The 72,089-nt window shown below is 33.4% G+C and overlaps 4 protein-coding genes, 1 long non-coding RNA gene, 1 other non-coding gene and 1 pseudogene across 6 annotated transcripts; 5 read left to right on the top strand and 2 right to left on the bottom strand.

The window, feature by feature from the left end:
- The first annotated feature begins 7,049 nt into the window (after window positions 1–7,049).
- Window positions 7,050–8,953, top strand: LOC118037541 (uncharacterized). The gene is made up of 3 exons (XM_035043535.2): window positions 7,050–7,267; window positions 7,367–7,693; window positions 8,761–8,953. Exons 1-3 carry the CDS (start codon window positions 7,201–7,203, stop codon window positions 8,904–8,906), a joined length of 540 nt encoding a protein of 179 aa, XP_034899426.1. The 5' UTR covers window positions 7,050–7,200; the 3' UTR covers window positions 8,907–8,953.
- A 13,691-nt stretch (window positions 8,954–22,644) lies between these two features.
- On the top strand, window positions 22,645–22,783 carry LOC118037593 (small nucleolar RNA Z247). Its single transcript, XR_004685633.1, has one exon. It is a non-coding gene; the product is annotated as a small nucleolar RNA Z247 (small nucleolar RNA).
- A 10,907-nt stretch (window positions 22,784–33,690) lies between these two features.
- Window positions 33,691–38,233, top strand: LOC118037481 (obg-like ATPase 1). The gene is made up of 7 exons (XM_035043476.2): window positions 33,691–34,951; window positions 35,032–35,199; window positions 35,737–35,860; window positions 36,162–36,253; window positions 36,386–36,484; window positions 36,658–36,836; window positions 36,951–38,233. The coding sequence occupies exons 2-6, from the start codon at window positions 35,083–35,085 to the stop codon at window positions 36,685–36,687; spliced, it is 462 nt and encodes a 153-aa protein (XP_034899367.2). The 5' UTR covers window positions 33,691–34,951; window positions 35,032–35,082; the 3' UTR covers window positions 36,688–36,836; window positions 36,951–38,233.
- Window positions 38,234–38,557: 324 nt separating this feature from the next.
- LOC118037539 (F-box/FBD/LRR-repeat protein At5g56420) lies at window positions 38,558–47,903 on the top strand. Its single transcript, XM_035043528.2, has 6 exons — window positions 38,558–38,827; window positions 39,018–39,125; window positions 39,219–39,414; window positions 46,202–47,095; window positions 47,174–47,317; window positions 47,401–47,903. The coding sequence occupies exons 3-6, from the start codon at window positions 39,343–39,345 to the stop codon at window positions 47,671–47,673; spliced, it is 1,383 nt and encodes a 460-aa protein (XP_034899419.1). The 5' UTR covers window positions 38,558–38,827; window positions 39,018–39,125; window positions 39,219–39,342; the 3' UTR covers window positions 47,674–47,903.
- Window positions 45,267–45,843, bottom strand: LOC118037540 (uncharacterized). Its single transcript, XR_004685626.2, has 3 exons — window positions 45,745–45,843; window positions 45,561–45,643; window positions 45,267–45,452 (listed from the first exon to the last, which is right to left on the bottom strand). It is a non-coding gene; the product is annotated as an uncharacterized lncRNA (long non-coding RNA).
- Window positions 47,904–50,672: 2,769 nt separating the features above from the next.
- Window positions 50,673–57,450, top strand: LOC140954697 (uncharacterized; annotated as a pseudogene).
- Window positions 57,451–62,178: 4,728 nt separating this feature from the next.
- Window positions 62,179–65,455, bottom strand: LOC118037538 (laccase-7). Its single transcript, XM_035043527.2, has 5 exons — window positions 65,286–65,455; window positions 64,526–64,677; window positions 63,883–64,127; window positions 63,639–63,767; window positions 62,179–63,442 (listed from the first exon to the last, which is right to left on the bottom strand). The coding sequence occupies exons 1-5, from the start codon at window positions 65,373–65,375 to the stop codon at window positions 62,349–62,351; spliced, it is 1,710 nt and encodes a 569-aa protein (XP_034899418.1). The 5' UTR covers window positions 65,376–65,455; the 3' UTR covers window positions 62,179–62,348.
- Window positions 65,456–72,089: the final 6,634 nt, after the last annotated feature.

The raw sequence follows: 72,089 nt of genomic DNA, 5'->3' as shown, positions 1-72,089 counted from the left end.
AGGGGGAGAGGAGGGTTGATTACTAGGTCATAAATTAAATATTATCAATGGAAATTATTTTTCTTAATAACTCCGTTGGTCATTTACTCAGTAAAAATACCATGTCACCGTATGATTTTTCTTTTTTTGAAACGCACTGTAATACCCTTTGTAGCATATGCCAAGGGAATTTTTTTCATCAACATATTTACGAATGTATTTTATTGTCAGGTTAATTCTATCGGCAATATGTCTATAAAAGTTACACATCATCGTACTGTTTGATTTTTTTTTTTTCATTCCTTATTAATTTTCACATTGCAATTCTTTGGTATATACTAAAAGAATTTTTTTGTTGATATTTATTGATGGATACAGGAATGAAAAATTTTATCAATGAAAATTATAGAAAATTTAATCTATCTTTTCATTTGTATTTATTAATCTTCTAATATTGACTCCATTGGAAGTTGACATGGTAACAATGACCCCGCCCCCTCCTGCGGCAATCTACACGGTACATCGACATTGTATTTTTGTCCACTTCTTTGTTTGTGTTTTTCTTTTACTATGAAGACTGTAATCTCTACTTGAGTGATTTACACGGGATTTATACAAATGAATTTTTTTGTTGCCTACTTATTTTCTCTGCTTTGAGCTTTTTGTTACGAGTTATGACCTTTAAAGCTTAGTCTGAACATACCTTACTTATGAACAGAGATTTAATGGAATGATTTTGTTTTTGATAATTATTTGCAGATAATTATAAGTTGCAATTATTCTGTAGATGTATTTAGGCCAGTTTTTTTCCTGCAAAATACCATTTTTCCCATCAAGTATAGCATTTGAATTTTGATGTAGACATCATTGTGGGGTCATTGTAGCTAGCAAGAAGCAAACAATGGGTAGGTTGTTTCTTGTTTCGACTTTGATTTTTCAGGGAAAATAATCATTGATTTTGTTATACTCCAACGTCTGCAAATCAATCTTTTTATTTCTCTTTAATGAGTTGTTTTTTACCTTAATTAGCTCCAGAAAATGTTGAATTTTCTTCCCCTCGATTCGAAGACTTTTCGCCGTGATGACTACGATATATACCGATAAAGACCTAGAATTGAAAGCATAGTCAAATACTGGATTTGTGTTGTTGGCATGTAAGCAAGTTCAAGATTGTCTGGTAGTTGATAATCTGAGTAATCTATTGTGTTCATAGCTTTTATGGACAAAGAAGATATACGGTGCCAAAACTAGGGCAATTTCTTACTATGTTTTTAAAAAAGATGATCAGCTAGCGTTGGAATTTGTAACTGCTGCTGCAAATATTTGTTTTAAAAAGCATGTTTTTTTTTTTTATTTAAAGGTAACTAAAGTGATTTTTTAGCTAAAATTTAAGCTGCAAAATAAGAAGCATGAACTGGATGCTCTAAGAGCATCCATAACCTTGCAGAGATGTAGCTGTAAATGGTTTCTTGTTATCCCTAGGTCTCAGGAGCTTCACTTTCTAGAGTTTGAAATAAAAAAACAAAGCAGGTCCTTTTATTTTACTTTTTTTTATATATAATAGTTGTAAGTTCTAGAACCTTAAAAATTAATAACACAGAGATTATAATTTAATTCTCTTTCGAACTTTACAGTTAGAAGATTAATTTCCAGTCTGAACTTTGGAGATGAAAGAAACAAAGACTAATGGTTTTTTGGGTCATACACGCTGCGTGAGAGAGACTCCATGGCTACAAGGATGGCTAACTGGAAACTTCTTGCTTTACTTCGATGCATCTTCGGAGAAGACTGCTGACTTTTCTTTCAAGCTGACCGTGGATATTGGGTAATTGACATGTGTCATAAATGCTGTTCTTGGACAGAAGCAACGCACCAAAATTGCATCACTGCAGGCTGGACACGGAAAGATGGTTCTCCCCTGAATTGCCCTGTTTAATTTTTTTTTTTTTTTTTAAATATTTTTTATTTACTTCAAATTAATATATTTTTTTATATTTTATATCATTTTAATATGCTGATATAAAAAATAATTTTTTAAAAATAAAATAATATTATTTAATATATTTTAAATAAAAAATACTTTAAAAAATAACAACTATAATCTCGTCGGTTGGCCATTTTCCCTGTAATTTTTCACTTTTTTCACTTTAAATACCCTCGGTTCAGGGCTGAGTATTGTGATCTAGGTTAGGCAAAATTTGTAATTACTGTTGCTCAGTCTTGCTAGGGAATGCCCTCTAGCATGGAAATTGTTTGATTATAACTAACATTATTTCCGAATTTATAATTGCTTTCCGATTGGCGAATGATGATCCAATTTGGAATTAACATTATAATTACAATTAATTATAATTAAGAAGTGATGGATTAGGGGGTGTATATGTATGAGTAAAATGATTTTCAAATTTACAATTGCTTTTCGATTTCAAAATTATTTTTGATTAAAAAGCTCATGATAAAAACAAAAATAAAAACAAAATAATAGCTCAATATATTTATGCTTTGTCACAGAATATCAAGCCAAGATGACATATGTTTAACTTGCTTCAAAGCTCAATATTTTTGGGGTTAACTATGCATTAAATTCAAGTACATGTGAGTTTAGAGAGATATCAGACCCAATATCCTTAAGTTAAGCTGCTTGATGAGTCTAAATGCATATGAGTTTGTAGAGATGCTAACCAACACTCTTGAGCTTGGAAATCATTCTGACTCTAGATACATTGGAGTTCATAATCTTTTTAGGCTCCATATTAGATCACGAGTATTTGTTTATTTATTCTTATGTCTTTTAAATATAAATATTACAAGTTAAGAATGATCATCTCTCTACATCCATAAATTTATAAAAGTCTCCTAAGGACCTATCATATCTCCATCAACATTAATATTATGTAAGAGATATGTATCCCTCATTAATATTATGTAATGAATATTTATTCCATATTAATGATATTAGGAAGAGATAACATTCCAACCACTCCATTTAAGTAACATGATAAAGTTTAGAGACTATATATTCCCTCTGAACCATCCAAGTAAAGGGTTCATATTTTTCCTATTCTGTACGCATTCATACACTTATTTTTAGAGCATTTATTATACACAACTAAGAACGAACAATCTTGTTTCTATAATTTAAAGCTTATTCTCTTATTTATTACAATCCATTGTTAAAAGTCACTAACTTTATCATTTAAGGGTCCCTAAATCCCACCAATAGAGATTGTTTTGTAGGTGTCAAGTCTTATATTACCAATCATCAATTTCATGTATTCTAGATAAAGGAATATTAACATGAACGTATAGTCATTCTCTATCCAAACATTAAAAAAACCTCATTCATAAGCATAATGGATTTTGAAACATCATTAATTGTTGTTGTTTATGTGAAACTGATCAAAAAGCCATCAAATGTTATTGTTGTACTGATTTTTAACATCTTTAATTGGTATTAATGACATACAATCAAGAAACCCCTGAGATAAGACGTGTGATGAACCTTCATGTGGTTGCTGGCACGCTTGCTTCATCAAAATTTCAACAACTCATCAATCAAGTGCAAGCCTTTACCCAAGCCATGTTGGCATAACATTAACAACATCAAACTTTATCACCCTAGCAAGTGCTAGCACATGAGGTAGCTCCCTCAATACCAACTTCTTAACCACAAGTAGTTGCCTCTACTATGAGACAATTGTCTTATCTAGAGAAGACTGGACAAAATGACTTGGAAAGTATTCTACCTAGATGATCTACCAATCTCTCTAGAGAATGTTCTCGTGGACATGAAGCACTGCCAATAAGCGGTCACTTCAAAAATGTTCTTCTGCCATCGCAAGATTGAAGTAAGCTATCAATCTTGTTGTTCCATGCCAGAATCATTTAGCTCCCAATAGCCTATTCTATAAAGTTTGGAAGAAGTATGGCTAACATATACTTCCAAGATGTAGTCTATAATCCTCATGAGATAAATGGATCCCATTTATCTCGGTAAGTCTTGCACACTCTCATTCTTAAGTAGTATATTTCCATCATGATGATTTTGAACAACTATGATAACCTCGTGGATCTCTGAAAATATGATATCCATACAACATAACACGACATATATCATTGTTTACTATATTAAAGGACTAGGTCTTATCTCTCTCTCTCACAACACACATACATGCACGATTTCATTTTCCATGTTCATTTATTCCATGATTTATATCATTTGTAATTATTTCTTATTCTACCAAAATTACGGTAGAATTCCTCTTAAATTTTAATATTTCTGTTCTTCAATAGCCTATTTCTTGCAATTAAAACCCAACACATGATAGCCTCAAGCATGCCCAAGTTAGTTTAATCATTTTTAAATCTTAATAATTATATCTCAGTACAACATCACATCATTGTATCATCACTATAAATATTATATCCTTCTTCAACATGTTATATTGCTCTTTAAAATTTTAACATTTCATAAACATAAAATATTATGCAAAGATAACTTCAAAAAAACTAACGTAAATGATATAAAAGATTAAAGACAAGTAGACTTAGGTAATTTGTTTATGAATTAATCATTGTCATTTGTTTCGGATTGTTTTTTTATGAAATTATTATAGTCTCATAACTTGAGTCATGAGTTTCGTAAATTAACCCAAGTAGATTTATGTCATTTTATTGTGTTAATTTTTTAGATTGGATTTTTTCTAATTTCATCATTCAACAATAGAATTTATTATGGATTGAGCTTCATAATTTAATTTAATTTATTTTCTTTATTTGGGTTTATCATGGCTTCATAACCCTAGATCACGAATTTGAAATGTTAACCTAAATTAACTTGAATCGATCCAATATGTTTTTATCTTAATATATTTTTTTTTAAAAGATGTCGTCTTGAATTCACTACCAAATTTAACAACATTACGATGAAAAAATTTATGTCGGTATTTTTACACTCACATTTTCTACCGATATGTTTTTTAACAATGGAATCACATACAAAAATCATCCGTTGGAAAAACTCTTTATCGATAATTTATTATTTGTCCGTGAGTCTATCAATAATAAATTAACCGATGGGGTCATTAACGGATAAATCATGCCAAAAAAATTACCCTTCGGTATATCCATCAATAAATTTAACATATCATCGACATGAAAACTGTATGTAATTCCATCGGTATTTTAATCTTTCATCAGTATATTCATTGGTAAATCACCATATGTAATTCCATTGGTATTTTAATTTTTTCGTTGGTATATCCATCGGTAAATTGTTATATGTAATTTCATTGGTGAATAAACATTAGTAGTGACATTTGCAGTAATTATTTTCTAACTCTCTTGAATATATCAACGGACTGGGTTTGTCGGTAATACCCTTTGTACTTTATTAACAATATTTAAAAAAAATATATTAAACAGAAGTAGAAAAATACTTCAAATAAATTAAAATAATATAAAAATAAAATATTTATTACAAATTTAAATATTTGTACGTTCAAATATAATAAATCTAAAATAAGACGGCGTTGGAGGAAGAGAAGGAAGTTGATCAGTGCTAGGACTGTAGGGCCAATTAGAGAGTGCACATGAACGACCCATCTGTGGTCTCATCTCCATTGCTATTCGACGGAGCTCTTCATAATTAATAGTGAGTCGTTCTTATTTTTCATTAAGATGGGTCGTCCGGTTATGTACTCGGTGGTCTAACATCACCATAAATTATGGAGTTTGGGTGCTTGGAACCAATTACGAGTATTTAATTGGCAAAACACTACGAGTTGTCTACAAGTTCTCGATCATAGTGTTAGAAAGTCCGTACACCGATTTCTATCGAGTCCACCAGACGATCCCTAACTACCTCCAACTACAAATCTAAAATTGATTCTAGATGGGATCGAAGGATTTTCTCCTTATCTTTTCTTCAACCAACTGTTATATGTATCATGGAAGGAAAAAATATATTCATTAAATTCATGAAAATAATAACTAAGAAAAAAAATGATTAAAACCAATGTACCACAAAGTACTGAGTTCGGTTATTGACGAACTGTTGCACTCTTTTTTAATAGTCCTCACTCCTCACATGTGTTTGAATAAAAAGCTTAGTCAGGCTTGGCTCGCGTTGAAGAATCATAGCCTGCAATATAAAAATTATTACCAATTACATATATTTATAAAAAAACAATAACAAAAAACAAATATAATAAAAAAAAAATATACCATTCACTTTACAGGCGAAATAAACAAGAACAACAGCATGTCATGTACGTTACATCTTTATCGATTAACAAATTATCAAAAGATTACGTTAATAAATAACTGCAGTTAATTTTCCTTATTTTTTTTTTTGTTCAACCCTCAAAGAAATAAAAGATAAAAGTGAGGCATTGTGCAAAAAAGTCATGTTTTAAGAATATTTTGAAACGAAAAATATTTAAAATATAATTTATTTTTATACTAAAATATCAAAATAATTTAAAAGAAGATTTTTTTTTAAAAAAAAATAACAAAACGTCAAATCAATAATAAATATTGATGTGTGATCACAAAGGGAGCTCGTCAAAGATAGTGACATGTGATTTGACGTTATTGGAGAACAAATAGTGTTTTTTTCTTAACATTAGTATATGTAACCCATCATTAGTTAGTTAATTATAAAAGAAATAAATGAATTAATTCATGGTCAAGACAAATTGAGAAATTTGACATGGTAAACTACAAGAAGATTTCTGCATGGTTAGAAGCCCATTAATTAATTAATTAGGCATACACCCAAACACGTTGTTGCTAAGTCTCCACAGACGAATTTGGACGCATTATCAGCAAGAATTGAGAGTTACATTGACTAATAAATTAAGGAAAGACAGCAAGAAATTGCAAAATAAATAAATAAAAAATAAAGTAAAAGCGAGCTAACCAGGTAATGCTTGTCATGGGCTCGACGTAGAGAATCAAGCATTGGTAACCTGCCACTTTGACGCGTTCCAAAAAATATAGGTTTACGCGTCATTTGAAGAGACAAATGCAAATATTTCAAGCAAGCAAAGCATCTCCTCGCCGGTTTGCATTCTCTATATAAGCCACAACATACCATTAGCAAAACACTAAATATCCTCACAAAACCATCTTGGTTTTAAGAGATCATCATCATCATCATCCCAAGAAAGAATCCCATCTTTTAAGCTTCATTAGCACGATAACATTCTGGTCTTATCAATGGCGGCTTCCTTCAAATTCTCCTTTGTTCTCCTTCTCTCTTCTCTCCTCCTCCATGCAGCTTCAGGTAATTATATAATAGATCATGCAGCACGTCTATATTCTTCTTAGGGAGTTGTTTTAATGAGTTTTCTTAAAAAGGGGTGGTTTTGTTTTGAATTGACAGCTGAGATTGTATGCGAGGAATTGCCAAATGACATCTGTGCCTTTACCATCTCATCATCTGGCAAGAGGTGCTTGTTGGAGACATATGCAACGAAGAATGATACCGTTGAGTACCAGTGCCGGACATCGGAGGTGGTGGTTGAGAAAATGGCGGATTACATAGAGACTGATGCTTGTGTCAAGGCTTGTGGGGTTGACAGGAACTCCGTCGGTATTTCTTCTGATGCACTCCTTGAGCCTCAATTCACCGCCAAGCTTTGCTCTCCTGCTTGTTACCAGAATTGCCCCAACATTATTGACCTTTACTTCAATTTGGCTGCTGGGGAAGGTAAGACTTTACAATCTATGCATGTGTTTAACTCGGCAATTTGTTTTTACAAGGAATAGTTTTGGTTCATGATTAAATAAAGGGAATAGTGCTAAATTCTAGTTGGGGGTAATTTTGATTATGTAAAAATTGGGTGTATGTTCTGTTTCTTCCCTTTTTTTATTGGTTTTTTTCTCTCATTTTGGTAAGATTTTTAATTGAATTGGTGAGAAAATTGAAAAAAAAAAAAAAAAAAACAAAGAGAGAAGATGATAGGTCGGTTTGATAGGCGAATAAGCATAGAGATAGTAGAAAAATCAATATTTAACATGTTGTGATGTGTAAGTTTTTTGTTTTGTGTTTTGAAAAAAAATTATTTATTTATTTATTTTAATTAATTTTTTATAGATTTCAGATTGTTTGATGTGATGATATTAAAAATAAAAAAAATAAAAAATTTATTTTAATATTTACAGTATAATTTTTTTTAATTTTGAATGATGAATATTCAAAATAAATTTTTAAAGATAAAAATATATTATTTTAATAAATATCTAAAAACATACTTTAAAAACTTACGACGCCAATACCAATCATACTATAAAAGAGACCAGACGAGTAACATGGGTTTTTTTTTTTAATGTAAAAGTCCACCTTGTTTCTTCGTAAAATCCGTCTCGTTTGAATGCTTCCAATATCTCGTTTTCTTGCCTTGCAATTTCGTGACGCACCTGTTGGAATGTTTCCAATATCCTTCATTCTTACAAGACCAGAGCCAAAGGACAAACAAATGATGGCTACGACTTTTCATCTTTTACAATAACTCTAGAGCAGAATATTATATTGTCTCCCTTCGCCTCTCTAACACTCGAAATTCTATGTAATTTCCCTTCCCTTCTCAACTAAGGGATTTAATTTGGTGGCTTGCTTGCTTCACCTTGAGTCAAAGAATTGTCTTTCCCAGTGATCAAAGAATCATACGTCCTTGTGTAAAGGCAACCATGGCTAAAAATGGTGCACTGACTTTAACTTTATTCCAACAAATGGCTATTTTGTCTCTCAATAATGTCGTCTCTTGACTCACGCAGGTGCTTTTTTACCTGACCTCTGTGATGCTGCACGCTACAACCCTCACCGGTCCATGATTCAGCTTATGAGCTCCGGTGCAACCCCTGAACCTGCTGCTTCCGAGTCATCATCCATAGCCTCTGCCCCTGCTCCCGCTCCCATGTAATCGAGACAACACACACACACACATATGGTGCTTCAACATGATTTTCTTATGAAAAAATAGCTATAACATTGAATTATAAGTTAAATAGAATGCCCAAGAGAGTTCGGCTACACCTATCTGTCCCCGGGCTACACTTTGTTGTCCTCAGGTTTTTTTGTTGAGGATTGTTTTACGAGACTATTACCATTGTTGAGTATCGTGCATACAGAATTTGTGTTCCTTTCTTTATTGATGGAAATAATTACAATTGATTAATTTTTATGTGTTTTTTTAAGACATTAATTAAAGGTAAAAAAAATTAAATTGTGTCTGTTTTGGTGCTTAATTATATCTCAAGAAAGATAGAACTCTTTATAGAAGAGTCATAAGGCGCATATATTATATATATATATTATATATATATATATTATAATATATATATATATATATTGTGAAAAGATTAGAGATTGAACATAAAAATTAAGAAGTAATCGAGACAATTGAGAGTGCATTTATCTTTTTCAAAACAGAAAAGACAAGACATTCATTCTTTACCCTTACTTGTCTTCGCCTCTTCATTCAAATAAAAAACCAAACATACCTAAGGAACTTCATAAAAATTCACCTATCAACTAGTTTTATCACTTGTGTACCTAAATTCCAAGTCAATTTTAAACATAATAAAATAATGTATTAATATTCTAAATGAATTTAAGAATATCATGATTTGTTTTTAATTTAGAAAACATGAACAAGTTGCTTATGCAAAAAATATATATGATTTTCAAGTCAATTTCTAACGTGAAAAATAATAATAATATTATGGATTATGTTTCAAATATCTTACACTACAACCTTATTAATTTATAAATATTTTATTAATCTTATCTTAACAGATTAATGTTATTTGCTATAAACAAAATATTATTTGTTTTTATACCACCTTCAATCAAATAAGCTAATTCATATAAAATATAAGAGGAAAAAATTTGCTTACAAACCAAATTAATTCCTCAGATATCATACAACTCAAAAAAATAATATAAAAAAAATCAATATTTAGATAAAAATAAATTAATGAAAAGGGTAAATGTTTTTTTAAAAAACAAAAAATATTGATATAGATGTAATGGCTAGGCCCACACATATAGGCCCTAATGAAAAAAAAATCCCAATTGCACCTTGGCCTCGAATCCTTTATTGTTTTTGTTAATTTTTCTTGCTAATCATCGTCCACTCCCTTTTTTTTTTAATTTGAACGACGGGTTGCTTGTAGTAGGCAAGCTATCTATCACCTACAACGCTGATATCTACAATCCGGTTATTATTGTGGTTGCTGAAAAAGTTAAAAACGTCCATTTTCACTTCAAAACACCTCTAAAAATTATAAAACCTTCGTAAATCAAATAGCGACCCATATATCCTAGAATCACTCAAAAAATAAAATTCAACTAAATAAAAAAAAATCTAAACGGACCTAATCTATTTTTTTAAGTATGTTCGTTGTAAAAAAAACCAGTATCATCAAACTTTTCTAAAAGGGGGGGGATTTGTCGAATTGAACCTTTAATATCAAGATTGATTACTTTTGTTGTTGTAATGTGGTTATCTGACAACTCTTTTTTCTTTTCTATGTTTGAAAATTTTCTTTTTATTTTTCAAATTAAAAAATAAACAAAATAAAATCTTGTATCAAAATAAAAACTCTAAGAACTTTTGAGTATTCAACAAACATATTTTTTCATGTTTTTTATCGTTTCCTCTCACTTTTAATTTTGTATTTATACTATAATTTAAAACATTGTTTCATGGAATTAGACCACAAAGGGGTTCAATAAAAAGAAAAAATAATTTAAAGTTACAATTAAAAAATTAAAACTATACGGAATTAACGGGCAGGACTTAAAAAAAAAGATAAACATGATTATTAAAAATAAGGAGGGGCTTGCTATCAATATCAGTTTAAATTTCTTTGTTCTGCTATGCAAAAACTAAAACCATTATCAAAATGGATAAGTTATCCTTCGAGAGTGGCTTAGCTTATTTAACTATTGTTGTTGTGACAAATCGGCTACAGTGTTGAAGTGGTTAATGTTATCATTGGAATATTTTTTAATGTTTTCTAATTATCACTGCCGGTCTTAACAAAAGTGGCATTCTAACTTTTGTTCATCTGTTCCAAATCTCTTAGGATGGTTTGGAAATGTATCACAACTCATGCTTTTTTTAAAAAAAATATATTTTTGTTAAATATTAATTATTTTTTATGATTTTAGATGTTTTGATATATTGATTTCAAAAAATAATTTTTAAAAAATAAAAAAAATATTATTTTAATACATTTCTAAGTGAAGAACACTTTGAACCGCAACCACAATTACAATTCCGATCATTTTGATGCAGCAAGGAGAGAAAGGTATGCCTCCTTTGACTCTCCTCTTTTAACTCGAGACAACATGTTTGGCAGAATGTGGTTACAGTTGCTTTTCAAAATGCTTTTTCACTCGGAAATGCATCAAAATAATGTTTTTTATTTTTTAAAATTATTTTGACATTAATACATCAAAATGATTTGAAAACATAAAAAAATATTAATTTAAAGTAAAGAAAAAAATAAAAAAAATATCAAATTTTTTCAAAAAGCGTTTTAAAACACAAAAACAAACATGATTGTTCGGAACAAGTAGCTCCAACTCCATTTGTTTCAATGAGAGAAATGACCGAACATGTTCCAATCAAATACAAGAAAATTGTCATTGTCACACCTTAACAGATCTATTACATTTAGGGTATGTTTGTTTTTGTTATTGAATTTATTTTTTGTAATGCGAGATTCATCGTTAAAAACAAAAAATTTAGTAGTAAAAATATAAATTTACTGTGTTTTTTTTTCTTGTGTTTCTTTTATTTGTGAAGAGTAATAACAAACTTGTTTTATTTAATTTCATTACCCCTAGCTTTTATTTAACAAAATTGTCATTTGTTCCATTTGCTTCACTTAGGCTTTATTTAATTTTGTTACCCTAAGTTCTTGGTTGCCAGCCCTTTGTTTTCATTTTTAAATTTCTCTCATTTAATGTCCAGGATGGTCCTGCTTATGTTATTCAAAGTTTCATAACTTGATTTATTTTCTTTATTTTATTAACAATTTTTCAAAAGAAAATAGAGAAAAACAACATTAAAAATAAAAATATATATTTTTGATATATTTTCATTATTTTTGGTATATTTCATCGTTTTTTCAAAAGAGTTTAAAATTTAAAATTTCGTTTTCAACGTGTTTAGCTATTAACATGGCCATTTCAAATCATTGTTTATTTCTCTCATCATGTCGACATTAACATTGTCTTTTAAAAAAATCATCAAAATAATAATAAAAAAGATTAATATATAGGGACCAAAGTGATATATATATATATATATATATATATTATATATATTATATATATATATATATATATAATATAATGCAAAGGAAAAAAGAGTACCAAAGTGGTTTTTTTAATTACTTGGGGACCAAGCAATTGAGAGGAAAAATAAAATTTTATTTTGCCTTTAAATAAGTGGTCATCTCCAGTTTCGTTCCTAACACCAGCCATAGACGATATCATCTCTTTCTTCACACCGTTCATTGATTCCTTCACCACCTCAGGCTCTATAAACACTAGCAACTCCAATCCAGCTTCAACAAGACTAACAACAGCAAACTCGACAACTTTAACCTCTTTCACAAATAACCCACGACGACCACCGCAACACTAAACAAACTTCACAACAAACTTGCAGTAGTCTACAACAACAAAGAACAATAGATAAAGAAATCAACATTAAAGGAGAAGGAAACAAATCTAAAGGAGAGAGAAAGTTGAATCTTGAGGTCTCTAGATTTCCTTCCTCGAGTAGTAATGGGCGTCACATCCGCTATAGGAGTGAAAAGGAGACCAGGGTGTTTCAGATCTAGCAACGGCAACACGTGAATCCACGCGCCAATAATGGTGGAGACTCTAACTTCCAAATTGTTCCAGCGATCCTCCAACTTGATTCTAGTAGCTCATGGACACGCTAAGCATCTCGATAGGTCGATTCATAACCTTAAAATATTTTTTGGATAAATTGCTATAATGTTTTGAAATGTAGGACAAAATACTTGTTATTGTGTATAATTTTTGGATTGTTTGGACACTATTAATTTGGTTTGATGTATATTTCTTATTTTGAAATGATTTATTATTTGTGTTGGCACGTAAGTTTATATTTTAGGTTATGATTGCTTTTTGGATATTAAATGTTGATGCTTGAATTATGTTTGGGCTTGTGTTGATTTGTTTGAAATAGTATGCGATTTGAATGAAGATTAAGAAATTAATAAGATTTGTATAGATTTTTTATGTTGCCTTGTTTTAAGTTGATGAACGATAATTCATCTTGAGTTAACATCGTGGTTAAAATAGCTTGATTGAAATGTGCTTTTGCGCCTTTTCCAAATAAACCCCAAATGATTTCCAAAAATTTTAAAGAAATTAAAGAGCCATTTTAAAATTATTTATGGGCCCCTCATAGTTATTTTAACCATTTCACTTAATATTGTGGCTTTAGATTTATACTACAAGATATTGACCTGATATTAAATATACCTGTTTTTCTTCAAAATTTCAGAAACAAAATACAAAAAATAAGAAATTCCCTAATTTGAAAAAACTACAAACAAATACGTTTTTATTTGTGTGCATATGGTCAATTTTCTAAAAAATAAATCATATTTTTGTAATTTAGCATACTAATTTTTTTTTTAAAAATAGCCTTTTTATTTTACATGCATTTTGGATTTAATAACTGGTTTATTAAAGCCTAAGAACTTGGCCTACATTTCAAAGATACCAATAATTTATTATGTTTATTTTAATATATGAGATTATGAACTTATATGTAATATGTATTCTTGATATTGAATAAAAGACTTTTTTTTTTTTTTTTTATGTTTTGACTTTAAAATGGCTAGGATTTTAACCTCATAAGATAATGATCTCCTTACCGAGGAAAACTTTTCTTATACCTTATACAAAACAACAGTTAAAAAAGATAACAATATCTTAGTTTATATCAGACAAATAAATAATACAGCTTACCATAGGTAGGGTACACTAGAAGTAATGAGTCTTTCCCGTGCACAATTAGTCTCTCACAGACCATTAGTTTTTCTAATGACCATAATATAAGGTGACAAATCTTGAACCCTTCAAATCATATTTTTATGATTTTCAAACATATCCAAAACCCTTTTGATCATATAGCCAGACTTATCATCTAACATCGTGAAAATTGTCGTGGGGGCATGCCGGCGCGACGTCGTGTAGCGACGGTGGAGGCGCTTTGTCGTGCCTCCTATGCAAGGTTTTGTGTGTGGGAAAGATTTTGGATTTAATCATAAAATTATGATTAATTTTTTAGGAGTCACCACCTAGTATTATGGTCACTAGGAACCTATGGTCTGCGAGAGTCTAGGTAAGGAACTAGTTGTGCAAAGGGAAGACGCATCACCCCCAATGCACCCTACCTAAGGTAAGCTGCATTGTTGTTTGATTTTTTTCTAGGTCGGGTTTCTATTCGTTGGTCTTTCCTAAGGCTCAAGGTAGATCTCTCTTCATGAGAGAGTCTCTACTTTATTGGGTTAAATTCTAACCATTCTAAAGTCTTAAATTTATCACCATATTTATTTATACCTTGTATCTTTAATACTCAAGGGTGTACTTTATCGTGTAATTTTACACCCCACAAATATTAAAATCTACATTCGGATCCTAAAAAATTTGGAAAAAGATTTTTTGACATATTGGCCAAATCCTAATGGATAATCATAAATTGGTTACGATATCCATTTTTGATTTTTTTTTTATGCAAAACATGCTTGGAAAAAATTTAGAATTTGGCCGTATGCAATGAAATATTTTTTTCTTTTTGAAAATTTTTTTTTTGAAATATTTTGGAGAAAACCAGGTATTTTAATACCGGATTTGTATTTTACAGTGTAAATATACAACTCGATATTATGCAAAATTGGTAGAAAAATATTTGAGAAAATCACAATTTTTTCAAAGGATTTTTGAATTTTTTTGGAATTTTTTTCATTTTTTTAAAAGGAAATATATAATATAATATATTATATATATTAATTAAATATTATTAAAATAGGTGGGTCGGGCCCAGAACAGACCCATAAACAAGTGGGCTGAAACCGGCCCAAATTGGTTGGTCCGAACTCGGCCCAACATATCCTTCTCCATGTATTTTTGGGACGGGCTGGACCCATCCCAGCCAACTAGGCTGCGCTAGGGCAGGTCCAGCCCAAAGCAACTTAGTCACTAGGCAGCCCAGTGACTAAGTTGCACGACACAGTGCAACGTGAATTATAATTCAGGTTGCATTGTTAACATGCAACAATGACAGTGAAGGGAAGAAGAAGAAGAAGAAGAGAGGAGGGAGCCTTACCTGGCACTAAAGGAGCTGACGGCTTGACTGGTGGCGCCCGGTGCAATTGGAGGTGGAGAGGCCGGCGGCTAGCTCTGGTTACAGCTAAAAGAAAAAGAAGTAGAGGTATGCAAAGGAGAATGGAAGCTCACGATTGAAACTGTTGGAGCGGTTGAGGAGAGAGCTGTTATCCTGACGGCCTATGGGAAGGGAAAAAGCTTCTGGGTGAGGTTGTTGTTGCTCTTGGGGTCGCGGTGGCAGAGGAGGAAAGTTTTACAGAGGAGAGAGAAAAGTGGTGCAACAACCATGTCGCACATGTGCGGCGTCGCGGCGAAAAAAACAAAACAATGTGTTTTGTTTTCCCATTTTAAATCTACAATGTAAATCCATCTATATCTATTTGGCAAATATGGGAAGACAAGAAGATATTGTCTTTTGTTGGTGAAAAATGCAAATGGGAGTCGCCACCTAGTATTTTGTTCACTAGGAACCCTAATTGGTCTCAAAGATCGGGTACGGGGACTGGTTGCGTAAAAGGAAGGTATTAGCACCCCAAATACGCCTTACCTATGGTAAGCTGCATTGTTTTATTGTTTGATAAAATCTAAGGTCTTTTCGTGTGTTTCCTAATTGTTAGTCTGTCCATGGTTCAAGAAAAAAAATCCTCCTCGGTAAGGAGGTCTTTATCTTATAAGGTAAAATCCTAACCGTTCTAAGGTCTTTACAAAAACTTTTTTTAATATTAGGAATACGTTTTACGTATAAATTCGTAATCCCAAATACTAAAAGTAAACAAAAAGATTTTTTAGAATTTTTGAAATATTGGCCTAGTTCTCATGGCTTGAGTAAACTGGTTATTAAAGTCAAAATGCATGATAATACATATATTCTTTTTGAAATTTCCTTTGTTGTGTGAAAACATGATGTTATAATATATATATATTATTTTTTTTGACGAAAATCAGGTATTTTTAATACTGGGTTTGTATCCTTACAGTATAAAAATACAACCCAATATTAATCCACCTTAATAAAAATATGCAGGAAAAATCAACGATATTTTTAAGGACTTTTTAGAAATTTTTTGAAAGCAAAAAAACATTTTTTATTTTGAAAAACCTTTGACGTTTTGACGAAAACCGGTTAGTTGAATACTGAATTTATATCTCTTACGGTATAAAATACAACCCAATTATTAATCTACCTCAACAAAAATATGTAGGAAAAAAAAAATCAACAATATTTTTTAAGGACTTTCAGAATTTTTTGAAAGCAAAAACATTTTTTATTTTTGAAAATCTTTGATATTTTGACGAAAACCGAGTATTTTAATACTGAATTTGTATCTCTACAGCTATAGAAATACAAACCAATATTAAGCCATTTTGACAGAAAAAATGCAGGGAAAATCAACAATATTTTTTCAAAGATTTTTCAAAATATTTTTTTTATATATAACATATATACACACATATATATTATAATTATAATATATAATATAAATATATTAAGTGGGCTGGGCCGCCTAAATAATTGGGCCAGACTCAGCCCAAAAGAAATTGGGCCGATCTCGGCCCAGAAGGATATTGGACCAGTCTCGGCCCAACAAAAAAAAAACTCTTAGTCTGGGCCCGACCCGGCCCCGACCCAGGGCCAGGCCAAAACCATTATGGCCCACCCAAAAATTTCTGGGCCAGAACCCGTCTGGCCCAGAGAAGAAAAAACAATGCTGGGCCAGCATCAACCTGGCCCAGCAAACTGAACGTGGGGGGGGGGAATTATTTTCCCTCCCCGCCTCTTGCATGCAGAAACGATTCTGCATGCAGGAGGAAATCTCATGCAGCGAAGAAAAAAAATGTAGGGGGGAAGAAATACCTGGTGGTGCGGAAGAGGCAGTCGCGATGTCGTTTTGGCTCCGCGGACGCGGCTCGGGGCGGCGCGCGCGGCGGCTGTTTCCAAGTGTTCGGTTCGCTCTCTCTCTTCTCCCTTCTCCTTGTTTTGGTTCTCTTTTTTTTTTTCCTTTTTATTTTCGGTTTGTTCCAGTATTCCCTTCTCTCTCTCTCGTTCGTTCTCTCTCTTCTCCTCTCTCTCCTCCCTTCTCGGTTTTTTTTTTCATTTTCGGGTCGTGTCCTCTCTTCCCTTCCGGTCCTCTCTTTTTCTTTTTATTCTCTATTTATAGGAGCGAAAGGGTGTTGGGCCCTTCATCAGTGCGCATGGGGAGCGGGTTTCGCGGCGACTGGTCGGCCACCACTCGCGACAGCAAAGCGCCGCTCCCTTGCTTTCGGCAGGGTGAGCGGCCGCGGCCAGTGGCTTCGTCGGGGTCGCACGGTGGGGCTTCGGGTCGGTGCCTCGAGGAGAGAGAGGTCGGTTTAAAGAAGAAGAACCATTTTTCTTCCTTTTTCTGCATCGCGTCAACGAGGAAGAAGAAAGGGGAACAATGCCGTTCAAAACAGCACCGTTCAGTCCCTCTTTTTTTTTTATGTATGAAACGACGTCGTTTTGGATAAAACATGTCGTTTCAATTAAAAATGGCCCCAGAACGCGCCAAATTTCAAATCAGCCCTCAGTTATCTTTTGTTTTTTCAATTGCGTCCCTGCCAATTTCGGTCCTTGCCCCCATAGTTGGCCGCGTTTTTCACTTTGGTCGTTGGCCTCTGATTTATGCAATTGAGCCCTCAATTGATCAATAAACTTCCAATTTCTTCAATTAGGCCCCTGAATCAATTCAAAACAGCCCCCTATATTTACGCGCCTCTTCCAATTTGGTCCCTGGTTTTGGATTTTCTCAATTAAGTCCCTAATTGGTCCCTCATTGGACCTAATAAATTCCTAAAAAATATATTTTGGCCCAGAACTTAAATTTCTTCTAATTAAAGCCCAAATTGACTTAAAAATCAATTTTTCTTGCACTCAAATCCTCTATAAATTCAATTAAAAATCCAATTAAGTCCATAAACCTCCAAATTTGGACTTTTCTCCTCAAAAATCAAATTTTCTTATCCATCAGGGCTCTTATCATTCAAGAATATATTGTCAAAATCCATCTTTGTATTTTTAACCTCCTTGACCAATTTTTCTGACCATTTTCTGAGCGCTTCTGCCTCCTGTTATTTTTCTAACCTCTTTTGGCTATTTATTTTATTTTATTTATTTTTGTGGGGACCCGAAAATGGGTTACAACAAACCACATGTGATGTTTTGATGGCTACTTGAGGAGAAGATGACGGGTGATGATGGTGGTGATGGCTGAAGGCCACGACTGAGAGAGAAAGAAGAGAAATGGCTAGTTGCAGGAAAACTGAGCAAGGAAGGCTGGTTTTTGGCCAACTTTGCGTTCGATTTTCTTCTTCCTCAGGTCATCAACGGAGTCTCTATTTATAGGCAGTGGAAAGAGGTAATCTCGTCTACACCGGGGTTATAATTTTAGCCCTTGATTTGGTTGGGAAGGATCCTAACCGTTGGTTCAAAGTAGCCTCCCTGAGTTGTCAAATGTGCAGGAAAAGGCTGCCTGAGTTGACCTCTTCACATCGTCGCCGTGCTATCATTCATCCTGCACCGTTCATTTGGGCTTGTAGGCCGACCGCAGTGGATCCTTTACATGCAAGTTTTGTTTGATTTAATGGAGAAATCAAGCATTAAATGCACCTACAAAATAGGCTCCCACGCTGTTTCTTTCGGGTAAAACGGGGAAGACAATGAACAGTGACCAGACGACACGTCGTCTAGTCCTCTTTTTTTTTTTTTTTTTAACTCAAAACGGCGTCGTTTTAGGTTAAATTATAGATTTAGACTGTTTTTCAATTTAGTCCTCAAGCTTTTAATTTCTTGCAATTGCACCCCTAATTGACCCTAAACTTCTGATTTAATGCAATTAAGCCCCTGATGAACTTCAATTGGAACCCCGAAGTTACGCGCCTTTTACAATATGGTCCTTGGTCTCAGAATTTATCAATTTAACCCCTAATTGACCATGAAACTTTCAATTGCTTCAATTTTGCCCCTAGTTTTTGTCAATTAAGCCCCTACATATCGGTGCCTTTTGCAGATTGGACCTTGGCTGTCAATTTCTTCAATTTAACCCCTAATTGATCCCAAAACTTCAATCTTCTTGCGATTTGACCCCTAATGTCAACCAATTAACTTGGAAAAAAAATTAAACCTGGTCTTTTAAAATTCTAATCTTATCAATTAAGCCCAAATTAAGCTCTTAAAATTATTTTTTCATCAATTAAGCCCCAAATAAAATTAATTTGACCCATTTAAAGTATAATTAAGTCCTTGCACTTAATTAAATCCTTCAATTGAACCCAAATTAATCCTTAAACATAATTAAAATTGAATTTGACCCATGATTAAATCAAATTGGCCTATTAAAAATTTAATTATGTCATTGGACTTAATTTTTATGCAAATCCATTCAATAATCATTTAATTTGACCTTGAATTTGTATTTTTTCTCCATTCTGGGGCATAATAGGGTACAATTAGGCCTTGAATTTTTTTTAAAATTGCAGCTTGATTTTCCTGCCTACTTTCTCTATGTTGCCAGCCTTTATTTTTATTTATTTTTACTTCGAAATAAATTGAATTTTGGGGAATAACCCAGAATTGGGTTATGACAAACATCACAACATAGAGAAAGACTAAAATCATACAGACAAGGCATAAGAACCTGAATTTGAAACAACTCAACACATTCGCTAAGTCTAAACTAAAGGTGCTGTTGAGATTAAAGAAGAGATGATGGCTAAATTCCTAAGTTTAAAGCTAGACCATTGAACAAGGTGTTTCCTCCTTGCTTTGCTATTTATGACATCTTCCATCTTTTCACGTCCGACAACTAGCTCCTTTTGTATTGTTACTATTTGACTTCAATGTGTGCTTGAATTTCTTTCATTAAATATAGATTTTGAAAGCTCCAACATTACCTGCATTATCAAGGAGCATACCACACCCACCTGAGTTTCAGGTAAGCTGTAAAAAATAATGATAAATAAAAATTTACTCAATATGATGATAATTGTAGGCTAATATTTTGAATTTCTATAGGAGTTTCATTTTATGGAAATAACAAGGAAAAATCAGAATGCAGAATTAGCTTTAGTGGCTTCAACATAAATGTTTTAGTAAGTTTGAGTGTCCTCATTCATAGCCTTTATTCTATCCTAGAAGCACTAGTTCAGATTTACTCACTATTGTTCTTTTGTTGCTATATATGATAAAGTAAACAATGAAAATCTCATCATTTCGTAAAGCCCGACTACCTCTTGGGTCCCAACCACCACCGATTGATAGACGAGGTTTCCATCTTCACGATAGTGCCACCTTTGTTTGATGTTTGTACCTAACTTGCCACATGGAAGCCTTCAACCTTTTATCCTAAGTCAGCTCTGACTCATTTAGAAATTTAGATAGTTTTTTGTCAAACTTTGAATCATTGACAAAAGAGCTATAGGTCTTCAAATGGAGTGTGATTTGATTCTAGTTGAAGGGAAACAACCCCTCTATAATTTCTATGTTCGATTTTTCTCTAATAACCTCTTATCAGCCATGCTTAAATTAAAGAAGAGGCACCCTCTAGCCTCATTTGTTTGGCAGAAAGTAGTTTTCTAGAAACTACTTTCTAAAATTTTTCCAGTGTTTGTTTGCTATTAGGAAAATTGATCCTACTTTTCGGTCAAAGAAAAATTTGGCTTGATTTCCAGAAAAGTGTTTTCCTTTTATTTTGGGCGAAATTCTTTTTCCAAAAGTTGTGAAAAATTTAAAAATATCATATTATTTATTGATTATAAAAATTTGATTCTCAAACTTTTGATTGCTATATATTTTATTTTGAATCTTTTTTTTTTTCAATTTCACCCTTATAATTGATTTAATTTGATTTTTATATTAATTTTGGTCCTTATTTTTATGATTATTGGTTGTTTTTTCTCTTATTATTTTTTTTAATTGAAATTTTTTATATCTATCAAATTTGGTCTTTCATTCTTTTTATTGTTACTTATTTTATTTGAAATAATTTATGAAATTGTAATTATTATTATTTTTAATTTCATCATCTTTCAATTTTTTTTTTATTCGTTAGATTTGATCTCCATTATTTTGATTGTTATTTATTTTATTGAGATAATTTATGAAGTTAGATTTTTTTTCAATTCTATTCTCCTTCAACTTCTTAATTTGTAAAATTTGTTTCTCATTATTTTAATAAACTTGAAAAAATATTAATAAGTTATTTTCAAGCTCATTTTCCATGACATAAAACCAAACATTGAAAAATTTTTTCAACTTATTTTCCATGACACTACCAAATATCAAAAAATAATTCACTTTCCAGAATTTCACTTTCTAACGAAACCATTTTCCAAAAATAAACCACTTTCCAGCAAACAAACAGGGCATCAATCAAATATTTTTTGAACCAATTTCAGATCTTTTTGCCAACCCTTTTTAAAAGCTCCTATAGTTTGTTAGTGTGGAAGAACAAGTCAAAGAGGAAGATCATGCTGCAACAACCACCAAATCTGCAGAAACGAAGTTATCCAATATTCAAAGTTTGAAATCAAACAAGATTGTATCTGCTATTTAAATTTCAAACTTTCGGATATACATGCACATATGCAGGAGATCAGTTTTCATTATCACCTATTTAAACCCGTTGTACATGCACACAAAGTATAATAGAAATATAATATAGTCTTCAAACATTCTCTTTTTTAAGTTCTATATTCTTTTATGGTATCAGAGCCTCAACAAATACAAACGTCTTCTCTTTTCCAAATGGCTTCTTCATCATCCTCAAACTTCACTACTCCTGCAACTATCCCTACCCTTTCCAATCTCCCATTCACTATTACTGTTAAGCTACACTCTTCTAATTACCCGGTGTGGAATACTCAAGTTGTGCCTTATTTTCGTGGTCATGATCTTTATGGCTATCTTGATGGCACAATCTCTATTCCACAGAAAGAAATCGACATCTCTGACTCTACCACAGGTACAAGTCAAACAGTTCCTAATCCTCTCTATTAACAGTGGCTTCGTCAGGATTCCTTAATCCTAGCCACCATCAACTCCTCACTAACTGAAGATGTCCTCACTTAAGTCATGTCCTACACCACCTCCCGTGAGGTGTGGCTTGCACTAGAAAACAATTTCTCCTCCTTGTCTCGTGCTAAAGTAATCCAGATTCGAACTCAATTAGCAAATGCTAAGAAAGGCGCCATGACAGCTAATGCATTTTTCATTTATGTCAAACGCATGGCTAATGAACTTGCCCTTGCTGGATAACAACTTGCTCCCAAATGATGATATCATTACTTATATTCTTGCTGGTCTTGGCTAGGAGTATGATTCCCTGGCTTCCACCATTTCCTCACGGCTTGATCCTGTCAACCTAGAGGAACTCTTTTCTCTGCTTCTCATATGTGAATCACGGATCAATCATAATAATCAACCACTTCCTGCTTCTGCCAATCTAGTCACCACTTCATCCCCGCAATACTATCGCCAACCTGCCACCGTTCCACACTCCAATCGTTATCGGAATAACTTTCATGGTCAGGGCTATGGAGGACATTCTTCCTTTAATAATTCCAACCACTCATCTTCTCTTATATGTCAGGTATGCCTCAAACCAGGTCACAGTGCTCGCAAATGCTATCATCGCTTTGATTTATCTTATCAGGCTCCACCTCACTCAAAGAATCAGCCACAAGCTCTCCTTGATGCACACTATAAGCAACCGGATTTAAAAAAAATGGCATCCTTTGACACAGGGCCACTCATCATCTCACCAATGACGTAAAGAATATTCAAATTTCTCATGCACACCATGATATACAAGACAATGTTCAGGTGGCTAATGGTTCAGGTCTGAAAATTGTGCGCAGTGACACCTCTACATTATCCTCTCCTTCTAAATCATTTACTCTTAATCAAATTCTGCTTGTTCCTGATATTCAAAAAAATTTGTTATCTGTTCATCGTTTTTGTCTAGACAATAACATATTCTTTGAGTTTCATGTCTCTTTCTTCGTTGTGAAGGACTACTCGGGGAATATCCTCCATCGTGGCCCCCTCAGTAATGGACTCTACAACTTCTCAGCTTCCTTAGCTCGTCTTCAGCCGCAAGCTTTTTCCAGTGTTCGTGTGTCTTCCCAAATCTGGCATCGTCGTCTTGGACATGCTTCATTTCCTGTTATTCATAAAGCTATTTCCTTACGCATTCCAAATAAAAATCAGACTGTCTGTTCTGATTGTCAGCTGGCCAAGAGCCATGCTATGCCCTTTCTCCAAATGCATGTTTCTGTTTCACAGCCTTTAGAATTAATATATTCGGATGTTTGGGGCCAGCCTCCACTTTATCAAATTCTGGTGCACGTTATTATATTAGTTTTTTGGATGATGCTTCCAAATTTCTATGGCTTTTTCCCTTAAAGCTTAAATCTGATGCATATCAAACATTTCTCAACTTCCAAACTACTGTTGAACGCTAGTTTAACAGCAAAATTAAAGCCTTTCAAAGTGACTGGGGGGAATACCGAAGCTTAAATAGATATCTACACACTCAAGGCATTCATCACCGTATAACCTGTCCCTATAACCATCAACAAGCTGGTGCCATTGAACGCCGTCATAGACAAATCGTTGAAATTGGCCTAGCCTTGCTTGCTCACTCCAAATTGCCTAAAATGTTTTGGGAAGATGCATTCTTAACCACGACCTTTATTATCAATAGACTTCCCACTCCCATCTTAAACCATAAATCTCCATATGAAATGGTTCATCATCACAAACCTGATTATAATTTTTTACGCACCTTTGGTTGTGCATGCTGGCCCTATTTATGTCCTTATAATCATCACAAACTTGATTTTCGATCCAAAACCTGCATTTTTATTGGGTATAGTATTGGTCATCGCGGTTACAACTGTCTAGATGTGTCCACGGGCAAAATTTTTGTTTCCTGTCATGTTGTCTTTGATGAAAATCTCTTCCCATACACAACATCCGATTCTTCAAGTCCATCACCATCTTCTTCTGTTACTCTACCATCCAATCTTAATTTATTTTCTGCAGGTTCCTCTTTTTCTACAGGTGCCACTACTCAATCTACTGCATCAGACACTATACATATGGCTTCTCCATCTGGTCCTCAAACTAATTCTGGTGTCCGTTTGATCTCTACTGCAGTCACTTCCAATGAGCCTCCACCTACTGCTCCTCCACCCCCCATTCCTTTACCCTTTGCCTCTGCTCCACCCATGCAAAATTTACACCCAATGACAACAAGAAGCAAAAACAACATCCATAAACCGAAGTTGCCACCTGATTTCCACATCAAACATCCCATTCCTAAAGCACTTCTAACTACAATTCAAACACCAGAAATAGAACCAACTTGTTACATAGACGCTGTTAAGTATCCTCATTGGAGAACTGCTATGAACACAGAATTTGATGCCTTGCTACAAAATGGAACTTGGAATTTAGTTCCCAAACCACCTACTACTAATCTAGTTGGATGTAAATGGGTATACCGGATCAAAAGGAAAGCTAATGGTGACATTGACAGATTTAAAGCAAGACTTGTAGCCAAAGGGTTCCATCAACAAGAAGGTGTTGATTTCAGCGAGACATTTAGTCCTGTGGTAAAGCCAACCATAGTGAGGTTGGTTCTCTCGTTAGCTGTTTCACGTGGCTGGTCTCTTCGTCAAATTGATATTCAGAATGCCTTTTTACATGGTCACCTCCATGACGATGTTTACATGGCTCAACCTCCCGGTTCTGCTCACTCTCAGTTTTCAAATCATGTATGCAAGTTGGAAAAATCTCTCTATGGTCTTCGTCAAGCATTGCGAGCATGGTTTTCACGGTTGACAGATAAGCTCAAATCTATTGGCTTTCTTGGAAGTCAAGCTGATCACTCCTTTTTTGTTTATCATCACAATTCCATTCTTATTTACGTTTTGATTTATGTCGATGACATAATCATCACTGGCACTGATATTGGTTCCATCAACCGAGTGATCACATATTTGCAGGGTGACTTTGCAGTTAAAGATATGGGTGAACTCAGCTTCTTTCTTAACATTGAAGCTATTCGCACTAATGATGGTCTGTATTTATCACAACGATGTTATATTCTAGATCTCTTAATGCGCAGCAAAATGGACAAAGCCAAATCTTTCTTACTCCAATGTCAACCTCGCTGTCATTATCGAAATGTGCTGGTATTTCTTTCCATGATCCTTTTTTATACCGCAGCGTCGTTGGAGGACTTCAATATCTTTCGTTTACTCGGCCAGACATTGCGTTTGCAATTCATAAAGTTAGCAAGTTTATGCATAATCCAATGAACTTGCATTGGGCAGCCGTCAAACGCATATTGCGTTATTTGAAGCACACCATTTCTCATTCTTTTACTTATATACAGCCCACTGTTAAATGTCACTTTTACAAACATTTAGTGATGCCAAAGATTGGCGTCCGATCCTGATGACAGACGTTCTGTTGGCGTCTATTTGATGTCTTACTTAGGCAATAATCTAATTTATGGAGCTGCAAACGACACACAAATTGTTGCTCCGTAGCAGTACAAAATCTGAATACAAAGCACTTGCCAATGCAGCAGCAGAGCTTCAATGGATTAAGTCAGTGCTCAATGATCTTGGTGTTCCATCTATGACTTCTCCTATTCTATGGTGAGACAACATAGGAGCTACCTACTTAACAAGTAACCCCATATTTCATGCTCGCACCAAGCATATTGAAATTGATTTTCATTATGTTCGTGACCAAGTTATGCGTGGGCAGCTTATTGTTCGCTTCATTTCCTCTAAAGATCAGTATGCAGATGCTCTCACAAAACCGTTTCCTTCTGTCAGATTTCATACTTTACGAGACAATCTCAAGGTTCGGTCCCTACCCTTTAGATTGCAGGGGCGTGTGGAAGAACAAGTCAAAGAGGAAGATCATGCTGCAACAACCACCAAATCTGCAGAAACGAAGTTATCCAATATTCAAAGTTTGAAATCAAACAAGATTGTATCTGCTATTTAAATTTCAAACTTTCGGATATACATGCACATATGCAGGAGATCAGTTTTCATTATCACATACTTAAACCCTCTGTACATGCACACAAAGTATAATAGAAATATAATACAGTCTTCAAACATTCTCTTCTTTAAGTTCTATATTCTTTTAGTTAGAGACCTAGAAACAAGGAAAACTGACAGAAAATAGAGAAAAACAATCCTTAATAGAATTGAGAGGTGAATGCTCTACAAGCTAGTTTGGAATACCTCTGAGAGGAGGATGGTTTTTGTAACCTCATACTTGTAGAAAAAGGCTATAAAAGGAGGAGAAATGACAAGAACGAAGGAAGGAAGGAGAAGAGAAGAAAAGAAAAGAAAAAGAAAATAACAATCTATAAAGTTATAAAAAGAAACAAAAAAAAAAACAGAGGAGGTGTTAAGAATGAAAAGAGGATATTTTTTATCAGTTTGAAGTTCAATTGGAAGCTACAAATTCATTGCAAGTCAGCAAAGAATCTAGAAATAACCCATTACTTCTATTTGTTTAGGTAAACTTTCAACTTCTGATAAGGGGGTGGAGCTCAATGAGCACACTCCTTCCCATCAAAATTTAAATCGAAAGAACTTGAGCTTCAAAGTTGTTACAAGTTCTCATGGCCAAACAAAATAAACTCAAAAATCATATTTGTTTTAATATTTATACAATTTTCAATTTCAAATACAAATTAAAAATTAAAAATAAAATATGGTTTTTTAGATTTATTTTGTAACTTTATATACTATGATATTGTTTTTGGAAATATAGTATGATTTGAATTTATTAATAAAATTTAGAATAAAAAAGTTTGAAAATAGAAAGAAAAAAATGGCATTCTCAAAAGAAAAATAAAGTCACATTTTTTCTCTTTTTATTGTATTTCTCATTCAAATCACACTATAAAATAGGTTAGGTGGGAATTAGATTGAAGTAACGGCCATGGTTGTATTTATATGTATTTGTGAAGAAGAAGTTAAGGTTTTTACTTTCAGAACCCACCTTTTATTATTATTATTATTATTATTAATTAGCACGGATTAAATTATAACTAAACTTAATAATAATAAAAATAATTTAATTCGTTTATTATTGATTAAAAAAACTATATATTTAATCAATATAAAAAAAATTACTTATAACTTAATTCTATTTCTCTTCTTTTTTAGAATATGGAAAGGAAAAGCATATATATATATATAAGGGAAAATGATTATAAATGATGATGTTTTTTTACAATAAAATATTAATAAATTAAATATAATCCATGAAATATTTAATTATTTTATACTTACTAAAAATTTGCTTAAACTTGTTTAATAAACTGCGTAACTTTAAGTTTATATATAATTAAATTGCATTTAACACTTGAAATTGGACGGACAAGTCATAATCATCAAGTACTTGAGCTTATTAAGTTGGAATACTATATTTAAAATAAATCAAAAATAAATTATGAAAGCAAAACCTGAGCTAATTAACCCTTAAGTTGGTTAGGAAAGCTTAGCATCTCAAAATATTTGATTTAATTAAAGTAGAATAAAAATATTTATTTTCATCATCATTTGTTAATTTAATTTGATATTGGATTTAATACTTGCAGAGTTTTTTTTATTCTTGGATTTTGTGCTTAAAACATTTATTTATTCTTTGTACTACTGTTATCCATATGCAACTTAGTTTTTCTCTTTATTATTTAAATTCATTAGAGTTTATGAGCAAACTTTTAAATATTTTTATTAAGTTTACAGGCTTCTGGAACATTTTCATAAAAAATTTTAATCATAAAAAAATCAACAAAAATTAGAAAAAGTGAAAATAAAAAAGAATAAATGGCATAAAAAACGATGATGGAAAAAGAAAAAAATAAAAAATCAATTTTTTTTAATATTGTACGATTTTCAATTTGAAATACAATTAAAAATTAAAAATAAAATGTGATTTTTTAGATTTTGTGAACTTATATACTATGATATTTTTTTTTGGAAATATAGTATGATTTGAATTATTAATAAACATTAGAATAAAAAAGTGCAAAAATAGAAAATAAAAATAGAAAGCAAAAAAACGGCATAAAAAATGTTTCTAAATTTAGTTTCTCAAAAAAAAAAAACTCATATTTTTCTCTTTTTATTGTATTCTCATTCAAATCATACTACTTTTTTTTATATTAAAAAATAATACAATTTCATTCTCCTTTTCTTGTTTTCAACTATAAGCTTCTTTTGTTAAGTTTGTTTTGTTTTATTTCACTTTTTTTTTTTGTAGTAGTTCACAATTTTTTTATAAGATATTTATTGGATTGCTTCAGTACAAACAATATGACTGAACTATGTTATGTTATGGGCAAATCAAAAATTTCTTGAATGTATAAAATAGAATATTCGGGTTATGAAAAACTTTTTCAATAATATTACTAAAACCTAGTTGTAAGCCACGTGTAAATGTAATGTAAAATGTAAGGTTGGAGGTAATAAAATCTCAATGAGTAATGGAACTCCGATAGAAGAGAAATGAATAAATAATAATAATTATAAGAAAAATAATGTATAATAGAGAGGATGATTTCCATAAATAAATTTAAAGGTATTAATAAAGTTAAGATGAGAATATATATTTTTTATTAAAAAACTCATAATATCTACAAAACCGGTAACATGTTTCGATAGATATAAAAAATAAATAAAATTTAAATAAATATTTCTAGAAATAAAGAAATGATCCTGGGATTTAGTAAGATATATGATACGATCCATGCAAGAATTAAATTAAAAAATTCAGATTTTTTATGTAAAATATTTATTAACCAGTTTTACACAAACTACCATAACTCTTAATCTAATAATTGTATCATACTTATATTTTATAAAAAAATCTTTTAATATATTTTTCTACTTTAAATTTTAAAATAGCTTTACGATTTAGGTCGAAAAAACAAGGCATGTTTCACAAAAATACATAAGGATAATTACAAGGGGGCAATAATTATAAATTTGGGCAAATTTTCATCCCCTTTTTCCTATTAAAAAAACATGCTGGACAGCCTTGAAGAGACCTAGGTCTCCATTTTTATTAACAATACTCTAAAAAGGCATGGTGTAAGCATTGTTCCCCATGCCTTTTATTTTCGTTGTACTAATATTTTTTTTGCATGTTTGTTTTTTTTCCCATTATTTACTTTTTAAAAAAACAAATTGTATGTTTTTTTTAAATTATTTTTGCTAATTGTTTTCTAATATTGATCTAGTTGAGAATTTAGCTCTATCATTTAAAAAAAAACATTGGTAAATTGCTATAATGTTTTTTCTATATGATTCCCCCCCCAAAGGGTCCTTTTTTGTTTTTTTTTTTTTTTTTTTTCATATTGACTGATTGAGGATTTAGTTTTGTAGTTTTTTATAAAAAAATATTGTAGATTGCTTATAGTATTTTCCTCACATGGATTTTTTGTTTTGCTACAATATTTCTCCACATATTTTTTTTCAAAATTTCTCTTTGTTGAATTTTACTTTTTTTAATATTGAGCTGGTTAAGGAATTTAGCTTTTATAGTTTTTTAAAAAAAAAACATTGTTGATTGCTATAGTGTTTTCCTATATGGTTTTTTTTGTTTTCTTCAATATTTTTTTTTTTCAGAATTGTCTTTGTCAATTTTTTTTTTTTATATTGAGCCAGTTGATAATTTATCTTTGTAGTTTTTTTCTTGAAAAAAAACGTTGTGGATTGCTACAGTATTTCTCCACATGATTTTTTTTCTTCCTGTAGTGTTTCACCACATGTTTTTTCATCGATTTTATTTTCAAAGTTGTCTTTGTCGAATTTATTTTTTTCATACTAGGTAATTTTTTTCTTTAAAACACCGTTGATTGCTAAAGTTTTCCCACATTTTTTTTTTTTCAAATTTTTTTTTTTATCGATTTTATTGTTTTTAATATTGAGCTGGTTGGAAATTACAATTATAGATTTTCTCATGAAACACTATAGATTGCTACAGTGTTTTTCTGCATAATTATTTTTTCCTTTCGTTTTTTTAATGATATTTTTCAAAATTATTTTTATTGATTTTTTTCTTTTTAATATTGAAGTGGTTGAGAATTACAATTGTATATTTCCTCACAAAACACTATAGATTGTTGCAGTGTTTCCCTACATGATTTTTTTTCCTTCTTTTTTTTTTATTATTTTTTCAAAATTATCTTTGTCTATTTCATTTTTTTAATATTAAACTGGTTGAGAATTTAGTTTTGTAGTTTAATTTTTCTTGAAAACATTGTGGATTGTAATAGTGTTTCTCATATAATTTATATTGTGATTTTTTTCTATAAATCCATGACAACGCACAAACATGCCATAAACCCGCGGCAGCGCGCGGGCATAGCAACTAGTTGTGCCCTAAACAAAGTTGACAACATTTTATTTTTTTTTTATTTTAAATTTTTTTAATGTATTAATATTAAAAATAATTTTTAAAAAATATTATATATATATTATTTAAATAAAAATATTTTAAAAACCAACAATTTTCAAAATACTCATTTATTTATTTAGTACCTGTTTGAAATTGTAGTAACAATTACGATTTAAAGTACTTTTCATCTAAAGATGCATCAAAATAATATTTTTTTATTTTTAAAAAAAATATTTTTACGATACAACATTAAAATAATTTAAAAACATAAATAAAAAAACAATTTTTAAAAATTTGTTTTTGAAATTTAAAGTAACACGATTTTAAACATGTTCATCAACGCTGCCATTAACAGTGTTCATGAGAATTTCTTTTGAAATATATTGAGAGAAAAATTAAATATTTTTTAAATTTTTATTTAATTAATAAAACCTTTTGACTGTCAAACTCAAACAAACAAGCGACACGTGACCATATATCTAAAACAAACCAAGTAGTACAGCAAGAAATTGTAACCTATATTAAAACTGCTCAGTCTTTTACTGTGGACTGCACAATGCACAGTTAAAAGCTGAGTTGTTTTTTTTTTTTTTTTTGCCTTTTGCTTTGTTTTTTTTAAAGTTGTTTTTTCTTTGTTATTTTAATGGTATTTTTAATTATTTTTTTGTTAATGTTAAATTTTTTTCTATTCAGTTCTCAAACTTTTTATAACACGCATTCCGAGTTTAACGGGTTAACCCTTTTTTTTTTCTTCTGGTTTTTCCTTTTAATTAATTTTTTCGTTTAATTTATTTTGTTAATGTTAAATTTTTTTGTATTTAGTTATGAAACTTGTATGACATGGATTCTGGGTTTGACGGGTTAACCAGCTAATTCTGGGTTAACCTGTAATGTTTTTTTTTTCCGTTAATCAGTTATTAAACTTTCTTGACTCGAATCCCAAATTTGACGGGTTAATTCAGATTTTTTTTTTTTTTCTGGTTTTTCTTTTTAATTATTTTTTTGTTTAATTTAGTTTGTTAATGTTAAATTTGTCTATTCCATTATTAAACTTTCATGACACGGATCCTGGGTTTGACGGTTAACTCGGTGAATTTGGGGTTAACCAATAATTTTTTTTCCTATTCAATTATCAAACTTTTATGACATGAATCTCATGTTTGTCTGGTTAACATGGTTTGAAGAGTTAACTCAGTTAATTCAGATTTTTTTGTTTTTTCTATTTCTTCATTAGTTTTTTTCTTCATGTAGGTTTTTTTTTTTTGTTTTTTTCTTTTACATTAATCTTTTTTTTTGTTTAGTATTTTTGTTTTATTTTTGCTTTTGCTTTTTTTTTTTCTTTTAATTTTTTTTTTAAATTTAATTTGTTAATATTAAGTTTTTTTTTCTATTTAGTTTATCAAACTTTCATGACACAGATTCCTAGTTTGACGGGTTAACCCAATTAATTCAGATTTTTTTTCCTTTTTCTTCATTAGTTTTTTTCTTCCTGTAGGTTTTTTTTCATTTGTTTTTTTCTTTTTAATTTTTCTTCTTTTTGTTTAATTTAGTTCATTAATGTTAATTTTTTTTTTTCTATTTAGTTATCACATTCTTATAACATGAATCCCAAGACCTGATTTGGTGGGTTAACCTAGTTGATTCAAAATTTTTTCTCTTCATTGGTTTTTTCCTTCCAATTTCTTCTTTAAATATTGTAATTAACTATAACTAAAAGACATCAACATTTTTTCTTTCAATTTCATGACATGAATCTCAGGTTTAACGAACTAAACTAGTTTGATGGATTAAACCAATTGATTCAGATTATTTTTTTTAAGTTGTTTTTTTCTTTCAATTTCATCTCTTTAATATCGATTTGATTAAGAATTAAATTTTATGATTTATTTTGTTTTACTGTTCATTGATTATTGTTATCTCATGAGGAGATTTTAATGTACCCCTCCTTGCAAAGCACTATTAATCGGAATAATGCTTTGCTTTATTTTTTTTCTATTCAATTAATCTTTTTTTTAATTTCATTCTGTAATATCAAATTTTTTTCTTTTTAATTATCACACTCTTTTATAAGCAGTTAGGCTCATATCCAAGGCTTCGAGTTTAATATTGCAACCAAACTCACTTAAACTTAGATCATGCAAGTTTAATATTATTATTAATATTATAAATATAACTTTTGAGTCAGGTGTAGCAGATAAACCTAATGCTTTTAGATATAGCTTTGGAGAAAGACCTAACACTCTTAGATCTTAACTTTTTTTAATATTTTTTATGCAAAATAAACTAATCCACAACGTAGCGCAAGCCATGTTTCTAGTTTATAATCTAATTAAAATTTATTTTGACTATTTTTTATATATAAAATAAGTGTTGCTTTAATTTGTTTTTTTTAAACGAAACTGTTTTTTATCCAACTTGTGAGGGACCCCCATCCTCCGGAGGTCATAACTTCGATTTAAATATTACTAACTGGGTTCATTCCAAAAAGCCCATATAAATCTAACTAAAGCCCAATTCAGTTCCATTTCTGCCACTTCTTCCCCCTAATATCACCACTGACCACTCCCTTATTGTTTCATCCAAGGTTATTAAAATCGCAATTCAAGTCGTAAAATCGTACGTTTTTATGAGTTAATATAGACTTTACGTGCTAAATTGTTCATAAAACTCGGAAATGAGTAAAATCGGATAAAAAACAGTTAAAATCGGGTGAAATCGCATAAAATCACGATTTCACCACCGATTAAACGAGTGTGCCTGCAGGAGAGAAAAAATCAGTGTTGCTGCCACGTGTCACCCGCCTATTGGCTTGAACAAATCGAAGGCAATTAAAAAAGTCACCGAATCAGTCTTCTCTCTTCAGTCTTCACATTCACAATCCCTAAATTAAAAATCCCAAATTTAACATTCCTCAGTGACTCATCTCTGTCTTTTAATCTTACGTCTTCACTCTCGGTCTTTTAATCTCTTGCAGGTAAGTTACACTGTCACTGTCCGTTTATCTTGTTTCTTCTTGTTTCGCTATGCATTCTTAAGGGAAAACTTTCGCATATACTCCATCTCTGTTTGCAAGAACTTGTCTGCTACTAGCCATTGCTCTCTCTCTCTCTCTGATCACAAGAGAGACTGAATCTCAGATGATTTATTTATGATAATAGTACTAATATTAATATAGAATAAAAAGGAACTTATCTCAGATCGATTCACGAGGGCCGTCCGTCTCTCTTCCCATAAGTGCTCGCTTACTTCTTCGAATTCGATCCTCTACAGTCTACGGTCTATTTTCTGTTTGAATTTCTAAGACTGCCAGGTGGGATTTTGTGAGTTTTATTTACCTAACGTGGCTGAGTTGAATTGGGTGCTAATGTTGAGCTGCAGCCATTTTTTTATTATTCTAGATTGGTCGTGGGGGAAGGGGGATTTTCTTTTATTAAGACCAAGCTGCCCTCTTTGTGAAACCATCAAGTTGCTTTTGAGTTTTGACATAGCAGGGTAAGAAGCACCCATTCTTTATAACATGGATAACTTCTCTAAAACAGACTGGTTATACTTTTAAAGTTTGAGGTGTCGAACCATTCACAGAAGAAAGCCTAATCTAGTAAACTGAAAGCCCCTATACTGTACATGGCCATGCAAGCTTATAAACTGCCAGGAAGTGGTGAGGCTTATACACCACATAAGTCGTACAAAACTTCATTCACTGCTGATTGGAGATGCAACTACTTAACAGAAGTTTAGAAAAATCATCAGTATCTTTTTCATGGAACGAACTGAAATTCCTTACTGTTCATCGAATAGAAATATCACAGGGATTGAACTCTGTTTATAGCACAAGTTTTAAACTTAATTTATGAAAATATAAAATGCATTCAGAATTTTTTTTAATGTATTTTAAAATTCCTTACAATTTTTTTACGATTTTACGATCCGTTTTTACGATCCGAGTTTGTGTGCGGCTTTCCGTGCCGTGTTAAAATCGCGATTTTAACAACCTTGGTTTCATCTCTCTAAAACCCTAAATCAAATCCCTCTCTCCCAAAACATGCTGCCAAAAGCATCAAAATCGAAAGAAGCACCGTCTGAGAGACCGATTATCGTCTCACCTCAAGATCGGCATTGTAATTTCTCTCCCCCCTATTTCTCCATATTTTGACCTCCTTTTCGTGTTTTTTTGTGTAAAATTATTTTTTTTTGTCAGGTTGGATTGCCGAATGTAGGGAAATCGACCCTTTTTAACACGCTGACAAAGATGTCAATACCAGCTGAGAATTTCCCGTTTTGCACTATCGAACCTAATGAGGCCAGGGTTAATATTCCTGATGAGAGATTTGAGTGGCTTTGCCAGCTGTTCAAGCTGAAAAGCGAGGTTTGTGGACTTCAAGCTGTTAAATTCCGCCTTATGTGGAGCCTTAATTTTTAGTTTTTATTTTTTTTATTTTTTTTTATGAATTTGACTGATTAAGCATGCTCTAACTGTTGAATTATGAAGTGAAAATGGATAGAGTTGGTTGAAATATGGGTAGAAATAGAAGTGAAAACAATGAGAATTTATTACTGGGGTTTATTTAAAGAGATAAAATTTTATATTTAGAAGTCTCTGTTTTTGGTTGGTGTTCATTAGTTACATTTTGTGCTGTTCTTTTATCTAAGTACTTTATATTCGATATATTTAAAGGGTTTTAATTCTATGATTGTGATTCGTGGGTTTAATGTACTAACGTAACCGGTGCAATTAGAACTTCAATTTGAGTTGGTTGTTATGAGTTTTCTGGATTTAACATGGTTTCTATTGTTGAAGAAGGAAATAAAGAAACACATAGAGTTTATTGAAAATAGGAGGGGAAAGTGAAGAAAATGACAATTTATCAAGGGCTGCTAAATATTGAAATGTTTTAATGGTCAGGTTTCAGCATTCTTGGAAATTCATGATATTGGTGGATTGGTTAGAGGTGCACATGCAGGTCAAGGGCTGGGAAACAGTTTCTTGTCTCATATCCGTGCTGTTGATGGATTTTTTCATGTTTTGCGTAAGACTTCTAACTTTTTGTATGAGAATTGGATCTCTATCACTTTAATAATGCGGTTAATGTCTGATTTTGATAGGAGAACCACTATTGCACATGTGTTAGAGAGGGGAATAAGGAACATGGTGCTTTGCTTTCCTTTTCCATGGATAGAGTTAACTGTTTAATGTTGTTGGAGTTATATTAGAAATCAGAAATAGGATTGGAACCTAATACTTGACATTTTTTTTTCTGCCTTTTGTACTTGATGTTAAAACTGCACTTGAAGTGGAATTAACTCTTTGTATCTATGCATGTTTAATAGGAGCTTTCGAGGATCCAGATATTATCCATGTTGATGACATTGTGGATCCGGTTAGAGATCTCGAGGTTATTAGCGCGGAGCTCAGACTGAAGGTATGCTATGGATACACTGATGCTGTTTGGCAGTTAAATATTGTCGTCCTGTAACATATTTTTGGCCATTTACTGTGAAACTTTTCAGTTGAGGTGAAGCAGTTTTTTATATTCTTTGCGACATTATTGTAGGATATAGAGTTCATTGAAAGGAGCATAGAGGATGTTGAAAAGAGCATGAAGAGGAGCAATGATAAGCAGTTGAAAATAGAAATGGAGATGTGTCAAAGGGTATGTATTTTTGTGGTCTGGAACTTTGGATAATATCTGAGCTTGAATCTTCATCTATTCATGTTGGTTTGAGAGGTCCGGCAATGGTTTTGTTCTTCATTTGCAATGGTCAATAAGGGACTGCTGGCTTATTTGTTTTCTGACAACTACTGGCTTGTAATATGGTAAAACAGGAAATAAAACTTCCCATCCTCTTTCTATAGCCTTCGAGAAGAAACTCGAAGCTGTACAAATACATACTCTCAGGACTCAGGAGCTCTGGAGGCAAAGAAATAAAGGAGGAAGTAAAAAAGGAGAAACATTCCGAGTGTGATTTCTCCCTCTCCAGAATCCAGTATTTACCCGAAAAGTTGTCAGTCTCTCAATTATTATCTTTTTAATTCTGTTTAAATTCATTTTTTACTCAACATTAACAATCCGCTGCCCCCCCCCCGCGCCCCCCCTCAAAATTTGCACTTAATTTCAGGTTTGAAGGAAACAAGTGAAAAGGAATGAAGGCTAGAGAGAGAGAGAGAGCTTGGATTTTAAGAAGAAAAAAACATAATGGGTGAAATGGCTAAAGGAAACCGCTCAATCTTTTTATGGAAGTTAATGCATTTCACCCATCCACCATAAATTCCCTCTTGACCTTACCATACTACAGCTTATCGGTTTCCACCGCTTGTCCAGGGTTGAGCCCTAAGTTAAAAAGCCACCTACGGATTTCTCCTTGTATTTTTTGAAAAGATGAATAAACAATTTCTTTATCCTTAACAGCGTAAGTTTCAACAAGCAGAGGTGATGATATCTAGGTCACTTTGATCCAAGGGTACATTATCCAAATCCAGGGTTCTTAAATTTCAAATCAATCTCCAGCGCAATATATATGTTTGTTGGTGTTCATTTTCTCTCAAAAGCAGCCAGCAAACTCCGGCGGATTTGTTTTCTCTTTCTTTAGGAGGTGAGTTTTCTAGCCTCTGTTTGGTTGCTAGGAAAATTCAACTGAAGAGAAAATCAAAACCAAAGACCTAAATATCAGAAGAATTAATCATCTACTGTTCGTTCTATACAAGCGAAAAGTTTTGGAGTTCAATTTATTTTCTCAGTAGCAAAACAAACAGCTACACAAATCATCCTATTAGGCTAAATCTTGATTTGTGAATTTGGTGTATTTTAGATGAGAATTGTTTGATAATTTGTGTGACTGACTTGCTAAATTTGAAAACGATACTGAAATGTTTTTTAGTAGCCAAACAAACATAGATTAGCTGCATAATTCATTCTATAAGGCTTAAATTTTGATTTGTGAATTTAGTATGTTTTAGTTAATAATTGTTTGATAATTCGTGTGACTGACTTGCAAAATTTGAAAATGATACCGAAATTTTCATGAGTTAGGTTTGAATGATTCCATGAGTTAACCATGCTTGTTAACAATTGAGAATAAGATATAAAATAGGTGATATTGGTGTACAAAGAAGATGCTGAACCACAATCCTGTTTTGAGAGTGCCAATTAGGCCATTACATATCTGTGGAGTCTGAACTAAGAATCATTTTGCCCATCCATCGTTCTTGCTTTTTAGAAAGCAATTGAATATGAAATTATGAATTTCAGGAGTTACCATGAAATTACTTAATCATCATCTAATCAAGTATATTCTTTTTAACTCTTTATTCTAGATCATGGCTATAGTTTTTCAGTCAAGATCCTCCTCATCTTGCTGGTTTGTGGGAAAAAAAACAAAATCACATGAAATTTTTTTTTTTTTTTATAAAATCCATGCATATTGTGACTTGAAAACGAGAAGGAATTTCTCAAGTGATAATTGGTTTTCCTTCTATTATAGTGAACAAGTTGGTGATGTGGAATTAGATGATGTCTGGTTTGCCTATCCATCTCGTCCTAACCATATGGTTCTCTAGGTAAATTAGCTTCCCTTAACTACTTCTCAGATGTTACTATGTGTTCATGCCATATCCTGATGATAAAATTGGATACATTCTTTCAATTACAGGGAATAACATTAAAACTGCAGCCTGGCTCAAAAGTTGCTCTTGTTGGCCCGAGCAGTGGGGGAAAAGTACCATTTCTTTCCTTTTTTCTATTCTTTTAAGAAATATACTGAGTTCTTATGCTGCTTCAGTATTTATACAGAAAATTCCAATTGGAGTGCTTAAAGACGAAGTTTGAGGTTTGAAACATAAAGTTGAATGTCACATGCCTCATATGCTTATATTATTTTGCTTGTTGCAGACCACAATAACAAACTTGATTGAAAGGTTTTATGACCCAATCAAGGGAAAGGTTCTCTTAAATGGAGTTCCACTAGTAGAAATATCACATGAACATCTACATAGGAAGGTAATTTTCATTTTCCCTTTTCATGTCAGATTGGAAAACAAAAGGTGATATACTTTGTTTCTCCCTGACATGAGATGCTCGTATCAATTTTAGATATGCTTGATTAGATTTTTGTTTCATAACTTGGTTCTTTTATGGTCTAGAGATTTTCTATCCATAATAGACACAACCCTTTATTGTATTTGTACAGATCAGTATAGTGAGCCAGGAGCCTGTTCTTTTCAACTACTCTATAGATTAGAATATAGCCTATTGGTGTGAGGGTAAAGTCAGTAGCATGGATATAGAAAATGCAGCGGTAAGTTTTCTACCTCTTCTAACTTGCCATACAATTCCTCTAACTTTTAACCTTCAGCTTTAATTAGCTAATGTAACATCGTCGATATTGCAGAAAATGACCAATGCACATGATTTCATATCATAATTCCTAGATAAATATCAAACTTTCATAGGAGAACGTGGGCTAAGACTTTCAGGTGGTCAGAAACAGAGTAGCAATTACTAGAGCCGTACTGATGAACCCAAGGATCCTCCTCCATGATAAAGTGACTAGTGCTTTGGATGCTGAAAGTGAATATCTAGTGCAGGTCAGTTTGCATGACAACCTAAACAGTCTTCGTTTTAGTTTCTGAGAATTTTTTTCCCAAAAACTTGATACCATTTATTCCTCGCATTATTTTCTTACAAGTTATCTCATGGTGGAAATTTTGTTCTAGTTATAGCCCACATTGAAAATGATACCGAAATTTTTGTTGGCGCATGACATTTGAAATGAAGAATTGCAAAATTGAAATGGACAATTGTTCATTAGGAGGATCCTATGGAATTGTTTATTTAGCTACTGACAGAGGTACTAATCAAGGGGTAGCTATGAAAATGATTTTTTTTTTGCAGGCTGAAATTACCAAGAGGTTGTCTAGGGAGATCTATCTGCTGTATGAAATAGAACATCCCAACATTGTCAGGTGTGCTGTTTCCTCTAATAAGAAAAGAGATCTTGTCCTCCGATGACCCTTAATATATATACGAAGTTGATTCACAGGTTACAATGTGCCTTCTTTCATGATGGCAAGCTGCTCTTGGTGTTTGAGCTCTTCAGTTTCAATATGGGAGAGCTTTTGGGGGTAGGATCATTGCAATTCAAAGATCTAGACAAAGTAAGGGTAAAAAGATTATTTAACTTGCATCGTGTTCTTAATTGAGAAAAATTTTGGTTGCTGCAAGAGCTTATGCGATAGATTCTCAGTGGTACATCGTACTGCCACAACCTTGAAATTTTACATCGTGATTTGAAACCAGAAAATATGCTCATCTCTAGAGAAAAGCTTATGCTTAGTGACTTTGGATCAACTTAGGGTTTCATTCACTCTAACACCACACTTAGCTCCCAGGTGTGAGAAAATAATGCTTTTACTTATCTAAATGTATGTGTTTTTTACTAAAATTCTTCATGCTATAAGAGTAATACCTTTGAAAGATTGAGTATATTTTGATTGAACTAAAGATTGAATGCTCTTACAAGAGATTGGATCTTGTAACCAACAAACAACTGTTTTAGGTCAAAAATAAAACATTACACTTGGCAGCTATAATAAATGCTCTCAATATCAGCCAAGGTATAAAGAAAAGTCTATAACCGAAATAACAAAAAAAATAAAGACTAAGAGGAAATGGTGCAACACTCATTTTCTAGGCAGCATAACTAGTTAGTGACTGTAGCTGTTGGTTTTGCACTCCAGGATGACAGAACCAACCTATACACTAATGACACTACAGAGTATTGCGTTTCAATAACATGCATTTAAAGCACTTAACAGCTATGGAGTCTATTTGCCACTTTACCTTAGGTTCATTATTGGGAATGGCGATAGGGAATGATGGTAATGAACATGACTCGTTCTCATTGAGAGTTCCAATTATGCTTCATAAGAAATCTCGACCAAATGAGCAGGTTTGAATAGGATATAGACAATAAAATGAGCAAGAAAGTTAAATCTTCACAAAATTTATGATGGTAATGTTTTGTTTTTGATTTGAGGCAGTTGCTTGTTGGTTATAAGATCCAATCTTTTGCCAGAGCATTCAATCTTAGTTCAATAAAAATATACCCAATCTTTCAAAGGTCTTGCTCTTACAGCAGGAAGAATTCTAGCGGAAAAACACGGATACGTTTAGATCAGTAAGTAAAAACATTATTTTTTCACACCTGGGGGCTAAGTGTGATGTTAGAGTGAATGAAACCCCGATCTGATCCAAAGTCAATGAGCACCAACTTTTTTCTAGAGATGAACACATTTTATGGTTTCAAGTCACGATGTAAAATTCCAAGGCTGTGGCAGTACGAGGTACTACTGAGAATCTGTTGCATAAGCTCCTGCAACACCCAAAACTTTTCTCAATTAAGAACAAGACGCAAGTTAAATAATCCGTTTACCTTTACTATGTCTGGATCTTTGAATCTCTGTGATCTTGCCTTTAAAAGCTCTCTCATATTGAAATTGAAGAGCTCAAACACCAAGCACAACTTGCCATCATGAAAGAAGGTGCGTTGTAACCTGTGAATCAACTTTGTATATATATTAAGGGTCATCGGAGGACAAGACCAGGGTAACTAGTTTTTCTGATTTTTCATTAACCAAGGTATCTAGTTCAACCACTCATTACTGGACACCAGCTTTATTATCGGGTAACTAGTTCCACACATAATAATATGAAAATAAGAACATACAACAATCAACTTGTTTTTCCATTACTTGACATAATGAATTTTTTGAATAAGATATCAAGGTGTCAAGCACTTTTTTCACAACAATGTCTATTAACCTTCTAGTTATCTCACACGTGTGTTATTTTGAGAGTGTTTGTCATATATTTTTTTTCGGTATTAAATTTTTTAATGGTGGTCTAATACGAATTACACATGATTTCTATTGTTTCAATCAATAACATATCATACATCAAACCCTATCAATGCAATTGATAATAACTCTTGCATAGCAATTCCGCTATTGCGGTACAAATTAATACTTACAAGGTTTTTTTTATATATATAGACCTCTTTTTTTATTAGAGGAAACAACACACCCGACAATGTTGGGATCAAGGTTGTCAAAATCGCGTTTTGACTCGTAAAATCGTACGATTTTACGAGTCAAAACATGCATTACGAGTTGAATCGGTTGAAAAAATCGAAAATGAGTAAAATCGGGTTGAAATCGGGTAAAATCGCAAAAATCAGATGATATCGCGCAAAATCACGATATCAGGACCGATTTTACGATTTCAATTTAAAAGCCCCCAATATAATTGCCGTCCCCCAATATAATTCCTCCCCCAATATTATAATTGCTCCCCCCAATATAATTGCTCCCCCCGGACCCCCCCCTCCAATATTATATTGCTCATTTGCTCCCTAATCGTTCCTCCCAATATAATTGCTGCACAGCCCCCCCCCTTTTTTTAGGTTTTCAGTAGGTGGGATTCATTTTCGTGGATCTCACTAAAATTATGGCAAACATTTTTGTCCAAGTAAAGTATTTTCTTCAAGAGGTTTTTTTTCTTGGTTAGAAAATGTTTTTATAAAAAAATATTATTTTTGTTTTAAATTATTTTTAATGTTTTTTTATTTTCATATAATAATATCAAATTACTTTTTTTAACATGTAACTAACTGTTTTGCGGACTTATAAATGAAGTACCATGTAATGTATATATATTATTGTGGTGTATGTTGCTTTTAAAAATTAATATTTATTTAAAAATATATACTATAATAATGCTGAATTTATATTTTTTTTATTTTTTATATCAATATATATGTTTTTATTGTGATGAATGCTTAAGGAATGATGAGGAAACACACCAGCAGATTGTTTGTTTTAAGTTTGTTGATTATTAGTTAATGAAAAGTTATTTTATATTATATATGACTTTTATTTGAATTCTGTATTTTAAGATGCTTGAATTATATATGAATTTTTATTTGAAGGCTTGAAATATGTATGAAGTTTTATTTGAAACATGTTTTTTAATGTCCTTGAAATATGTATGAATTTTTATTTGAAACATGAATTTTTTTAATGTATTTCAAAATTCCTTACGATTTTACGATTTTACGATCCGTTTTTACGATCCGATTTTGTGAAGGGCTTTCCGTTTCGTTCTAAAATCTCGATTTTAACAACCTTGGTTGGGATGTTCTATTTCATACAGCAGATAGATCTACCCAGCCAATCTCTTGGTAATTTCAGCCTACAATAGAGGAATTATTTTCACAACTACCTCCAACTACCTCTTTATTAATAGCTTTGTCAGTAGCTGAATAAACAATTCCATAGGCTCCTTCTAATAACTATCCATTTCAATTTTGTAATACTCCATTTCAAATGTGATGTGCCAACGCAAATTTCCTGGCAACCAAGCAGAGGCTAGAAAACATATATATATGTTTGTTGGTGTTCATTTTCTCGCACAGCAAACTCTGGCGGATTTGTTCTCTCTTTCTTCAGGAAGTGAGTTATATATATATATATATATATATATAATATATATATATATATATATATATATATATATATATATATATATATATATATATATATATATATATATATATATTTTGCGTGTTCCACGATCTAAGCTAATTAAAAGGAGAAGTATTTGGTCCTTTGCATTGGGATTGATTTCAAATTTAAATATATTTATTTAAATACCAACCATGATATTTCGTTTAATAATCATCATCTTCTAATTAATTTTTTTCAGATGGATCTTTCCTTTGGATTAATTCCAGTGCTAGGTCAGTTGAACAATCAAACACATACAGATCACACCCATTTGCATTACTAAATATGGACGAAAACTTAATAAAAGGTTCTAATTTTAAATAAAAATAAATATAAACTACTATGACCTTCTTGTCTTTTAAGTGCGGAACCAAGGTTGTTAAAATCGAGATTTTAGAACGAAACGGAAAGCCCTTCACAAAATCGGATCGTAAAAACGGATCGTAAAATCGTAAAATCGTAAGGAATTTTGAAATACATTAAAAAAATTCATGTTTCAAATAAAAATTCATACATATTTCAAGGACATTAAAAAACATGTTTCAAATAAAACTTCATACATATTTCAAGCCTTCAAATAAAAATTCATATATAATTCAAGCATCTTAAAATACAGAATTCAAATAAAAGTCATATATAATATAAAATAACTTTTCATTAACTAATAATCAACAAACTTAAAACAAACAATCTGCTGGTGTGTTTCCTCATCATTCCTTAAGCATTCATCACAATAAAAACATATATATTGATATAAAAAATAAAAAAAATATAAATTCAGCATTATTATAGTATATATTTTTAAATAAATATTAATTTTTAAAAGCAACATACACCACAATAATATATATACATTACATGGTACTTCATTTATAAGTCCGCAAAACAGTTAGTTACATGTTAAAAAAAGTAATTTGATATTATTATATGAAAATAAAAAAACATTAAAAAATAATTTAAAACAAAAATAATATTTTTTTATAAAAACATTTTCTAACCAAGAAAAAAAACCTCTTGAAGAAAATACTTTACTTGGACAAAATGTTTGCCATAATTTTAGTGAGATCCACGAAAAATGAATCCCACCTACTGAAAACCTAAAAAGGGGGGGGGCTGTGCAGCAATTATATTGGGAGGAACGATTAGGGAGCAAATGAGCAATATAATATTGGAGGGGGGGGTCCGGGGGGAGCAATTATATTGGGGGGAGCAATTATAATATTGGGGGAGGAATTATATTGGGGGACGACAATTATATTGGGGGCTTTTAAATTGAAATCGTAAAATCGGTCCTGATATCGTGATTTTGCGCGATATCATCTGATTTTTGCGATTTTACCCGATTTCAACCCGATTTTACTCATTTTCGATTTTTTCAACCGATTCAACTCGTAATGCATGTTTTAACTCGTAAAATCGTACGATTTTACGAGTCAAAACGCGATTTTGACAACCTTGTGCGGAACCTTCTAGTTACTTTAATCTAATTCCCAATGGAGGGATCGTTTAGCATCCAATAATAATTGCTGGGCATATATGTAAATTCCCCTGTCCTTTATAAGCCCATATAGAAACCCTAGTTTCTTCTTTACAGGTAAATATAAATACAAGGATGACCCGGTTAATTTAATCTAATTCCCACCAAACCTAAAGGGAGGCCTTTTTTGTGTGTGTGTGTGTGTGTGTGATCATTCAAGATCAAGAAGCCTTCTCTCCAAAAGCATACACAGATACATACATCTTTCAAGGCAACGCTGTTATTCTAAGGTATGAATGAATACTTGCTTGCTCCTCCACTGTTATTGTTATTTGTTTTTCAATGTCTTTAGGGCCGTTTGTATGGCTCTCTCTTTTTTGTTTAGGTTTATTTTGTTTCGCCAACTTTGAAGCTTAAGGAATCTGTACTGAATAAAAATAAGAATAAAAAGTATTGAATGATTTAATTTAGGAGCAAAAATGACACCTAGAATTCCACAGGGAATGAAATAGCTTGCTCTAAGGATGGGTACCAACCATGTTGGACCCACGTCGTGGTTCCCCATTTGCCCAAATGAACTCACCTGCAATCAATTATCACTGGCTCAAATGAGTAAACCCCAGACACAAAATAAAAGAATAAAAAGATGAAACAGAGCAGTGAAAACAGAGAGGTGCTATAGTGAAAATACCATGACTTTGTTATTACTATTAGTTTCGATGAAAATCCAATCTTCTACAGCCTCTGCTCCTGTTGATTATAGATAATAAACAGCTGCCAAAAGAATGAAAACAATCAAGGATTCATCACCAACCCAGACTGCAAATTACAAAGATGAAAAAAGAGATATTGATTCATCTACCTGAGACACAAACCTCGACAGGTTCAGGTAGAAAGAAACCACCATACCGATCGAAGATATCAAGGATTAAGATCGAGGAATGCGCAGTGATATTTTTGTATTCACATGTATGCGCTTCAGGGAAACGAAGAAAGATATCCTGAAATGAAAATATATATGATATCACGTGATATTACAAGGCGGTAACAAAAATGCGCACACCTTTATTTATTTTATTTTAATAATAAAAAAGAAAAAGGAAACAGGTGGAAGGAAACGTGCTCGCATTTTTTTTTTTGGGTTTATTTTGTTTGGCCATGAGAACTTGTACAGCTTTGAAGCTTAAGTTTTTTCGAGTAAATCTCAATATATCCATCGAAAGAAACGATTTTTCATGGTTAAATATCAATGCAGAGTGTTTCTGCTTTGTACCCATTATTGCGCTTTCTGTTTTCGTTATCATGGACTGATTTTATGTCATAATTATTCAGGTAACAGAGAAAAGATTTTGTTTTGTTTTGATGGAAGATCGTATCAGCGAATTGTCTGATGACATTCTGTCTTTCATTCTCTCCTTTTTGACAATGCGGGATGCTGTTAAAACAAGGTTACTTTCACATAGATGGAGATATCTCTCTCCACCGCACTCCCATCTTCAGTTTGATGTTTTTACTCTGTTTGGAACCCACGGGGAAAGTAGTTCTAAGTTTATTGCAGCTGTCGATCAAGTTTTGCTAGCTTGCAGAGGTCCAAAAATAGGCACTCTCAAGGTCCGCTTTGGCCTAGGCGATGACTATGCTTTCCATGTTGATAGGTGGGTTTCATTTTCCTCTGCAATGCGGGTTGAGAAAATAGCTTTGAACTTCTCATGCTCTCCTCAAAGTTGTGGAAGTTATAATTTTCCATGTCATATTCTTCCCACTGATAAAGCATCTCATTTGAAGCATCTGTGCCTTGTTTCCTGCACGCTGAGGCTTTCTCCTGAATTCACAAGCCAACTCAATCCTTTAAGAACCCTGGATTTGGATTGTGTACCCTTGGATCAAAGTAGCCTCGATATCATTACCTCTGCTTGTCCGAAACTTACGCTGCTGAGAATGATTGAATGTGGACTGCCTAAGATTGTGTGCATACACGGCCAACTCCTATGTCTGAAGACATTGATCATTCACGATTCTTTGATCAGTGTTGAGCTTAAGTCTATTAATCTTGAAATCTTCGAGTTTTTTGGTCTGCCACGAAAACTCACTTTTGTTGACGTTCCGCATCTGAAAAAAGCACTAGTACGGTCGCTTTTTATTTATCGGAGGACATCGCCAATATGCAACGCGCTTGCGAAGGATCTTCCTCAGCTTCAGTTTTTGTCTCTGATAGTACAGGATGAGGTGCATCAAGGAACGATTACACCATCGCAAGTTTTAATTCCTGCAACTTTTGTGTAACCTGTATTCTTTTATCTATAGGTGCTGCCCCTTCCTGCAACCAGTCCTAAATTCATCTCTCTTAAACAACTGGATCTGTTGATATGGCCGTTTATATGTTCTGACCTCCTCACAGTTATCTACCTGTTGAATGCCTCTCCTTTTCTGGAAATCCTACAACTGAAGGTTAGTCTTTACGTTTTATGCTCAGGCTAAATGCTTATGTGATGCTGTTAGGAACAATATTGGATGTCTTAACTTTGTGGCAGATCGGTCATGAAGGTGAGGGAAGAAGTAACGGAGAAAGAAGAGAATACTCAAGGCATACCCATTCACATTTGAAACAAGTTAAAATGGAAGGATTTCGTGACAAATGGAATGCCATGGAGCTCGCAATATATTTGCTAAAAAACACCATTGCACATGAGCGAATGGTGGTTGTAGTCTCAGATTCCACCTTGCAGATGGACCTACGACAGAGGGTCAACAGTTTATTGCAAAAGGAGAAAGGTAATTCAACGGCGGAACTGATCATCCTTTGATTGCCATACTCTATTTGAAGAGAGTTTTCTCTTTGATAATTTATATTGTGTTCTTAATTATTGTACTGATGTGGACAAGAAGAAATTTTTTAAGATGCTTTTCATTTTATTAATTTTGTATGAAGTTTTCTTATTGTAATAGTTTCAACTTGGCTATTAATTTGCCAATGCCGGATGAAAAAACAGAAGATCGAGAACCAGCATTTTTTGCAAAAGCAGTTTCATTTAAATTTCCCTCTTCGTGTTGCTTTGTGAAATAGGGATTCTAGCTATGATTCTAGCCCATTAAAAAATCTAGCCATCATGGCCTCACTATCCTTATTTACGTTGCCTCAAATCATCGATCTACATTTCCTTATAATACTCATCTATTGACTTAGAACCGTGATTCAAACTTTGTTATTTCAAATACAAATCTTTATAATAATAATTAGGCATAAATCACTTGATCATCAACACTTTCATCTCTACCCACGATGCTATTAGCCTTTTTCTATTCTTGCTCCTAACAATCATATATTGATCCCATCAAATCAATGCATAATCTATAAATTCAATGACTGCCAATTGCACCTTTCTCGCATCCAAATAGCTACAACAATAAAAAAAAAATCCAATCTATCTTTTTTTTCCATTCCAAATAAGCCTCGAGATCACTTTTACCTTAAAAGTTAAGAATTTTAAGTTTAATGGAGTCCAAGTCTCTATCTACATTTTCATTATTCCCCATGCCATGAAAATTCACATTCCTCCTTGCCTTATCCGGTCTAGATTTGATTCCATGGCTAGTAGATGCAAAATCATAGTTATCTTCACCCGCATCCGTGTTTTCATCAAGAAACTCATTAAAATTAGATTTGACATTCTGTACGACCCTATGAATTGTATTTCCTTGATGATTAGCCCTACTATTTTATTGCTTTATCAAATTTACCTCATTTTTTATATTCTTATATGTCCTAAACAAGAACTTGAGTTGTTAACCTATGACTTGCAATTGAAAAGTGACATCAGCATTTTGTGTCATTAATTCGTTGTTTTTAGACGTTCTTTGAACCTGTAAAGTTTGGTTAGTGGCACAAAATATATCCTCGCACCTCTCATGTTTCACACAAAAATCAAGGTTTTTCACTCTAATATGCTCATTATACCTTTTACCTCACAACTTGTTTTCTTTTGGTTCCTTAGTAACTGAAGTCAACAAATCAAAGTCAATAGCCTTCACAATACAATCCAATTATAATTTTCAAACTCAAGAATCAATAAATATATTGAAAATAAATTATAACAAAACTATAATTATGATTTCGTGAATAACAATGCAAATTCGTATAAATTATGGACGAAATGAAGAAACGAAATAAACCAAAAGTGAATATTAGCGAAAACAATTACTTGACTCCTAAATAACCCAATTATAATAGAAACAAAAAGATTTGGTAAAAAATAAACATTAAGGATCACGTTTTGGAACTTAACACAAATTTGACCTGTTTTGTAGTTTTGACGTAATAGAATTAAAACCCAGACCAAATGATCTTGAAATGACCTAAATTCCAATATTTAGTATTCTGATACCAAACAAATAACAAATCTCTTATGTCTAGGTATCCAAATCCCTTGTATGATCAATTTGCGGCAAACTTGAACCTCGAATTAAAACCTTAAGCAAATGATATCAAAATAAGCCCAAATTTAATATGTGGTGCGATCTCACACCCATTAGACAGAATATGGAGTTGGTTTGCATATATGGTTCATTAAGAGTTGTGTTTCTGTAACAGAATTGAATCATCCTTCAAATTTCATCTAATCTCTCTCTCTCTCTCTATAGATATATGCTACTGATATGATTAGAGATAGTAACAAGATGAAATATAAACCATTTTTTTTTTGGTTAGATGTCGAAGACGCAAAGAATAAGAAAATGAATGATGCAAACACTAAAAAACTTAAAGGAACACTAAAAAAAAAAACAAAAACAACAAAAGGGTATGATCTTTTTCCGGAGCCTATATCTGATACTATTTAATGCAAACCCCAACCAGAAAATTGGCGAAAACCAACGAAATTACCGACAGAATTTTTTCATTGGTAATTTTTATCGACATAAATAATTTTGTCTCTACTTTTGTTGGTATATACTGACAGACAATTTATGTTAGTGATACGATCTGTATATATCGACGAAATACATCCGTCAATATATACTGACCATATCACCGATGGATTAATAGTTTTTTTGAAAAGTTGCAACGATGTGATGACATGATTTTTTTCGGATGATTTTACCGATGAAATGACTGAGGGATTCAAATCAGGATCTCCGTACAATGATGTGGCACAGTCACCGGTGGACTCACCGACGGGTATACTGACAGAACGTGTCCGTCGGTGATTCCATTGGTAAAAGCCAATAAATACCCACTTTGCCGACACTCTTTTCCTCTATTTCTCCTTCTTCTTCCCCTTCTTCTTCCCCATCCTAAATTGTATTTATTTGTAAATTATTGAAACTTTGTTTGAATTACACCGAATTAGATGTGTTGTGATGAAATAAATAATAGCTTGTTTAACGAGTCTGTTTTAATTTTTATTAGTTCTCTTGCAAAGTTATTATTTTGTAAATTTGTATATATATAAATTTGTATGGACGTTGATAATTGATAATTGTTAGTGAATATTTAACATAAGTGTTTTTTTAGTTTGTTGGATAATGTAAGGGCTAACCAATATTTTTGTAAATTTATTTACGTAACATAGTTAATTAATACATGTTGTCGTCATAATTTTATAGAGGTTTGATAGAAGTCATGGAGGATTGTTCATGGATGTATCGGGACTCACCCCAAGGATTGCGGAGGATGGATTATTGTAATAGGGTTCAGGGTTTTATTAATTTCACAACATCTATTCCAAGGAATTTTGCTGATGGCGGTATTAGGTGTCCATGCAGGAAGTGTAAAAATAAAAAGTTTTTGCATCAAGATGATGTAACGATGCATCTTCTAATCAAAGGGTTCATGGAGGGTTACATGTGTTGGTATGCATGTAGAGAACTATTTGTTCCTAATAAGAGCATGGTAGAAAGGATGGTTGGGTCAACTTCTAGTGCTAGCAATGTGTATGAAGTTGGAAATGACAATAGTAATCCTTACAGGAATATGATTATGGATGCAATGAGAATGAGTGAAGGTAATGTCAGTGAATGTCCAATCATAGAAGAACTTTATGTAGATGCAACAAAGTTTTTTGATCTGATGAAAGATTTTGATGAACCATTATGGGATGACTGCACGAACCATAATAAATTATTAGTTGTAGCACAGGTGTTCACCATTAGGTCAGATCATGGGTTGAGTGAGGCCGGTTATGACAAGATTATCGAATGGGCGAGAAGCATTTTACCTTAAGGGAACAGGCTGAAAGAGAACTTCTATGTTGCAAAGTCCATGATGAAACTCGGTTTAGGATACTAGAAAATTGACATGTGCCCTAACTTCTGCATGTTATACTACCTTGAAAATGCTGAGCTGATTGAGTGCATGACATGTAGGCATTCCCGTTACAAACCTAGAACTGGCAGGGGAAAGACTCTCGTGGCATATAAAAAACTTAGATACTTCCAAATCACACATAGACTGCAGACGTTATTCTTGTCACCAAGGACTGGTGAGCACATGACATGGCTCAATCACATCATGCGGTTGATGGAGTGATGGTGCATCCTTTTCACTTTTCAGCTGAATTAAGGAACGTGCGTCTTGTGTTGTGTATAGACGAATTCAACCTATTCGGGTCATTTGCTGCTCTTTATTCTTGTTGGCTGGTTGTACTGAAGTTTGTAACTTACCACCAGGTATTTGTATGAGGCCGGAGTTCATGTTTTTATCTATGGTCATACCAGGTTAGAGAAGTCCAGCATGGAATATAGATGTTTATCTTCGACCATTGATTGCTGAGTTGATGTAGTTGTGGTCCTCTGGAGCTTTGACTTATGATATCTTGAAGAAACAAGATTTTGTTATGAGAGCGACTTTGATGTGGACAATCAATGATTTCCCAGCTTATGGAATGGTTTCTGGTTGGATCATGCATGGAAAACTAGCATTTCTATATTGTATGGACAACAACAAGGCATTCACGTTAACAAACGGGTGTACAATCTCTTTTTTTTTTATTCTCACCGTCATTTCTTGCCATTGAATCATAGGTACAGAAAGAACAAAAAGGATTTTTTTATTGGCAGAGTTGAAAAGGATGTTGCACCCTCATGTTTTTCTGGTGAAGAATTGCATGATGTTGTGTCAGAGTACAATGACATTGTGTTTGGTCTCCAATCAGGTAAGCAGAAAATTTCTAGTTTTGGTTTGACCCATAATTGGGTAAAACAAAGTATCTTTTGGGAGCTTCCTTATTGAAAGACCAATCTTCTTTGCTATAACCTTGACGTCATGCACATTGAAAAGAACGTGTTTGAGAATATTTTCAACACTATCATGGATGTGAAGGGGAAGACAAAGGACAACATCAAGGCTAGATTAGATTTAACGTTGTTTTGTAACTGTAAAAGTATGGAGTTGGTTTGTGATGGGTCACGGGTTGTAAAACCAAGAGCAAGCTTCCTATTAGAGAAAAAATGCACAACTACTAGTCTACAAATGGCTTAAGAGTCTGTGTTTTCCTGATGAACATGCCTCAAACATATCAAAGCTGGTTAATACAGAGGAATGCAGATTATATGGAATGAAGTGTCATGACTGCCATGGGTTTATGCAAACACTCATCCCATTAGCTTTTTATGATTTGTTGCTAAAAGGGATATGAGATGCACTCACGGAGATCAGTCATTTCTTCAGAGATATATGTTATAGCAAGTTGAATGTTGATCACATTGAAAGGCTTCAAACGAATATTATCGAGACAATATGCAAACTTGAATGATATTCCTTCCATCATTTTTTGACTCAATGAAGCATCTACCCATACATTTACCGTTTGAGGTAAAAGTTGGAGGATTGGTCCAGTATAGATGGATGTACCAATTCGAGAGGTTAGATATTACAATTGCTATGTAATTCATAATTAAATTTTTTTTTATTGATAATTTTTTATTAATTTTATATATGCAGGTACTTATTCAATCTTAAAAAAAAAGTTAAGAACAAGGTGCATGTTGTGGCGTCAATATGTGAGGCCTATATTGTTGAGGAGGTCTCAACATTTATCTCAACCTATTTCGAACCTTATTTGAGAATGAGGATCAATCGTGTTCCATGGCATGATGATGGTGGTGAAGTGCCTTCAAGTGGAAGCTTGCCAATATTCTCCAATCCTGGACGACCCATACCTAAAAATGCCGTAAGAGGAAGATATTTGTTTGAAATAGAGTTCAGATAAGCACATAATTATGTCCTATTTAACTATGATGAGCTGAGATCTTTTATTAAGTAAGTAGATGTTCAACTTAAACTTTGTCAATAGTGTACTATTTATATGTTGTGATATCATAAACTCATATAATTTGGAACAACCTTGCAGGCAACATCGATGATACTTATTGTCCAATAACTCATAGTTGACCCGAATCCCAGATCTTTCAATTACAAGATGAACAATTTGCCACGTGGTTTAGAACACATACAAGTCTTATCACAAACTCATTATCTCTTGTAGGTAATTAACTATACATTAACATTACAGAATATCTGTTTATTGATTATTGTTGTATTTGATATACAAGGTTTATCAAATGGGAGGTAATGTTGCTATTTCACTGTCTTTGCTAAGTCTGGGCCCTAAAAGAAAAGTTAAGTACTATAACGGGTATTTTATCAATGAATATGTCTTTCATATTGAAGACTATGGGCGTGGAAGAAAGACATACAACAACAATGTCTGTATTAAGGGATCGACTTCTAATGAGTTTGAAGTTGACTACTATAGTAGATTGGAAGAGGTCATCGAACTAAAATATCATAGCGAGGAAAATAGAGTGTTTTTATTCAAATGCTATTGGTATGACACAATTGATAGAGTAATCAGAGTAGATCCTCACTATGGTCTCGTTGAAATCAACTCAAAAGCTAGACACCACAATGTAAATGATGTCTTTGTTTATGCAAAGTAATGCCAACAAGTTTATTACACATACACCCCTTTCCTTAGAAAAGACCGATCAAGAGTTGATTGGTTATCCGTTTTAAAAACCAAACCCAGGGGTTGTGTTGAGGTTGTCCAGGATGAGAACGAAGACACAAGTGTGATAGATGAAGTCTTTCAAGCTAGTGAGTTGGTTGAACCATACCGAGTTGCTCCTTCGATTGACTTAGAAGAAAATATGAATTTTTATGTTTTCGATGATAGTCTTTTCGATTGACGTAGAGGAGTTGAATGTTGTTTTGAGCTCTAGTGGACTAGAGAATGTTGATGAAGAAGATGATAACTACATTAAAGAGTGTAATGAAGTTGATAACAATTCAATTGAGGACGAAGACAAAAGTTCTGACTAAATATGCTGTAAAGCCTTTTTTTTATAATGTAATATTATGGATGATATTTTGGAACATGAAATATTTCTTTTATAATTGTTTGCTCTTGTTATTGTGTTCTACATGTTGTAAGTTTGCAATTCAAGCTTTTGTGCAGAGGATAGACAGGCAATATAAACAAAACATGCAAAAGCTTGACACAACACGAACGGATAGACCGACGGCTTGTGACCTGTCGGTATTTTACTGAGAGTTGCAAAAAAATTATAGCATTTTTCCACAATCACCAATGTCTATACTGACAGACTGTGACCCGTCGGTATTTTACCGAGGGTTGCAAAAAACTTACAGCCCCTGCCATAATCATCGACGAATATCCCAATGCATTTACTGACAGATGGTGCACATTCCAATGCGTATGACTATCAGACTGCCTGGTCGTTCGGCACAGTTACCGAAGGACGCGGCAAATCCAATGTGCATGTGCTCTAACACACAGTTATCGACAGATTTGTCGACGGATGTCGAAAAATCTGGAGGGAATTTCAAAATTTTGGTGCGAAAATCAATTACATACTGACGGACATTACTGATGGAATTTAATGCCAACACCCAAAAAAAATATTTTTTATTTTCTGTCGGTATTTCCATCGGAAAAATTGTAGTATAAAACCCTTTCCCCACCTCTGTGGTTCATTTTTTCTCCATTCCTCATTTCATCTTCTCTTCTCCTCTCCGTTTGTGTTTTGTTTTTGAAAAAATTGCTGCTAGTTTTTATTGTTTTGATTGTAGTTTTCAACATATTAAACGGTATGTATTCTCCTTTCTTTATCTTTGCATTTTTTTACTTTTTTTTAATTATTATTATTTTTGTGGTATTCTTTGTTTTGTGTATTGTTTGTAGATAAAATCTTGAAATCAACACACTATTAAGATAAACATTTTTCATTCCTAAAGTCTTTAGTTTTTTCTTTTTATTTGTTAAATTTATTTTATTGTTTGTATTGCCATAATACCTTGAAAATTTTGTTAAATTTGAATTGTTATTGTTGAATTTACCTTTAAAATGTTAATTGAGATATAGAATTAAATTTAATTAGTTTATCTTAATTTTATTATATTATTGTTTGTTATGTTTTTTTTTTATTATTTCGATTAATTTTAATTGTTATTTATGAATTTGTATAGATGTTAGTTGAAAATATATAGGTATTGAATTTCCATAGATGTTAGGTTGTATATAGTTGATTTTGCAATATTTGTGTAATTATCAATATTTGTAGGTATGAAAACTGTGGGTAGTCTGTAATATAGGAAAAGTGCTGGTGAAGTTTTTTAAATAATTGAATTTAATTATTTAATTATTCGTATAAATTTGTGTAGATGTGTTAATTGAAAACTTAATTATTTTATTGTTTGTATTGTAATAATTATTTGATAATTTAGTCTCTTTTAATTGTTATTGTTGAATTTTCCACAGAAATGGTAATTGGAAATGAAGAATTAAATTTCATTGTTTTATCTTAATTTTATTCTATTATTGATTGTTATGTTTTTTATTACTTCCATTAATTTTAATTGTCATTTATGCATTTCTACAAATGTTAGTTGAAAATATATAGATTTTGAATTTTTATAGATGTTAGGTTGTATATAAATTTTCCAATGGAGTTAATTGGTTTGTGGTTATTGTAAAGATTTGCAGGTTTGAAAATTATGGGTAGTCTCTAGTATAGGGGAGGTGCTGCCGAATTTTTATTAAATAATCAAAGTTAATTATGTAATTATTCGTATAAATTGGTATAGATGCGTAGAATGAAATCTACAGCATGTCGTCCGTAGACGGTTGTAGCTAGTTCTTCTAGCAGCGAGGAGGACTTATAAGGCATCTGCGTGAAATTGTGATGTTGCCTCTTTTAGTGCGGTTTCACAGCGCAGAGGCGGTGTGCCTTCACAGCGGGGTCAATTCACCTGGAAGTATAAAAAACAATGGAAGGATGACCTTTCAATGTTAGTTTGTTTAGGTTTAAGTTTTTTTTATACTTATAACATAATTTATGAACAACTAATTAATATTTTATTAATTTTATTTAATTTCATGTTCACAAATATTGAGGCTGTCTGGACAATAACATCGACGTTTAAATCATCGATGAAGATTCCATTGTTTCAATGGAATCAGGTTTCCATACATCCTGAGTGGAGACCTAATAGCGATGCACAGTTTTGATGATTTTTAATAAATTATTTTTTATAATTTTATATCTTGTACTATTTTTATTTTAAATAGATTATTTATATACACAACATAAATTTGAGTGGGATAGCGCGAACAACAATGTTGTGAGGAGGGTATGAGAGAATCACACGGCAACTAGGTAACATGGAAAATAATATATTTTTTTTGTTTTATAATTTTATGTTCTAAATTCTAATTTGTTACTATGGAAGTAGGTTGCATGATTTTTGGTATGATACACATAAAAAAGAAAAAAAGATATGCGAGAGATAACGGTCTTGAAGGATGGAATGAGGTGGCGGTTTGACGGGAATTCAAACCGACATTCATCTCGGGGGATATATGGACGCCATATATTGAGCACGTGACATCTAAGTGGTTCACACGACGCTCACAGTTCAATGCCGACAACCAAAACTAGCAAATTCATGGTTCGGTGACCACGCACACCAGCGACTTCATCCCGTTCAATGCACTTGCGAAGCAGATGGTAAGATTAATTTAAATGAAATATATCGTTAATTAATTTGTTGTTGCTTATAAATATATTTAACTTGCAAACTTTTTTTTCCTTACAAGCTACGTCTCTTGGACATGAGCCGAGCCCAATGGAGCTGTTTATAGAGACTCACGTGCAGAGTCAAGACCGCCACAAGAGGGTGCAACAGTTCGTGGACAACCGTGCTCAACACTTCATGGTATGTTCTTTCAATAATTTTGTTTCGTAAGTTATTATTTTCTAGAATTGAATATGATGATTTAAAAAAAAAAATTCAGGAGACCTATAATAGCCGGTTGAGGGAGAGATATGAGGATGATCCTTCGACCCATCCAGATTTTGATCCAGATTTATGGATGAAGGTAGTATTGTCGGGTGGACCTAATAAAAATCAGGTCTACAGGCTCTCCAACACTACGCCCGAAAACTTGCAGTCAGCTTGTAGCGTCTCAACCATTAGGAGCTTTTCATCAATAACGAGCACCTAATCTGAGGAGTTCATGGCCTTGAAACAACAATATGAACGACTCTCGATGGATTATAATTAGCTCCGTCAAATGGTCATGGAGATTAGGTCAAGGATGGGTGATGATACATATGCAGCCCCTTTTTGGCCGTATGGTCCTGGGAACAACCAGCCTCCTCCTTCAGCTCCGCCGTTATTCTTGTTTAATTTTGTTTTTGAAACACATTAAATTTGTAATGAATATTTGGATGAATATTATTTAACATTATTTTTATATTTTTTAATGTTTAATACAATTTTATTTGGTTAATTAATTTTTTTTTACTATTAATAAATAATTTTTCTTAAAATATTTTAAATAAATACCGACAACCTTACAGACAAAACTAGACCGTTGGTATTTTACCGAAAATTGCAAAAAAATTATCACCCATGCCACAATCACTGACAGAATATATCCGTCAGTACTTGACAGAGAGTTCTAAAATATTTACCGCCCATGCCATAATCATTGACGACCATTCTGTCGGTGATTACCATTGAAAATACAGACGGAATGATTATGTCGGTAAAGTTCTTGTGGGAAATTTTTTTTTGGCGCACTTCACCGTCGTAATTGTTTGGTTTTTTTAATTTTTGACAGAATTAGCAACGGAATAAGGAATTACCGATGATCAATATTCCAACGGACGGATTTCGTCACTGAGGCCGTCGGTAAAATTTTTACCAACGAATTATGTGCCTTACATAGATGGAATGAGTCTGTCGGTAAAATTGTTTAATGGTGCAGTGAACCTCATGATTACGTGGTCACGCAACCTACAATTAAGATTGAGATATGATCCTGGAAAGCTGAAATAGGTGTGTGACACAAAAAAAATCTGCCCTAAGGCACCAACACTATTGGAATGAAGTATAATGATGCCACAAAGCTATTTAATCTTCGATAAGTCAGATTCATTTCATTTAAGGAGGAATACAATAATCACTCTCACACGTTAAAACTAAAAAATTCAAAACTAATATTCATCAATGGCTACCAAAATTTAGGTTCCATGAGTTCAAATAGTTCTTGAAAAATTAACCCTAATAGATCTATCCAGTAGACTAATTTGGCCCATTACAAAATTGATCCAAAAGCTCTAAACAGAAAAAGCCTATAATTTGATCAAAACAAGCCTTGGATCTTAGCTGAAAACAAATTCTGAATTAAGCTCAAATAAGCATTCAGTTATAGCCAACAAAAATAAAGATAAAGCCCATTTGTCCAATGATCCTAGAAACCAATATGTTATTAAATACAATCAGCTCTTCTTTTCTTGTGGAGGTAGGATTAATAAGGAGTTCTTGTAAGAAAAGGTTTCTGAAATATTAATGAATCCTTACCATACTTAAAAACTATATTGCAGCCTATTAAATATCCTTTTAGAACTAGGAGATTCTCATAACAAGCTACCATGTCCTTATAGGAAAATGATTTTTGCCAAATAAAAAGTCCACAAGTCAAATGAAAATAAATAACAAAATTCGTACAATCTGTTCTAACCTATATTGCAAGTCCTTCTCGAATTCCGATTCAACTAAAAGTTTACCTCAACATAGACAAATACCTCTGAATTCTTTTGGTAAAGTTTCAACTCGATCCAAAGGTTTTATTTGGAGTTATGAGCAATAGTATAAAACTAGATGGTAGGAAAGTTTACGCTAAAATCCGAATGTAACCTTGCTAGATCATTTATCATTATGAACAGTATTAATTATCAACTTCTGAGGGGTTATGAACAGACTCACCCTCAGCATTCAAAGAGAAACTCAAGTAGGGCATGCTAAATAACTGAGGCCCTGACCTTGAATTCACCACCTCACAGATGATCCTTTTGACAGTTATCCTTGTCACATGAGGAGGTTTAAGAGAACACCCCTCGTTGAAAACAAGAGAATATCATGTGTTATATTCGGTGGTTTTGGCTCTTCCACTCTAGGCATCATCTCCTCTGTCTTCTTATAAGAGCCCATCGCCTTGTCATTCTGAGCAACAAGTTAGTTTGTATGTCCTTGGGAATAAACACCAACGTATGCTTCCCTGTATAATCACCTCTTTGTTTCAATAGAGTTAGTTCTGTTTTCGGAGAAACAGAGATAGCATTGAAAGTAACCTTTTTTATGTTGGATTTGCAGGTGTCTTCAAAGTTTGAAAGACTAAACAGTTAACGTCATGGGCTTTAGTGGAATTATAGTAGCATTCAGATGAATTGTTGGTTTGTGCCTACAATATCTCCTGCAACACAAACACAAATAAATGATAGTCAGTGATAAACTTTAGCTTGCACTCTTCAGGAACATAGAAGGAGCCTTTTTGCAGACAACGTATGTATTTTTCCTATAATATAGCAATAGTTACCTGACGCCATGACATCTTTCCTTCTTTCTAAGTTGCATGATCTCCTTCGTTGGACAATTTGCTCGATCTTTGGGTGTCTTTCATCCAAATGCTCCTGCTGAAGACAAGATCCATTGCAAGTCTAATGTTTCTCTAGGATGATTTACAAGTAGGGGCTTCAGTGTAGACACACTCACGTTTTCTCCTGCATGTCACTTAAACCATAAAAACTGGGAGTTAATTAGTCTCTTGACCATTTTTTGCACGTAATCCAGAATAATTTACTAATCAAGGGGGAATTTCTTGCAGTTGCTTTAAGATTATATGATTTAAGGCAAAATGGTTTCATTGAACCTTCACAATAGCAGGACCTCTCCGACTTTCTCCTTTACAATAATATTGATATTGCCTCTTCAACTTCGATATCTTCCATTAAAAACCATAACTATCATTCACAGGAGAATCCTGCATGTATGGCTGCATTCTTATAATTTTTATCTTAAAACTCGTTCATGGGAAAATCAGAAGATATGTCCATATCACTTTTACAGTGACACTAGTGATTATTGGGGACTAATTTCCATCACCACCAGTGAAGCATTATTCATCATTCTTATTAGGTCATTGTACAAATTTTTAATTACAGTTAAATGTGTTCTTTTACTTGAACTCGGAATCCTATTACCTGAAAATTCTCAAATGAACGTAGTAAATGCTAAATGATGATAGATTAACCCTTTAACCAACAATAGAGATAACAAAAATACACTTTTCAAGGTATAAAACACTAAAAATAATATTTATTCCTTGTAAATATAATGCACAAATATCACATATGTTTCACTATTATAAAATTGATAAATACAAGCGGAAATACCAAGAAAATATTCACATTGAAAATTTACCAACAGATTTTACCGACGGATATATTCCCTCGGTATATACCTAGTGGGAAAGATAAAGAATTATAGTGGGAAAGAAAATAATTAAAATAAGGCAAAAAAAAAAATGATGACATGTTATTTTTACCAATGGTAAAATCCGTCGATAAAAGCGTTGGTAAACTATGAACATTGTTCATTATGTTAATTACAAAGGGAGTCACCGACAGAAAATTCCGTTGGTATTTTCTTGAGAGCTCTGGAACTATTCACATCACAATTACACTGTTAATTATTGTTTTTTATAGACAAAATCACCGACAAATTGAAAAGTCGTCGGTGTTTTTTGACGGTTTTCTGAAAAATTTAGATTAAATTAAAATTTTAAAATTAAATATTATAGAATGAATCATTGACGGATTGAAAAGTCATCGGTGATATTTGGTGGTTTCTGAAATTTTTGATTAAATTAAAAATTTTAATTAAATATTATAAACGGAATCACTGACAGAATAATTAAAAATATTAATATTTAATTATCCATCTATAAAACCGTCGGTAAAACACAACAATAAAAAGCCTAAAATCCCTAATTTCACAACAGACCCGTCTCCTTTCTTCTTCCTCCCCATATGTAAAAAACATCAATATCCATTTTTTTTTTCTTATCTTTACTCCTCAACTCCTTCTCTTCACCTTCATGCTCAAGTATGTCTTATCTTCTCCTTTTTTTTTTTCTTCCAGTTATTTTTTTCTAATTAGTATACTTTATGAATTTGTTTTTTTTTCCCTCTTTTTAGCTTCACTTGCAACTACATTAAGGTAAGATTTTTTTTCTTTTTTTTCATGTTTTTTTTACTATATTTTTATTTTATTTTATTTTATTTTTAATTGTTTTTGTTCTTAATAATTGTATGAATGTTGTTGTAAGATTTTTTTCATATGAGATCAATTTTTAGTTGATTTATTTATTTGTTGTAAATTTGTTTGAGTTGATTTTATTCTTTCCTTTTTCCAAGAATTTTGAGTATTATAGAGTGTTGATATATATTAATTTAATTATTTTATATTTTTGTAAAATAGATTTTTTAAAAATATTTTTAAATAATTACGGATAAAATTACATACAGTATTTTGCTGAGGGAAATACAGACAGAATGAAAGCGGATAATTTTTTTTTACGTGTTTTTTTTGTCAGTAAATCCATCAGTAATAATATGTTTTTATTACCAACAAACTTACCGACATATAAAAAATTACCATGACGAAAATTCATTAACAGAACATCTCTGCCATTGATTTCGTTAAGTAAATTAATTACCAACAGAATGATAGTGTAAATACCGACAAAAAAAATCCATTGATAAATATAAAGATTGTGGTAGTGTTTGAAAAATAAAATTATAACTATTACATCCAATCAAAGAATTTGATCTCGTATGGAGGGTATGATTAAAAGTATATTAATCATTGTTCTTTAAAGTATTTTATTTAAAAATATATCAAAATAGTATTTTTTTTTAAAAATTATTTCTTACATCAACAAAAATTAAAAGAAATTAAATTTTCATTAAACATTATTTGAACGGATTTCTAAACAGCTACAGTGATAATTGATCCCCAACTTTCATCGTTGCGCAGGGAAAGAAATAAAAGGGAGAGACTCGTATTATATGGAGACAACAATGAAGACCGAGTCGTCGGGATTCTGAACAATTACTAACACTGAGGCAGATCAACTGGAGGTGGTGGCAAAGTAGATTCCGGGGTCGGTCCATTCTCAACCACGAAAGCGGTGGCTAATCCAAAGGGCAAGTGCGCATCCAGATGACAGTGAAAGAACCATACACCAGGATTATTGGCTGTAAATCTTATGACTCCCCATCCTCCCACCGGCACATTAATAGTGTTCCGTGATAGTGGATTGATAAGGTTAAACTTCTTAGGGTCGTTGACAGGATCATAATTTCCAAACCCTTGAGCCAACACATGGAAATTGAAACCGTGAAGATGTATGGGATGATTCTCCACTCCAAGTAAGGCTGTGTTCTGTAACACCATCTCCACCGTAGCGTTATACTTCAACACCTTCACACTTGTTGATTTTGGTGTGATTAACAGGGATGGATTTACGGCGTTGATGACATTAGTGTAGTCAAATTTGACAGGAGGAGTATCAGGGAAGTCAGGAGTGTAGATTCCACTCACGTTGAAAAAGAAGGCTTGCAACATTGACAAACTTGAAGGGCGCTCAAAAGAGAAATTGTTCATGCTAGCAGAGGGTCGCGTCCCATTTAAACATGTTGGACAAATTGAGATCCCCAAGCCTACTGTCACAAACATGTGCTCATCAATTTGACGTGGGACTGGGACCCAATGAGGCCCACCAGCAAGGCCAGTAATGCTGGTGAAGAACTTGTGGGCAGTGGGGTTGTCAGTGAACGCAGGCAATAGTGGCATTATCGGAGTTGCTGATGTGGGTGCACCTTCGTAGACAACAATTCCTCTTGTAGTTGTATTATCAAAGGGTGGAGGTGTAGGAAAAGCAGGAGGAGCAGGACCAGCACTAGCATATGCGTTTGCAGCCATGAAATAAGACCCCACTTCCTGATCGGCCGCGAGAAGAACGTCCACGGTCTGGCCGGGGCCGGTGACAACAACATCCGTGACATAGGGTACCGTGTACCCTGCATCGACAGCAACGACAGTCATATTATGATTGGCTATCTTGAAAAAGAGCTGGTTATTGAGTGCAGCGTTGATTATTCGGAGGAGATAAGTCTTCCCTTTCTGCACCTTAAGCTTGTACATTCCTGGAATTTCAGGAGCAAAATAAACCATAAATAATGAGTCAAGACAGTTTCAAATGAAAAAATAAAAATAAAAAAATGTGTCAGCATTAATTAATATTCTTGTGGACAAATTCAACCTGTAGTTCCATCTCTGATAGACCAGTAAATCTCTATCATGAATATCATTGATGATGATGGCATATATATTATTACTTACTGTTTTGAGAGCACTTGTAGAGATCTCCAGGGAGTCCATTTATGGTGTAGGCATCCGAAATGTTAGGTGGTGCACCAATGGCTTCTGCCTGGTTTTCGACATCAACAACATTAGCATTCCACCACTCTCCTGCAATAATATAAACATATATGCATCACCATGCATGATCTCAACAGATTAATAACAGTTTCAGCGTTAATGAACTGGCTTTAGATTAAAAATCAACGGCTACCTAGCTACCTACCTAATAGAATTGGAACTTCTCTGTGGGGTTTAGGGAAAGGGTAAGGATGACCAGATCTTGGACGGATAATGAGTGCCCCATAAACTGTTGCTCGGAGAAAACTGACATGAGCATGCCACCATAGCGTGCCCTCCTGCTGGAGGAGTTCAAATTTGTAGGTGTATTTACCTCCAGGGGGTATTGGACATTGAGTTACCATACTGGGTCCATCGGCCCACGCACTAAGTAATTGAAACACTCCATGCCTTCATAAAAAAAAAATAAAAAAAAAATCAGTAATTAATTGAATAATGATAGATTTAAAAGTAAATTTCTTAATCATAATTATATTAGCCTCCAGCAGTTGAAGAATAACTTTCTCATGTATTCAATTATAGTTTTTTTATTGGATAACTTGAAGACAAATTTGATATTATGTTCTAATTTCATGGTTGACTAAGCAAGTGGTATCTTGGTTGAGACAACATTATTTTACATACCAGAAAAAGATGTGCAAGAATATAGTTAAAAACATGGCAAACTCGAAACGAATAGTCTTAATTTTCATCAGAGTTTACAAATATACGTGTTTATTTTCTAATACACTAATTAGAATTCTTACAATTGTCTAGCTTCTTAAGTAAATGACCAAGAATTAATTTACCAGTGAATACTCAGGTTGTAGGGTGACTTGTTAAAAACATGGACTATGAGGGTGTCTCCCTCTCGAACGCGAAGCGTTGGGCCTGGCATGCTTCCATTCACCGCAGTTACCACTTGCTCCGAGCACAGCCGACGAACTGTAAGGTTTTGCACCTAAAACATTCACAATAAATTAAACCCATCAATCTGCAAAGGTTTAGGCAATTAGTAGAAAATATCTTTGCATGCCTATATATATACACACTCCGACGTCAGATTAATATTGCTAGGATATGCAATCTAGGTCGGTCCAAAGTGGAAGGAAACATTCCATAACTTAGATGATCGTGGGAAGAAGTGTATTGAATTTGACACCCACGCTTCTTTTCTAGTAGGGTTTGAGCCTCTTTTGTGACCAAAAGAAGTGGATATTGAATCTTGGGACGTTGCAGTATCTTTTCCCTCGATCTGTTCCATTTAAGCGTGAACATGATTTTGATCTTAATTAGGAGCTCAAGATAAAACAAAAGGGTATGGCTAATTTGATGAATGTTTTTCCTATGTAAGAAACTTCAAGGTATAAGGTATAACAGGGCTACCATCCTATATATCCTGGCCACTCATATATATCGTTTAATTAACGACAACAATCCTAATGCAACCGGAAACTATATACAAGGACTCCCTCAACGTCGACAAAACATAACGGGAAACTATATACAAGGACTCCCTCAACGTCGACAAAAAATCTTAGTAGTAATACAAGAAAGAAGAAGAATTACATAGAATGAGTGTTCCACAATTGCAGCAGAAGCCACTGAAGAAGCTAGAAGAGCCAAAGCACAAGTTAACAAAAACAGAAGACGCAGCATGTTTCCAGAGAGAAGAGTTGGAAGAGACGGCGAATGAAGAGGGAAAGAGAAGAGAAGCTCTAATTTATAACAAATAGCTTTAGAAAATGTTTGTTGTTGAAATTTTAATATCTCAATATATACACACACACACACACGCATGATTGCGTGTTTAGGTAGTTAAATTCTTATGGAGAATTGGTAAGAAATTTGAGTTGGAAAAATTCAATGCGGTAGCAAAAACTTCGTTATCTAACAGCTTACGGCTTAAGTTAATGGTGGGGATATATACTATATTTATAATGCATATTATACGAGAGTATATGTATAGATAAAAATGATGAAGGATGGCTTCGGCTGTAATTTTGTTTTTTTTGTTTGAAAACTCAGTCTATATATCTAGACTTATTTTATTATCTTTATTTAATTTATTCATATAAAACATTTTTAATTTATTTGTTTTATTTATATTAAACAATTTTAATTGATAAGTTGAGCTTGATAGTTTGATATTTTAGGATTAGGTTATTTATATATTTCTCTTTTAATTTATGAGATAGTTTTGATGAATTAAATAAAAAGCACATGTTATTCCTCCTCTACTTTCTCTCTTCTTCTTAACTTTTAATTCTTGGCTTCTTTCTTTCTTTCTTTCTTTCTCTACTTTTATTTCTTTTATTTATTGTTCCATATCAACTTTGATATCAAAGCACATGCTTTTTATTATTCTTATAGTTAATTGATCTCTTAAGGCTTGTGAAGATTTCTAGGTTGATCATCATCAATAGTTGATCTAGACTAAGAAAATCCTTTAATCTTTTTATTTACAGCTGAAATAAAATAAAAAATTAATGTTTATCTTCAACGTGGACTCATTCATCCCTAAAGACATTGTTCCCTCAACCAATAGCCACTACCTACCAGTAGCAGTCGTTGCCCATAGATCCAGATCAATTCACCACCTCTAACACTCTCGATCTTTTCACACCAGCGATAATAGCTATAATACACCAACAACTTCTCTCTATTAATTTTGGCAATAGGCAATAGTCACACCCTTAGCTATAACAATGTCAATCACAATAGTAGCAACACAATGGTTGATGATGATAACACACCATCAGATCTACCCCTTTTCCATTAGCCACAACCTTAGCAACAACAAAGAAACTAATCTCTCAAGGTAGACTAATTCACTAGTCTAGCATCAGTGCCATATAACTAACATGGCATTGGTCTCGACCACGTCAACGTTATGCAAGCAGTCTCTACCACATCAACACCATGATATAAGTTTCTAACATGTCAAAAGTTTCTGCCATATCAGTTGTAGTAGATTTCAACATGTTTCCATCACAGTCTAGTCAATATACCACAACAAACTTCTTTTAACCATTGCATATCATAGTTCCTCATATATTTCTACACTTGTAGCCAAAATTAACTTTGATATTATTCTTTCATGCATGCACACAAATATATAGTCCGTCTTGCAATTTGAGCTAACTTAACTTTTGGCTTATTTATTCTTTTACATAGAATATTCAGTCCTCTTAGTTAATTATAGAGCTAGGCTAAATTTATTTAAAAATTAAAACATTATATTTGGACTACTTGTGTGCATTTAGATGCCTAACATTGCTTAGTTGAGAATAATGGAATGTGTTGGGTTGTGCCTTAGACAACCTTCCTATTTATATAGAGACAGTAGAACACTGCAGTAACTGTAATGATTACAACATCCTATATTAGAATCCTATTCTGATAGATGCATGAGTAATTGTAATGATTACAACATCCTATATTAGAATCCTATTCTATAATATGCCCCCTCAAGCTGAGGGTGGGGGATCAACCCGAAGCTTGAATCGAAAAGCATTAAAGGATGCAACAGGAAGCGGTTTAGTGAAGACATCGACAAGTTGATCTCGAGAGGGAATAAAACGAATCTGAATTTCTTTCTTGGCAACACGATCACGAACAAAGTGATAATCCACTTCAACATGCTTAGTACGAGCATGGAAGATAGGATTTGCTGAGAGATAGGTAGCACTAAGATTATCACACCAAATGGTAGGGGCAGAGACTGAGGGAACCTGCAAATCTGTTAACAAGTATTGAAGCCAAATGACTTCAGCGGTACCATCAGCAAGGGCTTCATACTCAGCCTCAGTAGAAGAGCGAGCAACAGTGCGTTGCTTGCCGGATTTCCAAGAAATTGGCGTCTGACCAAAAAAGACAAGATAGCTGCCCGTAGACTTGCGATCATCAATACTACCAGCCCAATCTGCATCTGTAAAGCCATGTAGAGCAAAAGAGGAGCCTCGAGTGATATGGAAACCATAAGATGCCGTACCTTTAAGATAGCGTAAAATACATTTGATAGTAGCCCAATGAGAATCTGTAGGAGCATGCATAAACTGACAAACTCTGTTAACAGCAAAGCATATATATGGACGGGTGAAAGTAAGATATTGAAGAGCACCCACGATTTGACGAAATCGTGTAGGATCAAAGAATGAATGATCCGGTAATAAAATGACTTTCGAAGGGGAGACTAAAGTATCAACTGGTTTGCAGGAAGTCATACCAGCTCGGGTGAGGATGTCGAGAATATATTTATGTTGACGCAGCATTAAACTCATACTGGTAGACTGAACTTCAATACCCAGAAAGTAGTGAACAACACCTAAGTCACGAAGCTTGAACTCAGAGCTGAGTAACTGTATAAGGTGATGGAGCATAGAAGAGTTGCTACCCGTGAGCAGAATATCATCAACATACACCAGGAGATAAAAGATATTAGTACCGTCAGATAAGATAAACAGGGAGGTGTCAACCTTGGAAGCTCGGAAACCGATGGAGAGCAAAAAATCACTTAGACGAGTGTACCATGCTCTCGGTGCCTGTTTCAAACCATACAATGATTTGTGCAATCTGCACACATGAGATGGAAGAGAAAAGTCAACGAAACCTGGAGGCTGTTTCATGTAGACCTCTTCAGTAAGAACACCATTGAGGAAGGCATTATGAATATTAAGCTGATGAATCTTCCAATTTCGCGAAACCGCAATAGAGAAAACCAATCGGACAGTGGCCTGCTTAATAACTGGACTGAAGGTTTCAGAATAATCAATACCTTCCTGCCGGGTAAAACCTCTAGCAACAAGGCCCGCTTTGTAACACTCAATACTACCATCAACACGACGTTTGATCCGATATACCCATCTATTGCCAACAACGTTCATCGAAGGATGAAATGGAACCAAAGACCAAGTGCGATTTTCGGGTAAACCGGTGATCTCATCATACATAGAATTATGCCAAACTGCATACCGGTCAGCATCAGAGAATGCAAAAGGCTCAGAAAAGGGAGAATACAGTACCCGTGTGGAGGTAGAAGTAGCGGCAGCGGAAGCAACCAGATTAGCTGTCTTCGGCTGCCGCGGTCTAAGAGTCATAGGATGTTTGTTGTGTGCTGGTGGAGATGCAGGGGAAGACGGTTATAGTGAGGAGACATGTGGCAGCTGATAATAAGACAAATCAACCATAAGTTGCAGACCAGCGAAAGAGGATGATAAAAAAGCAACCTCAAGCACAGGATTGTCAGCAAAGGAGGGGTTGGAGGTAGAGACTGAAGCTGCAGGAGTGCTGGCCAGGGAGGGCGAAGCAAAGGAGGGACTAGAAAGTGCCCCAAGACCATGAGGAGAGGAGACCAATTGACGATCTGAACCTGCATCATAAGGGTTAGATAAACAAGCATGGGATGATGGCCAAGGGATGGGTGGAGGCTGTGGTCGGGTGGCTGTTTGGAGTGGCAAAGCAGATTGTTGTTGGCTGTTTAAGTGGCTAGTGAAAGCGGGTAGCGGTGGGTGGTTTAGCAAATTTAGGAGGGTGACAAGTAAAGGTGGGGGTTGTGGTGGAGACCTTTGCAATCTATTCAGAATTATCAAATGGAAACACATGTTCATGGAAGCAGACATGACGGGAAATATAAATACCGTGAGATGCAATGTCAAGACATCGATAACCAAGATGCGAGGAACTATTTCCAAAAAACACACATCGAGAGGAACGGAAATCCAATTTATGATTATTATATGGACGCAGAAAAGGAAAACAAAGACACCCAAAGGTACGCAAAAAATGATAATCAGGAGACCGTTGAAATAAACAATCAAACGGAGAGCGATGGGTAAGAATAGGAGTAGGCATGCGATTTATAAGATAAACAGAGGTTTCAAAAGCATAATTCCAGAATCGAAAAGGTGCTTTACATTGCCCTAAAAGAGTAAGACCTGTTTCCACAATATGCCTTTGACGACGCTCTACTGTTCCATTTTGTTAATGAGTGTGGGGACAAATCAGACGATGATGAATACCAATGGTCTGAAAAAATGTGGATAGTTTTCGGTATTCATCGCCCCAATTAGTTTGAACAAATTTTATTTTTAAGGAAAATTGACATTCGACAAGAGTCTGAAATTGATGAAAAACAGAGTAAACATCAAACTTGGCAACTAGAGAATAATACCATACATATTTAGTATAAAAATCAACGAAGATAACAAAATAATGATAGCCATCTGAAGAAAAAAAAGGAGCAGGGCCCCATACATCTCTAAAAATTAATTCAAGTGGAGCAGAAGTTTTGTGACCAGTAGGTCCTAAAAACAAACGTGATGGTTTTCCTAAAGGACAACTTTGACATTGAAAATTAAGACGTTTGATGTTACAAATAATCTTATTTTTTGAGATTAACAATTGAAAGATATGTGAAGTAGGATGACCTAGTCGACGATGCAATAAATCGACAGAGACAGAAGTGCAGGGAGACCAATAGGCTTGAGGAACTGACGTGATGGAAGACTTGGTCAGGGCATAAAGACCATCTTTACTCTGACCTGAGAGAAGGACTTCATGGGTGTTGAAATCCTTGACATAAAACACACGAGGGTGAAATTCAAAATAAACATTATTATCAAGATAAAATTTCTGAACAGAGAGTAGAGGTTTTGTGATTGCAGGAACATAAAGAACATTAGATAAGGTGAAAGAACGATGTGGTGTATATATTTTTGTATGACCAAGATGAGATATAGGAAGGCCCTTACCATCACCAACATGCAAAGTATCATTACCAAGGTACGGTTCTGAAGCGGTCAAGGTGGCAAGATCAGGTGTGACGTGTTGATTGGCACTGGTATCTGGAAACCAATCAATAGAACCAGTTAAGGAGAGATTACACTACACCAGGTTGGCAGTAGGTTGTTGACCATAACCTCGCTGCTGGAATTGAGGGCAATGGGGAGCTGTATGGCCGAAATTCTGACACAGTTGGCAGCGTGGATTCTGCCCCCTATTACGCTGCCAAGAGCCCTGCCTATTGTCACCGAAGAAGGAGTTTTGGAAGTTGCGGTGATCAGGTTTGGAGCCAGCAAATCGGTTGCCTCTGCTGTTGGACTGGTTAAGACGCCAGCCACCGTTGAAGGAGCCTCTACTACGGCCAGAATTGCCAAAAGTCTGGCGCTGTGCAACAAGAGCAGAAGATGGAATGCTGGGTGTGGGCAACAGAGGAGTATGTATGGCAGCAGAAGATTTGTGAAGAAATTCATGTGTGAGGAGATGGCTGTGAAGATCTACATATGATAAAGGTTCAGCCTTGGTAATAAAACTAGTAACTAAGTCTTTAAACTCTCCCCGAAGACCACGAAACACATATAAATTGAAATCTTCAAGTGAAATTGGCCGACCAGTAGCGGCCAATTCATCAAATAAGGCCTTCATTTTTGCATAAATTGAGTTACTAATTCATCACCCTGTCGAAGATCCTGAAGAGAGCCGTGAAGTTGCATAATACGAGAGTTGGAGGTGGAAGCGAGAGCTCGCTCAAGAGTGCCCTAAGCTGAACAAGAACTTTGACAGCCAACAACAAGATGCAAAACTTCTATAGATAGGGAGGAAAGAAAAGCACTTAGAATGAGTTGGTCCTGTTATTTCCAGGTTTGAAAAAGCGGATTTACCTGAAGAGAGATACCATCATGGGTAAGAACATGTGTTGGAGCCATCAACAAAACCAAAAACTCCTTGGCCTAGGAGATAAGGCAACATTTGCATACGCCAATATAAATAATTGGTGTTTGTTAATTTGAGGGAGATGACTTGATGAGTGTGAGAAAGGGAGATAATGCTTACGGCAGTAGAGGCAGCAAACGTGGGCTGCAAAAGGAGGCATTCACTAGCCATGGAAGAGGAGAATCCAGGCGGTGACGTAGTAGAGGAAAGCAAAGGAGGCGCTGCAAAAGAAGAGGGCTGCACTGTCAGAGAAGAAGAAAGCTGGACTGCTGGTGCTGCATAATTTGAAGATGTATGTGGTGGTTGTTCCATTGAAGAAAGGAGGTTGGAAGGTTGTGAGAAAATTAGGTTTAATTTATTTTAGGGTTTTGTGGCTCTGATACCAAGTTGAGAATAATGAAATGTGTTGGGTTGTGCCTTATCCAACCTTCCTTTTTATATAGAGACAGTAGAATACTGCAGTAACTGTAATGATTAACAACATCCAAATCCTATTCTGATAGATACATGGAGTAACTGTAATGATTACAACATCCTATATTAGAATCCTATTCTATAATATGCTTTCATGATATTTTCCATGGTTAAATTTGTTAATGCTTAGTCTCCAAAATAAACAAATAATTAAATATTAGCTTTAATTTTATATTATGTTTTACT

The sequence above is a fragment of the Populus alba genome, chromosome 16 (assembly GCF_005239225.2).
Source record: "Populus alba chromosome 16, ASM523922v2, whole genome shotgun sequence".
Taxonomy (NCBI): domain Eukaryota; kingdom Viridiplantae; phylum Streptophyta; class Magnoliopsida; order Malpighiales; family Salicaceae; genus Populus; species Populus alba.
Note: the sequence above shows the minus strand (reverse complement) of the source record. Positions and strands in the feature narration are given on the sequence as shown.

What these genes read in the sequence shown, in the direction of transcription:
- LOC118037541 (XM_035043535.2), top strand. Translation starts at nt 7,201, where the DNA reads ATGGCGGCTTCCTTCAAATTCTCCTTTGTTCTCCTTCTCTCTTCTCTC. An exon ending in CCTCCTCCATGCAGCTTCAG is followed by an intron (nt 7,268 to 7,366) that starts GTAATTATATAA and finishes TTGAATTGACAG; the next exon opens with CTGAGATTGTATGCGAGGAA. An exon ending in CAATTTGGCTGCTGGGGAAG is followed by an intron (nt 7,694 to 8,760) that starts GTAAGACTTTAC and finishes TGACTCACGCAG; the next exon opens with GTGCTTTTTTACCTGACCTC.
- LOC118037481 (XM_035043476.2), top strand. Translation starts at nt 35,083, where the DNA reads ATGTCAATACCAGCTGAGAATTTCCCGTTTTGCACTATCGAACCTAAT. An exon ending in TGTTCAAGCTGAAAAGCGAG is followed by an intron (nt 35,200 to 35,736) that starts GTTTGTGGACTT and finishes TTTAATGGTCAG; the next exon opens with GTTTCAGCATTCTTGGAAAT. An exon ending in GCGCGGAGCTCAGACTGAAG is followed by an intron (nt 36,254 to 36,385) that starts GTATGCTATGGA and finishes ACATTATTGTAG; the next exon opens with GATATAGAGTTCATTGAAAG.
- LOC118037539 (XM_035043528.2), top strand. Translation starts at nt 39,343, where the DNA reads ATGAACCCAAGGATCCTCCTCCATGATAAAGTGACTAGTGCTTTGGAT. An exon ending in AAAGTGAATATCTAGTGCAG is followed by an intron (nt 39,415 to 46,201) that starts GTCAGTTTGCAT and finishes ATAATTATTCAG; the next exon opens with GTAACAGAGAAAAGATTTTG. An exon ending in TGGAAATCCTACAACTGAAG is followed by an intron (nt 47,318 to 47,400) that starts GTTAGTCTTTAC and finishes ACTTTGTGGCAG; the next exon opens with ATCGGTCATGAAGGTGAGGG.
- LOC118037538 (XM_035043527.2), bottom strand. Translation starts at nt 65,375, where the DNA reads ATGCTGCGTCTTCTGTTTTTGTTAACTTGTGCTTTGGCTCTTCTAGCT. An exon ending in TACAACCTGAGTATTCACTG is followed by an intron (nt 64,128 to 64,525) that starts GTAAATTAATTC and finishes TTTTTTATGAAG; the next exon opens with GCATGGAGTGTTTCAATTAC. An exon ending in AGAAGTTCCAATTCTATTAG is followed by an intron (nt 63,768 to 63,882) that starts GTAGGTAGCTAG and finishes ATATTATTGCAG; the next exon opens with GAGAGTGGTGGAATGCTAAT.